This window comes from Spermophilus citellus, assembly GCF_964194105.1.
Source record: "Spermophilus citellus genome assembly, chromosome: 15".
Classification (NCBI taxonomy): Eukaryota; Metazoa; Chordata; class Mammalia; order Rodentia; family Sciuridae; genus Spermophilus; species Spermophilus citellus.
This window is the reverse complement of record NC_138195.1, coordinates 15,713,506-15,785,594: the sequence shown is the minus strand read 5'-3', so window position 1 is coordinate 15,785,594 and position 72,089 is coordinate 15,713,506. Positions and strand designations below refer to the sequence as shown.

The 72,089-nt window shown below is 35.7% G+C and overlaps 2 protein-coding genes across 28 annotated transcripts in view; both read right to left on the bottom strand.

Moving 5' to 3' along the window:
• LOC308633838 (zinc finger protein 248-like) overlaps window positions 1-15,258 on the bottom strand; it is a 21,563-nt gene extending 6,305 nt beyond the window's left edge. Inside the window, exons 1-5 of one of the 26 annotated variants that reach the window (XM_081267005.1) lie at window positions 14,909-15,258; window positions 14,302-14,363; window positions 13,276-13,376; window positions 13,139-13,180; window positions 144-270 (exon numbers count right to left, since the gene is read on the bottom strand). In XM_081267005.1, the coding sequence (XP_081123131.1) occupies window positions 144-270; window positions 13,139-13,153 (142 nt within the window). In that variant the 5' untranslated portion in view covers window positions 13,154-13,180; window positions 13,276-13,376; window positions 14,302-14,363; window positions 14,909-15,258. The other 25 variants (XM_081267007.1, XM_081266997.1, XM_081266993.1 and 22 more) reach the window with 25 other exon arrangements.
• Window positions 15,259-49,797: 34,539 nt separating this feature from the next.
• Window positions 49,798-70,574, bottom strand: ZNF25 (zinc finger protein 25). 2 transcript variants are annotated; one of them, XM_081267477.1, is made up of 7 exons: window positions 70,435-70,574; window positions 68,645-68,750; window positions 68,421-68,537; window positions 57,465-57,591; window positions 56,641-56,736; window positions 53,575-53,632; window positions 49,798-53,120 (listed from the first exon to the last, which is right to left on the bottom strand). In XM_081267477.1, the coding sequence occupies exons 3-7, from the start codon at window positions 68,433-68,435 to the stop codon at window positions 52,052-52,054; spliced, it is 1,365 nt and encodes a 454-aa protein (XP_081123603.1). In that variant the 5' UTR covers window positions 68,436-68,537; window positions 68,645-68,750; window positions 70,435-70,574; the 3' UTR covers window positions 49,798-52,051. The 2 variants fall into 2 exon arrangements, with proteins under 2 accessions (XP_081123603.1, XP_081123604.1); XM_081267478.1 differs by lacking the exon at window positions 68,645-68,750.
• Window positions 70,575-72,089: the final 1,515 nt, after the last annotated feature.

Sequence of the window (72,089 nt, the reverse complement as noted above, 5' to 3'; positions counted from 1 at the left end):
ATAGCATTGAATCTCAAACCTTAAAAGAGCAAATTATGAATCTCAAGCTTTAAAACAGAAAACCACAGGGCTTTTACTGTTCACTGTCAGCAACTAAGAAGTACATGCAATTGGTAACCACACTAAAACCAAAAAGTTCTCACCAACTGAGACAAGGTTACTGTAATTTTCCAGGATCACATCTCTGTATAGTATCTTCTGAGCAGGGTCCAACAGACTCCATTCTTCCTTGGTAAAGTCCACACACACATCCTTGAATGACACTTGCTCCTGTAAGAGAATATCCCCTTTATATATGAAGTAGTCAGAATGAAATGGTATAGAAAAAATTTACTGAAAAATGACAGAATGCCTCCTTTTAAGCTTTACTACATAGAATAATATATTTTGCAAAAATTGAGTTTCCACTAAGGACTTACAACTGTCCTAGTTGCTATAAATATTACTGATGCTAACATAAAACATGGTTCCTATTCTCAAAGTGCTTATGACCTCATTAGGATACGGACATGTGAACACTTAAGAAGATGGATATTGCAGGAACTGGCAGTGTATACAAAGTGGATTGGAGTTATAGAGAACATTTTTTCCCACTATCTTTTACATTACCATGCTAATTTTCATCAGGAAGTAATATCTGTAGTTGTTAAAATAAACAGTGAGATTACAATGTATATGGCACAGGCCCTAACCAAGAGAAGTCCATGATTAGTTGAAAAGACTGCCTTGCAGTCTAACTGCCCACCAGAGAAAAGGATGAGCTCTGCTTGAAGAGATCATCTTCTGGAGATGATCTCTTCAAGCAGAGCTCATCCTTTTTTGTTCATAACACAATATTTGATATTCAGTAAAAAATTTAGTGTTATGTGAAATAACAGGGACCAAGAAACAAATTTATTTGTTCATAACACAATATTTGATATTCGGTAAAAAAATTTAGTGGTATGTGAAATAACAGGGACCAAGAAAAAAAGGGAATAAAAGCAGCCACTCCAGTCAGATGTGGTGGCATATGCCTGTAATCCCAGCCATGTAGGGGAGGCTCACAAAGGGACTGGCAAGCTTGAGGCCAGTTCAGACAACCTATTAACAAGATCCTGTCTCAAAATAAAAATTTAAAAAGGGCTACAAATATAGCTAAGTCTTAAAGCTCTTGCCTAACATGCACAATACCCTGGCACTGAAAAACAAACAAAACAAAACAAAAAAAGCAGATCCATGGGTGACCCAGATACTGGAATTAAAAAACAAGATCTTCAATATAAATTATGATGAATATGTCCAATAAAAAAGAGGAAAATATGAACAAAATAAATATGAGGATGGTAAAAACTCAACAGATAAATGAATTTATGTTGTATAGAAAAAGGGCTAAGACCACAGGCCTGAGACTGATGTCCTTTGAAAAGTTACCCTTTGTTGGATTTCTGGGAACTTGAATTTCAAGAGAATTTTCATTATCATTCCCTGATAAGAACAACCCACTGAGCCTGAACTGCTTATGTAAACAATATTGTTCATTCTGCATATGTGCTTTCCTTCTGGGAGTCTAGAATTTTGGGACATGCTACAACAGTGCTCCACTTTTTGCTCTGAATATAACCCTTGTTGCTCTGCCACTACAACTTATTTTTAAAATGGACATGTTTCTTTCTCTTCCTTTTTCCCTAGCTCCTCCCTAATCTCTCCCTCTCCCTAATTTTAGGGGAAAATAGGATTATCTTTCTTTACCATCCTAGGCAGAATTATCTGTCCCTGAGTAAACATCCACCATAGGAATGAAGTAATCAAGACTTTGGGGATGGTACCAGAAGATCTCAGAAATGACACTCTTTCAAATTAACAAGTGAATTACAGTTCCAGACAGAGAAAATGTGGAATGTAGCCTTTGAATCACCTCTTTTAAAATCCCCCTATTCCTGCTGATGGGCGGAATCACAGCCTTTGGGACAGGAGTCCCCTGTGTTTCTCCTTGCTAGCAAAGCAATAAACCTTCTTTTTCCTTTTTCTCAAAACCATGTCTTATTAAGATTGGCATTGGGAACAAGGACCAAGCTTTTGGCAACAATACTAGACAGACAGTACCTATATAACCAGTGCCTGACAAAAACTCTGGGTGCCAAGTATCTTTGGGCTTTCTTGGTATGTATTTCATGAGTCATGGCTAGAGGACTTAAGTGTGTTCTTTAAGACTCCACTGGAAGAAAGCTCTTAGAATCTTGCTCATTATTCTTATATCCTTTTCATATGTACTAAACTACAGCCATTAAGAATGACCATATGCTGAGTCATTCTAGGGACTCACTCCACCCAGGATGATCCTGGAGACTTCTTACACATATATACACACATACAGTGGGCATATCAGAGCTAAAAAACACAGTATCTGAAGTTAAGAGCTCATTAGATGGATTCAAATTCATACTAGAAAAAGATGCAATCTAAAACAGTATGCATCTAACAAGGCTGTTGAAATGCATTAGGAAAAAACTGAAAGAAATGAAAGGAGAAAATGACCAATCTACATTACAACTAAAGACTTCAACCCACCTGAATACTGATAGATCAAATGCAGAAAGTCAGTAAGCATACAAAAGACATGAGTAGCATATTAATTGATCTAACTGACATTCATACAGTACTCTATCCAAAATCGTAAAGGACACATCCTATCATTCTACTGTCCTGTATAACTAATTAAAACAAATAAAAAATAAAAAAAAATATTTTTCCTTTTCTAATTTTTATTTTTATTTCGCATACACGTATACACATATTTTACTTTTATACATTCTACATTATTATGTGTATGTATGTATGGGTGTAAGTGGGGGGTGGGGTGGGGGTGTTAGTGTTCTCACTAATGCGGATAGGTACAAAAATATATAATATAAATGTTCATATAATTTTTAATTCATTTTAATTGCTCTCTTATTCACTGTTTTGTTTTTAGTTTTTAGTTTTTAGTAGTGGGGATTTAACCCAGGGGTGCTTAACCACTGAGCCACATCGCTAGCCCATTTTAAATTTTATTTAGAGACAGGGTCTTGCTAAGTTGCTTAAGGCCTCAATAAGTTGCTGAGATTGGCTTTGAACTTGCAATCCTTCCGCCTCAGCCTCTCAAGCCACTGGGATTACAGGCATATGCTGTTGCACCCAGCTGGTGGGGTAAAATTTTACATGGGTTTGTTCTCTTTAGATCTTTTGTTTTTTTGTACATTCTTCAGTTTATGTTCCTCTTATTACCCCTTCATTCTCTTATACCATTAGTAACCAACTTTTCCTGTACCTTTTTTCTTCCACTATTATTTTTAGTTATTTTTTATTCCCCTATCTTTATAGCCATCATCTGATTCCTTTCTCCTGCTTCTCCTTTGTTCACTTTTAAAATACTTCAAACTTTCTCTTGCCTTTCCACCAATATTTTGTCTTCATTTAAGGAACTATAATTCCATTATATGGTAAAAGTATATAGTTTATGTAATTTGTACCCAATACATGTTGTGATTATTAATACAGTTGATGGCACAGTAGACACCTGCTGGTTAATGTCTGATTGAGGTCATAGTTGTTTACTATTAGCATTGATGTTAAATGCTGACCCCACTATTCCTCTGTAAGTAGCAGAGATATCCAAGTAGACACGGGACATTTATTTTAAGGATGTACATAGGTTGTTAACATTACTAGTCCTTGCTCTGTTTCTCTAAGAGGATCTGTGAAATGACAGGCATACTTTAAGCTTACTGAGTAGAGATCCTGATGAGTAGCTCACAATTCAGTAACTTTGATCCTCACTGAACACACAAACTAGCCCTACTTGAGCCTCAACAATACTTCAACACATAGAATACAAGGAAGAAAAACCCCAAACCAATATCTGTGCCTGAAGTAAAAACAACTAGAGGGGGGCCTCAGGTCCACTTCTAGATATCTACTCATACAGCAAAAACCAGAGAGAAGTCCCTAGACCAAAAAAGATAACTACACATTGGTGGACACATGTATAAAAGAGAAAGAGGAATCAAACGTAACTTATGTACAAGTCCAATCTGAAAACATGAGGAAACAGGTAAACAAGTCTCCCCACAAAATTCACAAACCAACAAAGAAACCCATATATATGGAAGTAGATGAAATTTCAGAGAAAGACCAAAACAATGAGTGAACCAAAAGAATATCTAAGGAATGAATTAGAGAGAAAATGCAGGAGGTGAAAGGCCATTTCAAAAAAGAAATAGAAAGATATTAAAAAGAAAAAATCAGAGCTCCTGAAAATGTAAGGCATAATGAATCAAATTCAAAATTCAATTGGAAGTATCATCAACAGTAGAGATCATAAACAAAATAGAACTCCAAACCTCAAAGGTAGAACTCAGGCCTTGAAGACCGGGTATGTGACTCCAAATACTAAGTATGCAATAAATGGGGTAGGGGGGGGAAGACCATGATCAGAATATATAAGAACTCCGAGACAATAGCAAGAGATCAAACCTGAGAGTCATTATGATAGAAGAGAATGGGGAAATATAGGCTAAAAGCATTATGAAACTTTTCAGGGTGATAGAAGCAGAAAAATTTCCCTACCTTAAAAATGAGATAGACATCTACATACAGGAGGTATACAGGACTCCTCAAATAGACAAGATCAAATCAGAACTTCTCCAAGATACATCATAATTAAAAAGCCTAACATAGAAAATAAGGGAAGAATATTAAAAGCTCAAAGAGAAAAATGTCAGGTCACATTTAGAGGAAAAACTAGTAAGGCCTACTTCTGACTCTCAACTCAAACTCTAAAATCAAGAAGGGTCTGGAATAAGCTCTAAAAGCTCTGAAAGGAAAAACTGTAGCCAAGATTGCTATATCTGGAAAGTTATCTATCAGAATTGATGGACAAATAAAAATTTTCCAGATAAAAATAAACTAAAAGTGATAACCACTGAGCCAACACTACAAAGAGTACTTAAAGATACACAGAGGAACCCCAAAACAAACCCCACAGCTCCCAAACATATGAAGTTCACTAGAGAACCGTTAACTAAATGAAAACCAAGACAATTAAATACAGCAAACTAACCAAAATGGCAGGAAGTAACAATCATCTATCCATAATAACACTCAATATAAATGTTCTCAACTCCCTAATTAAAAGGCACAGATTGTTAGAATGTATTAAAAAATAAGATCCAACTATATGCTATTTGACCAGACTCATCTCACAGGCACATTCATTCACAGGCTAAAAGTGAAGAATGGGAAAAATATTCCATTCAAATGGAGTCCCAAAACAAGGAGGAGTAAGTAGCTATTCTCATATCGACAAAGCAGATTTCAAGCAAAAATTAATCAGAGGAGACAAAGAAAACCACTAATTATTGGTGAAGGTAACAATTCAACAAGATGACTGAACACCACAAATAATTATGCCATAAATCTAAGTGTACTAATTACACAAAACACTACTTCTTCACATTAAACCTCACTACAATAATACTGGGTGATTTTAAATATCCCTATCACCTGTTCATCTAAACATAAAATCAACACAGGTACGTCCATCCTAAATGATACTATAAATTAAATGGATCCACAAGACATGTATGGCTGAATTTACTTTCTTATCAGAAGCTCAATGAGATTTTTAAAAAATAGATCATATTCTAGGTTAAAATCCAAATCTCAGAAAATACCAAAAATTGATATATCCATGCATCCTATCAGCTCATAATGGAATGAAACTAGAAATCAACAGCAAGAAACATTAAAGAAATCACAAAAACGCATAGAGATTGAACAATACTCTTTTTTTATTTTTAATTTTTTTAAAAATTTTTTCAAAGAGAGAGAGAAATTTTTAATATTTATTTTTTAGTTTTCAGTGGACACAACATCTTTATTTTATTTTTATGTGATGAAGAGGTTGAACCCAGTACCCTGCGCATGCCAGGCAAGCGAGCTACCCTACCACTTGAGCCACATCCCCACCCCCAATACTCTTTAAAAAAAAAATTCTTTAACTGTTGTTGGACCTTTATTATTTATTTATTTATATGTATTGCTGAGAATCAAACCCAGTGCCTCACACATGCTAGGCCAGCACTCTACCACTGAGCCACGACCCCAGCCCCTGAACAATACTGTTTTAGACAAGCAATGGATCATAGAAGAGACAAGAAATTAAAAAAAAAAAAATCCTACAAACAAATCATAACAAATGTACAGCATATCAAATCTCCAGGACAGCATAAAGGAAGTTCTAAAAGGCTAGTTTACAGACTTGAAATCTTACATTAAAAAAAAACAGAAAAATCCAAATAATCTAATGTTATGACTCAGGGCCTTAGAAAAGGAAGAAGAAACGTCGAAATCGGTAGAGGACAGGAATAATTAAGATCATAACTAAAATTAATAAAACAATATACAGAATCAATGTAACAAAGATAAACAAGATTGATAAACCTCTAGCCAAACTAACCAAAAAACCAAAAAACAAACCAAAATATGCATTCAAAAACTCTTCAAGGAAGTAGGTGAAAAGAGTATACCATGTTCAAATGGGTTTAATCTCTTGGATGCAAGTTTGGTTCAACCTATACAAATCAATAAATATGATTCACCACATAGATGAAAAGTAAGGACTAGAGTCATGATTATTTCACAGATAAAGACAAGATCTTTGATAAAATCCAGCATCTATTCATGTTAAAAATGCTGGAGGACCGGGGTTGTGGCTCAGTGGTAGAGTGCTTGCCTAGCATGTGTGAAGCACTGGGTTCAATCCCTGGCACTACTTACAAAATAAACAAATAAAAAAAGATATTATATCTATCTATAACTAAAAATAAATAAATAAATAAATAAATATTAAATAAAAAGTTTAAAAAATGCTGGAGAAACTAGGGATAGAAGGAATTTACCTCAACATTACAAAGGCTATATACAACAAACCCAAAGCCAAAAATCATACTGAATGAAGAAAAACTGAAAACATTTCTTCTAAAATCAGGAAGAAGACAATACCATGTCTATTCAATATAGTCCTTGAAACTATAACCAGAGCAAACAGGCAAGAAAAGGAAATTAAAGGACACTATATGTTTGCTGATGACATGATCCAATATCTGGAAGACCCGAAACATTCCACTAGATGACTCTTAAGAGTTGATAAATAAATTTAGCAAGGTTAATAGGATACAAGATCACTATTCACAAATCAAGAGCTTTCCTATACTCCAGTAGAGAGACTGCTGGGAAAGAAATTAGGAAAACTCTACCAGTCAGAATAATCTCAAAAAATAAAATACTTGAAAATTAATTTAGACCAATTCCCAAGTATTTTATTTTGTAGAGGAGGTGAAAGCCCTCTTCAATGAAAACTATATGAATACTGAAGAAAGACATTGAAGAAGACCTTAAAAGACAGAAAAACTTCCCATGTTCTTGGGTAGGCAGAAATAATACTGTCAAAATGGCCTTACTTCAATGCAATCCCTATCAAAATACCAATGATATTCTTCACAGAACTAGACAAGACAGCCCTAAAATTCATTTAGAAGAATAAAAAGACCCTGAACAAGAAGAGATATTCTGGAAGCATCAAAATACTGGACCTCAAATTATACTATAGGGCTATAGTAACAAGACCAGCATGATACTGGCATCAAAACAGACTTGAAGTGGCCTGGGGTTATGGCTCATTGATAGAGTGTTTGCCTAACACGTGTGAAGCACTGGTTCAACTCTCTGCACAACAGAATAACATAAATAAATAAAATAAAGTATTGTTTCCATCTACACTAAACAAACAAACAAAAATAGACATAAAGATCAATGGAAAAGAATAGAAGACACAGAGATAAACTCACAGTTACAATCATCTGATACTTGACAAAAATACCAAAAATATGTGAGAGGAAAAGATATCCTTTTTAATAAATTGTGCAGGAAAAACTGGATACCTTATGTAGAAAAATGAAACAAGATCCCTCTCTCTCATCCTGCACATGTCAACTCAAAGTGAATGAAAGACTTAGGAACTAGACCATATACTTTGCAATTGCTAAGAAAACATAGGCTAACACTCCAACATATTGACACAGGTACTGAATTCCTTAACAATATCCCTGAAGCTCAAGAAATCAAACCAAGAATTAATAAATGGATCAGCATCAAATTAAAAAGCTTTGGCACAGCAAATAAACTACAAAAAGTGTGAAAAGAGAACCTATAGAATGGAAGAAAATCTTTGTCAGTTATTTCTCTGACAGAGTATGAATATCCAGAATTTATAAAGAACAACAAGAACAAACAAACAAAAACAAAAACACCAAATAAACCAAGTGGCAATGAATAAATGGGCAAAAGAACTAAATGGACTAAACAGATGTTCCTCAAAAGAAGACACACAAATGGCCAACAAATGTAAGAAAAAAAATGTTTAACATCCCTAGCAGTTAGAGAAATATGAATCAAAACTATATTGAGATTTCATCTTACCCTAGTGAGAATGGCAATTATCAGGAATACAAATGATAAGCCAGCCATGGCGGTACATATCTGTAATCCCAGAGACTAGGAAGGCTGAGGGAGGAGGATTCTCAAGTTCAAAGGCAGCCTCAGCAATTTGATGAGGTCCTAAGCAACTTGGCAAGACCCTATTTCAAAAAAATAAAAATAAAAAGGGCTAGGAATTTAGCTCAGCGTTTAAGTGCCCCTGGGTTCAATTCCCAGTACCAAATAAAAAGAATACAAATAATGATAAATGCTGGTGAGAATGCAGGAAAAAAGATATGTTCATTCATTGCTGATGGTACTACAAATTAGTATAACCACTCTGGAGATTTTAACCAGTATGGAGATGCCTCAAAAAACTAGGAAGGGAACCACTAGCTATCTCACTCAAGATTTATCCAAAAGAACTAAAATCTGCCTACTATAGTGAATAGTCATCTATGTTTATAGCAGCACAACTCACAATAGCCACATGGAACTAGCCCAGGTGCCCATCAACAGATGAACAGATTAAGAAAATATGGAATATATGGAGTTTTACTGGGCCATTAAGAATGAAATCATGCCCATAAATGGAACTGGAGAATATCATGTAAGTGAAATGAGCCAGACTCAGAAAATTAAAGAGTCGAGTGTTCTCTCTCATATGTAGAAGTTATGAATGAAGCAGGGAAAAGGGATGGTCAGATATCATAAGAACAGGGAAAAGATCAAAAGAGTAGAGGATTAAAGAGCAGGGACAGGAAAGGGGAGAAAATGTACAATGAATTTGACAAAATTAGACAATGTGCATGTACAAATATACCATAGTGAATTCTACCTTTAGGTAAAACAAGCAAATTAAAAATATACAAATGGGGGTTGGGGCCATAGCTTAGTGATACAGCACTTGTCTCACATGCATGAGGCACTAGGTTTGATACTCAACACCACATAAAATAAAGATTTAAAAAAGAAATAAATGTAAAATATATATATTTTGTATATATTTATAGAATAGAAAGCAGACCAGTAGAGTGGTAGAAAGGGAATAGGGGGAGGGAGTACAGGAGGGAAAGGAGGGGCACTGGGGACTGAAATGGAGTAAATTAATTTCCATTCATGTATGATTATGTCAAAATGAACTCAACTATTATGTACAACTATGAAGCTCTAATAAAAGCCAAAAACAAAAAAACTCAATGTGAAAGAGAAAACTTTAGGGGTACAGAATAGAGGACACTACAACAAAATAAACACAGCTAGAAAACTAACATCTTTGAAAGAGAGGTGAAGATTTACACAAGAAGAAATAAAGGAAGGAAAAGAATGACAAGAAATGTTATGTATGCTAATAGACATAAGGAACTGAAAGATTCTGATTAAGTTTAACTGGAATCCCAGAAGGGAAGTAGCAAATATTTGGTGTGTCGGGGTGGAGTGGGGGGACAGCTGAGAATTTTCTCAAACTGATAAAAAAGATATCACATCTCAGAATCAAAACCTTCCAGAATACAGGATAAGTACACATAGAGAAAACAAAACCAAATAGTATCAAGTAACAACTGCAAGAAAAAAAGGAGAAATTCTCATAAGCTGCCAGAGTTTTGAAAAAAAAAAAAAAATTACTGCTTTCAAGGGGGGAGAATATTTAAAATGTTTCAGGGTGGGGTGTAGCTCAGTGGTGAGTATTTGCCTAGCCAACATGAGGCCCTGGGTTTGAAATGAAGAAATGAAAAAATTAAAATAAATAAGGCTGACTTTAGATAACAACAACAAAGTTTCAAAAGATATTGGGATGGTATACTTTAAAGTACCAAAAGGGAGAGGGTGAGCTCTTAATCCAGAATTCTGTACTCATCAAAAATATCCTTCAGAAACAAAGAAATGCAGACATCTTTAAAAAAAAAAAAAAAAAAAAAGTTGAGAGCATTTCTAACTGTAAGACCAGCACAAGAAATAATGAAAGAAGTTCTTTGGGCTAAAAACAAATGATCATAGATGAAGTAGAAAACTGCTGTTACAAGGAAGGAAAACACAGGAAAGAGCAAGCATGTAAGTAAATATAAAGCTACTAACTATCTAAAGCTATAGAAGTCTTACAGGGTTGAGAAGACAGGGAGAAGAAAACAAGATAATAGCAGCACCCAGGGCGGGAAGTGGTAAATGTCACGATACTGTTGCAATTTAATTGTCCTGTTCTTGCATACTACAATAAACTCCAAATGAATTAGAGATTTAAACATAAAACACATAATGTGCTAAATTTTAGGATCAGATTCTTTATAATCATGAAGTGAGAAGAACTTTGTAATTATTCCCTTAAATGCTATAAAGTTTAAACCCATAAAAGATTGATATAAAAAAGTAGTAATTTGCAACTCATATAAAAAAACAAGTAAATTGTGCTCTATATGTGTAATATGAATTGTAATGCATTCTGCTGCCATATATAACAAATTAAAATTTAAAAATGCAAAAAAACAAGCATTATCATCTCTAATATATAAAGAGCTAACTAGACACAGGATGGGAGCAAAATGTGCATAATAACAGACAGTTCACAGAAAAATACAAAGCACTCTTAAAGACATGTGAAAAGGTACTCAGCTTCACCCAGAGTGAAGAAAACTGCAGATGCTAACTACACAAAATACCACTTTTTACGTATCTGGTATCCAAAATCCAAAGGTTGAAACACCTCTATGGGAGAAGCTGTGGAGAAATAAGTCCTCATGAATTGCCAATGAGACTATAAAATGATACCACCTCTAGGACAAGGCAGTCTCACTAAGCTCTGGGAATTAATCTAACAGACAAATCTATCTATGGATTATTTTGTATGTACATACATGCACATGTGTGTATGCAAGGTTACTCATTCCAACATGGTTTACAATAACAAAAGGTTGGAAGTAGTTTAGTAAACTTGAATATTTACACTTAAATTACCATGTAATTGTGACAAAGAAAGAAGCAGCAATACATGTTCTGGTCACAGAAATCTCTGGTGTATGTAAGTGAAAAAAGAATGGAAAATAGTGTACAGGCTTGCTACTCAAAGGGTGCCCTTGAGCAGAATTGGCTTCACCTGGAAGCTTATTAGAAATTCAGAATCCAGGATACCATCTATATCTACTAACTCAGAATCTGCCATTAACATGACACTAGAAATACACAGGCCCATGTAAGTCTAAGAAGCCCTAAAGGACAATGGATTCCTTCTTAAATAAAGGGAGGGGGTATATAAGAATATGTACACTTATTTCTTTTAACCAGATAAAGAAACACTGGAAGGACAGAAAAGAAACTATTTTTAAAAATAGGGATCTAGAGTAGGGTGACCATACACTCCAGTTTGGGGCTGTCCCAATATATGCCAGTTATCCTAGCATATTAATTTAAAGAACTTCTTTCACACTCAGTGAAAGTATCTCTGTAGGATAAATATCACCCTACCTAGAGGCTGTATTTATCAGGTTAAAAATGCAAGCAGAAATGAAGAGAAAGGGAGTGCAAAATCTTGTATCTTTTAGATTATCGTTTTTCTGGTTTGAAGTTTTAATTTTTTTATTAATATAGTCAGTTTTAAAACATATTGGTATATTATTAATTCAAAAGCATTTGATTAAGAAAAAAAAATAAAACACATGAAACCAGTCAATAAAGCACAGAGGAGGAGTAAGTCAAGGATGGAAATATGGGTATAAAAATCACCTGGGACAAAAAGCAAAGATGCTTTCCTGAGGATTAGAGAGGAAACCAAGCATCAGAAACAGGGAGAGCTTATGGGCTGGAGTTGTGGCTCAGTGGTACAGCACTCGCTTAGCACATGTGAGGCCCTGGGTTCAATCCTCAGCACCACATAAAGATAAATAAATAAAGGTATTGTGTCCAACTACAACTAAAAAATATTTTTAAAAAAGAAAAAAGAAACAGGGAGAGCTTAAAGGATGATGTCACAGACACCAACAGAGGAGACATTCAAATCAGAGGAGACATTCAAATCAGATATCAAATGTTGTTCAATGTCTAGTAAGTCAAAGACAAAAATATCTACTGGTTTTGACTATAATTTGGTGGCTTTTTCTAAACTAACTCAGGTGAATGGTGGTAATGGGACAAGGCTGTATTTATCAGGTTAAAAAATGCAAGACATAAGCCAGAACTACCTGTGACTGTATATAGAAACACCAAGCCAACACATTAAGGAATGCTGTTTTGAGGACATGTAACCCCTCCATTCCTCCGTACCTTTCAGGTTTTATTCTTGAATTAATCAGGATCATCAGAGAGCAGTCTAGTCAAACCTCTCAATGTTTGGTCTTCTGAAAAGAGAGACTGGGTTTTGTGCACTGGGTTTTGCTCCAGCACTACTTTGTTTCTAGCCAAGAAATGATTATAGAAAATATATCACATTTATTTAAGGGATGTTATTAGAAAGATCACAGAAAATTTTACAATAACTTGGACAATCCTATGAAATTAAAAGTCTTTCATCTAATTTTGACAACTGTCCTATTCTGAATTTGCTACACTCTATTTCCCTTAATGTAAATCTTTTGCCTAGTTTTACTTTTTCTCCTAAAAAAATGAGTCCTTATAAACTTAAAACAAAGTGGGAGTAAATAAACAAAACACTCACCTGGGATTTGTTCATTTTCCGCTCTTATTGGAGGAGGGAAAGCTAAGAGAGAAGGAAGGAGGATGTCAGGAGAAACTTGGCCTGCCTTGCAGTTCCTAGATTCACCTGCCTATACAGCTCCACAACAAAATACTTACCTGTCCACGTGTGGCTCCCATATGTGTTGAGTTTAGATATGATACTTTTCATTGAGTGTAAGCAAATATTTTTTCTTATTCATTTGTTACCAATTTAGGTTCTGTTACACAGAGAAATTAAAAACATGAAAAGATGAGTTTAAAAATAACAGTAAATCTAAAGAAGGAAATAGTATGGATACCAATGTTGCAAAGGGAGAAAAACGATACCACATTGTTTACCTGTTAACACTATTAATCCCTTGAGATCAGATAACCCAAGAAATCTCTAACCCTCCTTTATGGTGTGTTTAAGGCAAGATAATTTTTTTTTTTTTTTTTTTTAAGAATGTTTGTTCTAACTTGCTTAGAATTAAATTTTTTTTTTTTTTTTTTTTTTTTTTTGGTACTGGGGATTTAATCCAGGGGCAATTTACCACTAAGATACATACCTATCCCTGCTTATTTTTAAATTTTGAGGCAGGATCTCACTAAGTTGCTTAGGGTCTCATTAAATTGCTTAGGTCTTGCTAAGTTTCTGAGGCTGGCCTTGAAATTGCGATTTTCCTGCTTCACCCTATGGAGCTACTGGGATTACAGGCTTGCCCTATCATGCCCAGCTCAAAAAGATTTTTTAATAAGAAACTAACTATGACTTAACAGTGACAAAATGGATAGCAAGGGCCCAGGAATCTGCAGATCTTACATTTCTTGGTCCTGCCAATGACAAACTGCATGATGTGAATCACTTTCTCACAAACTATTTTTAATCTTTTAAATGCAATGAAACAAAGAGGACCTGCCTGCACTACCATCCTGTGAATCTATAAGGCCAGGAGAGCAGGAAACTCAGCATCTCTCTAAATTCCACCCTTGGATGGTACACTGAGAGGTTCTAGCCTCAGTAAAGAGTGAACACGATAGGAAGGATGCGGGAGATGGCATTTTGTTAGCTGCCTCTGGTGAGCCTTTCATTCCAGCCCATGCTCCAAAAAGGTGACATTTCCTGTGCAGCCTGGGCGCCCACCCCTCTCAGCTCCAGCTCACCTCTCTTCTTAAACTTGTCCCAGACCTTCCACCGGCACACAGCCTTCGATGACTTCAGAATACTGTGTTACGATTATACATAATAAATAATAAACAAACAAGTAACAAATAAGGAATATCTTAGAATCCAGGTGTGTTAGGGCCAGCAAAATGCCTTGGTGGCTAGATACGCCAGTCCTTTTCCTTTTCCACTTCACTAACACAAAGGCCTTAGGGACCAGTCCAAGCTCCAGCAGCAAGGAAGGTCTTCTTGGGATCCTCCCAGTGCGCTACATATACACAATAAATCTATAGGATATTGGCTAAAAACCTGAAGGTGCTCAAAACAACCCAAAGCGGCAAATATTCATAACATCCGCATTTTATAGAGAAGGAAGAATCTCACGTGGATTATTTGGTCAAGAGTAACAGTCACACCAGACCTGGCCCTCGCAGCCCCGCCCCTTCCCCGTGGGTCCAGCGAAAGGCCTACGTCACAACGTCAAGCACGCGTCGCGCACACGTCACACGCTACACACGCGCGGTCCCTTTCCCATATCCCCGCCCGCCGCAGCCCCGCTCCCTCCCCGCTGGCCCAGAGCGTAGGAAAATCACACGTACTCCCCACCTGTGGCCACACGACGGCGCCGCGGGCTAGGCGCTGAGGCTAGACCAGTGCGGACCCCGCGAGCACAAACACTACCGTTCCCGCGCCAGACCCGAGCCCCTTCCCCCGACCGGGATGCACCGTCCGGATGGCCTGCTTCAACTGCAGATGCCCGAGGTCTCACCGCCGGGTCCGCGGGACGACTCCTCTCCGCCTAGCATCAGCCGCCTCCTTCCGGTCCCCGAAGCCTCCCGGGCCCCCTAGGCCTTTGCTCAACTCCTCCGGGCTCACCCGCCGCTCCCTCGCCGCGTGGACCCGGAGGCTGGCAATTGTTTCCCACGAGGGACTGGAGGCCGGGGACGAGGAACTGGGGGGGGGGGGGATGCGCATGCGCAGAGGGAGAGGCGGTGCGGCGGGATGGCTGGAAGACAGAAAGGTAGCTGAGCTCTCGGAAGGGATGCTGCTAGGAGTTACCTGCCCTCCATACCTCATTTTCCACTGTAGAATGAAGCTATTAACAATGTCTAGTTAGTAGAATTTCTATGAAAATCAAAAGCGGTTTGCATTGTAAAAGCACTTAGAACGCTACCTGGCTCATAAATTGTTCAACACTTTTAAAAGTTTGTACTTCCCGGTGTACACGATGCCCATGTTTCTAGAAATCATCTGGATTTTTTGCCTAGTTTAATGAGAGATTACTATTATTCACTTGTGCAGGAAGCCAGCATACTGTATGTTGGTGCACACTAGATTGTAGATCAAACCAATTTTTAGTCTCAAAGGAAAGATATGCTTAAATTTCGTTTATAAATATACATTTATCGGAAACAGAAAACAGGTTCATGTAAACAACTGCAGCAAGCATGACTATTCTATGAAATAAAGAAAAAAGACAATCTATGAGTTCCGAAACCGGCAGGATGGCCCATGCATATGATCCCAGCTTTTCAGGAGACTGAGGCAGGATTCCAGCCTGAGCAGCATAGGGAGACCCCCCCCCGCCAACCCTACCTCATCTCAAAAATTAAATAATAAAGTAAAATTGTTTATATGTAGGAAACTGTTTACATATCAAACTTATAGAAGTAAAACCTCTCTGATCTCGTGAAACCAAACATACTTTACAAACTAGAACAAAACATTCCTTGACGTACACCTCATACCATTTTTTTAGGACGCTGTTGTGTCAGAAGCAATGACAATCATTTGTTTTACTCCTCTCTCTTCAAAATTAGCTTTATTTTGCAAAGTCTCCCCTTGTAAAATCGTTTATTCTTTGCCCCAAGTGACTGATATGGTAACTGCTAGAGTCAACTATTCCAGGATTAAGAATTGAGTTGGTTTTTATAATTCTTTTGAAAAATGCCCTGGGGATATTGATATATGCTTCTAGTGGATTGACTCTTTCATCATTAGGCAATATCTTTTTTGGGGGGGGGTCTCTTTTGGGAGTTTTTTTGTTTTTGTTTTTGTTTTTACTTAAAATCTATTTTTTTCCTGCTAATAGAATAGCTTCCCTTTTTCTCTTTTGGTTACCATTTCATGAAATATCACTTTTTGTCCATTCACTTTTATCCTATATGTCCTTAGATTTCATGAGCATGTCTTATAAACAACATATCATTGGATCTTTTTTCAAAAATCCATTCAGGACTTAAGAACTCTGCAGAAATCTCACCCTGGGAGTACATTGATCTTCTCTGTCCAGACAAAATTCCAATTAACAGTATTTTATATTCCTTCCTACAATATACTGGTGAGAAGGAAAACTGGACTATTTCAACCAACTTCAGCTCTAAACCATTCCAGCTGGCAGCTCAGTGAGCAACACAAAAAAGAGTAAAGGTTTGAAACCTTCAGGTCATGCTCTCTCTAAGGGGTACTTTGAGAAAAAGAAAGTAAGCTGGTTTATCTTCAGAATATTGTATTTAACCTTAGAAATGTCTAACTGTATCCCTTCCCTTTGCCCTGATGGAGGAGCTCTGTGTAGCTATCTATTCAATTGGCTAATTTTAAAATTGGGGCAGGCATACTGGGGAGTGCTGTGTTAGGGATAGAAGTAGGTGGACTACCCACCCAGGCACATCTTGCTAGCCAGGTTATGTAGCATGCCCTTCTGACAGAAGTAAGGTGAGCCTTGCCCACCCACTTCACATGCTTCATTTCTTGCAACACCTCCCTATTTCCAACAGTACACAGCTCTAGAAGAAACAGAAGGGCATCTGGTATAGGCAATGGACATCCACCCTTGTTGACAGTTTTGACCATCTCAGCAGAGACAACACTTTCATTTTTCATTGAGAATTTTTTCTTTCTTTCTTTCTTTCTTTCTTTTTTTTTTTTTTTTTTTTTTTGGTGGTGGTTTTGCTGTGCTGATCAGTTCATGAATATATAAACACACACTCATTTGGGGTTTTCCCCATTTTTAAAAAAATTTGTAACATTTTATTTAGTTAGTTTTATTAGAGCTTTATAGTTGTACTTTGTAATTCGATTCATCCTAACAAATTCATATATGCATGGAATTTGACTTCAGTAAAATTCCTCCCTTCTTTTCTTTCCTGCTCTTTTCTCCTCTTCTCCCTCCCCTCCCCCATTCTCCTTCCTGTATTACACTTCCTTTTGCTCATCTATTTGTTTATATTTGATTGGTTCTAATATATGCATATACCATGACTTTTTATTTTATTTTATTTTTTTTTAAAGAAAGAGAGAGGTAGAGAGAGAGAGAGAGAGAGAGAGAGAGAGAGAGAGAGAGAGAGAGAACTTTAATATTTATTTTTTAGTTATTGGCGGGCACAACATCTTTGTTTGTATGTGGTGCTGAGGATCGAACCCGGGCAGCACGCATGCCAGGCGAGCGTGCTACCACTTGAGCTACATCCCCAGCCCTACCATGACTTTTTAAAGAACACATTTTGCATTGCCTTCCCTTTCCCATCCCTCCACTCTGTCTCTCAATCTCCTTCTACATTACTGATCTTCTCTTTATCATATTCTATCCTTCCCTTCCCTTTTCCTTTATTTTACTATAGCTTCTGTATATGAGAGAAAACATTTGACCTTTGAGTTTCTGAGTTTGGCTTATTTCACATAGTATGATATTCTCCATTTGCATCCATTTATCAGCAAATGGCAAAATTTTTTTTTCACAGCTCAGTAGAACTCCATTATGTGTGTGTACACGCACCACATATATATCACAATTTCATAATCCATTTATCTAATCCATTTATCTGTACACACATCACAATTTCTTAATCCATTTATCTACTGTTGAACACCCTGGATGATTCTATAATTTAAGCTATTGTGAATTGTGCTGCTATAAACATTGATGTGACACTGTAGTATGTTGATTTTACATTTTTTTGAGAAAAGACCCAGGAATGGGAAAGCAAGGTCATATGGTGGTTCCATTAGTTTTTTGAGGAATCTCCATACTGCTTTCAAGAATGGTTGTACTAGTCTGCTGTCGCACCAACAATGTATCAGTATTCCTTTCTCCCCACAACCTCATGAGCATTTATTATTGTTTGTATTCTTGATTAATCTGACTGGAGTGAGATAAAATCTTACTGTAGGTTTAATTTGCATTTCCCTGGTTATTAGAGATGTTGAACATTTTTTTCATGTCGTTTTTCATATATTTGTTGGTCTTTTGCATTTCTTCTTTTGAGAAGGTTCTGTTTAGTTCTTTTATTTATTGATTTAGTTCTATTTATTGATTGAGTTATTTGTGGTTTTGGAGTTATGTTTTTTGAGTTATTTATATATTCTGGATATTAATCCTGTATTGGAGGAGTAGCTGGCCAAGATTTCCCCCCATTCTGTAGGCACTTTCTTCATGCTCTTAATAATTTCCTTTGCTGTGGAGAAGCTTTTTAGTTTGATGGCATCCAACTTATTGATTCTTGGTTTTATTTCTTCTGTTTTGAGGGTTTTGTTAAGAAAGTCAGTACCAGCATCTATATGATAGAGTGTAGACTTATCCCCCATGTCCATTATGGGGGAGGGAATGATTCTCCATTTGGTGGAATGGTTTGCTGAGAAATTAAAAACTAAGAAAATTAGTACGATGAAATAACCACTGAATACAGAAAGTAGTTTCAAAGATTGGGCAGAGACGGACCCGCAAAGCTTACCAAATGGGTCCAGCTTCTAACAAAGAAAGGAACCTGCATTTGCTTTATTTATATTGGAACACATCAAAGGCTCTCTACAAAAAGTTCTTCACCAAAACAGGATAGAGGTAGGGGCAAAGAGGCTACTCTGTTTCTAACAGGTCACGCCCATCTCTGTTTCTCCATGAGACCTCTTAGCAAAGCTGAGGGGAAGTTCACTTGCATTTGAGTGATCCATCCCCACAGGACTGCCATGGTCAGTAATTTCCCAGTACCAAATCACTGGCTCCAATGCTGAAGAAGCTCCTCACACATTTCACAGATGGCTTCTCACATTGATCCTATGTTTTCTACTAGCTGTTTCAAGGTTTCTCTAATTATTAAGTCTTTGATCCATTTCTATTTGAATTTTGTTCAGGGTGCGAGACATGGGTCTAGTTTCATTTTTCTATCTATCATATTATTCAGTTTTCCCAGCACTATTTATTTAAAAAGCTGTCTTTTCTCCAAAATATATTTTTGGCAACTTTGTCAACTATCAGATGACTATAGGTATGTGGATTTGTCTCTATGTCTTCTAGTAGATTCAATTTGTCTTCATGTCTATTTTGATGCCAATACCATACTGTTTTTTGTTCCTGTAGTATAATTTCAGATCAGGTATTGTGATGCCTCCTGCTTTCCTTTTCTTGATTAGTATTGCTTTGGCTATTCTGGGTCTCTTATTCTTACAAATGAATTAAAGGGTTGTTCTTTCTAATTCTGCCAAAAATGTCATTGGTATTTTGATGGGGATTGCACTGAATCTGTATATTGCCATGTTATATGGCTATTTTGACAATATTAATTCGCCTATCCAAGAACATGAGATGTCTATCCATCTTCTAAGTTCTTCAGTTTCTTTCTTCAGTGTTCTGTAATTTTAATTGTAGAACTCTTTTATCCTTGGCTAGATTAATTCTCAAGTATTTATGTTATTGTGAATGAGATGGTTTTTCTTAATCATTTTTTAAAAGTTTGGAGATTTCTTGGTTTTTATCTTTTGAGGGATAGGTTTCTTATTTTTGCTTTTGTTTCTCTTTCTCTCTTCTTTGTTTCTCTTTTCTCTCTTTCCCTCTAATAGCAAATTTCTCATTCTCTCTTTCCCTATTAAATTATTTTGTTCCCTTTATTTATTTTTCTTCTTATTTATAGCCATAATTTTATATCTCTTATGTTCATGTTTTGAACATCCTAAACTTTCTTTTACCTTCTTATCACAATTTGTTTTCTCTTAATGAACTGTATTTTACCTTCTTTTAGAACTATTTTGTTTGTACATTTCCTGCTCCAACCATTAGTATTGTGTTTATTAGTGCTGTGGATGACATAATTAACACCTACTATTTACTTTAATGCCAGATCTAATTCACAGCTATTTATTGTTATTACCATTGACAATTGCTGATCCTGCCATTCCAGTTTTTGTGTTATAATGTTGTAGATGTCATAGTAAGAACTGAGCATTTATTTCAATTCTGTTTATTGTTCACTGCTATTGTTTGCTTCCCCTTTTCTGTGAGGTGCTAGGAATCTACTGGAAGTAGTCTCACAGGGTAGAGACTCCTCTGCTTAGCTATATCCAAAAACCCAGCTAAGAGACAGCACACCTTGCTCAAACTAACCACATTCAAACTTCAGTAATATTTTAATATATGGAGTAAGAAAGACAAAAACCCATAACCAATAATCAGGGTTCAAGTAGAAATAGCTGTGGGCACCCACCCCATCCCACACATGAACATCCATTCCTATGGCAAAAACAAGAGAATTAGCAGATAGACATGAACACCATGTACATGAAGGGTCTCAATCTAGATTGATCCCATGCCCTCTTATAATACATAGAGTTGTTAAGTGAAGAAGATCAATCACTGAGAATGTACTGCATGACCTGCTATATAGAACACAACTGCAAGATCCACAAGAAGAACCCTACTCTGTGAGGCTTATAGGGAAAGTGGAATCCTCTAGCTCTGACACAATACAAACTGTATCAAAGCACATTAATTTTCACTAAAGAAATAGCAGGGAAACCATACTACAAAACTCACTTGGAAATACATTGAAAAATTCACAACAATCTGATATTCCAGAATTCTTTGCTAACAGAAGGCTATACCCTGAAAAAGTCCACATAAAAGTGGAAGCGAAATCCATCCCAACAGGTTCACAAAACCCAACAGAAGAATATAAGAAATATGAAAAACTAAGGCAACAAGACACATGCTAAGGTTCAGAATTCACCAAAACTGACTTTAAAGATACTGAATTAGATGAAATACCAGATAAAGAATTATTTTAAATGATCATTAATTTAAAAAGAACATAGAGAAACAGGACATGAGTGAAAAATTCAATAAGCAGATAAAGATGGTGAAAAAGAACCAAACAGTAATCTTATAAATCAAAAGTATAATAAATCAAATGTTTAGTGGAATGTCTCTCTTATAGAGGAAAACAGAATGTCAGAGCTGGAATACAAAGCCGCTGGCCTTGAACATTAAGACAGTATTAAAGAAAACCAAATAAATAACCATGAGAATATGAAAAATCTCTGGGACAACATGAAGAATTCAAATTTAACAATCATTGGAATTGGAGAGGGCTATGAGATGAATATGAATGGCATAGATAACTTCTTAATAATAATTTTTTTTCATAACTTGGGAATGAGATGGACATTTATATATAGAAGGAATTCAAACCCCCAAAAAGGCAAGATTAAAAAAAAAGAACCTCTCCATGACACATTATAATTAAAATACCTAGCATACAGAACAAGAATAGCATTTCAAAAGTCTCAAGATAAATATTAGTTTACTAATTAGAGGCTAACCAATCAGAATTACTTTTGATTTCTCAGCACAAACACTAAATCTAAAGGTCTTGTGATGATGTTTTATAAACACTGAGTGAGGATAACTATTTACCCAGATTACTGTATCCAGCAAAACTATCCTATAGATTTTAAGAAGAAATTTAGAAAACCTTTTAAGATAAGCAGAAACTAAAAGAGCCATAAACTAGTATTACAGAAAATACTTTAAAAGCAAAGAAAAATATTGAAATAAAAAAACTCCAGAACTGAAAAATAGACAAATCTCATTTGAAGAGTGGCTAAACAATGAGAACCATAACCAAATTAAACATCAGAAATCAATCAAAATGGTAGGAATTTATAAATCTCTCTATCATAACACTGAATGTAAGTGGTCCCCACTCCCCAATTAAAAGACATAGGCTGATAGAATCAATTAAAAAAAAACAAGACTCAAATATGTTGATAAGAGTCTCACCTTATAGGCAAATATATCAAAATATGGCATAAGGTGATGAAAATTAAAGGATAAAAATAATATTTCATACAAATTGACCCTGAAAACAATCAGGAATAGCTACTCTCATGTCCAACAAAGCAGACATAAAGACAAAATCAATCATAAGAAATGAAGAAAGTAACTTTGAACTGGTTAGAGAAACAATCCAACAAAAAGATATAACGATACAAGATATTTATGCCCCAAATATCAGTGTATATAATTACATAAAACAGGTATTACTCAACAAAAAGCCACAGATAGACCTTAGTACAATAATACTGTGTTATTTCAACACACTTCTTTCACCAACAGATATGTTGCCCAGACTTAGTTAAACTGAGTTAAGACTCTTTAGACCTAAAAAATATCACAAATCAAATAGACATAAGAGATATGTATAGAATATCTCATGAGCTGATTCACTTTTTTCTCTGATGCTACTGGAACCCGGCCACAAAGCAATTCTTTTTTTTTTAAAGAGAGAGAGAGGGAATTTCAATATTTTTTAGTTTTCGGCAGACACAACATCTTTGTTTGTAGGTGGTGCTGAGGATCGAACCCAGGCCATATGCATGCCAGGTTAGCGCGCTACCGCTTGAGCCACAACCCCAGCCCAGCAATTCTTAATAATCACAAAAATTTATATTCTTTACATTTTATCTGTTCATAATGGAATGGCACTGGAAATCAACACACACACACACACACACACACACACACACACACACCAAATACAGAAACTCTATAAACACATGGAGATGGAACAATGCATTTTTAAATTATTAATGTGTGATAGAAGAAATCAGGGTAGAAACTTAAAAACTCTTAGAATCAAATGAGTATAGTGACAGAACATACCACTACCTCTAAGACACTCTGAAAGTTGTTCTGAGAGAAAAGTTTATAGCTATGAATGCCTATATAGGAAAATTAGAACATTTCAAACAACCTAATTGTTCTTCTCAAAGTCCTTTAACAAAGAAAGAACAAACCAATTACAAAACAAGTAGAAGGAAATAATTAAGAATGACCAGAATCAATGAAATAGATAATTTAAAAACAATACAAAGATTCAATGAAATGAATAGTTGATTAAACAAAATTGACAAACTCTTCACCCAAATAACCAAATTATTAAAATTAGAAATAAAAAGAGAAATTACCAGAGACATCACAGAAATCCAGAGGATCATTTGGGATTATTTTGAAAATGTATCTTCCAATAAGTTGGAAAACCTAGAAGAAATTAATAGATTTCTAACAGAGATGACCTGCCAAAATTGAATCAAGAGGTCATAGAAAACCTCAACCATTAAATAACAAGAAATGAGATAGAGAATTAATGAAAATCCTTCCAACAAAGAAAGGCCCAGGACCAGATAGATTCTCAGCTGAATTCTAACAGACATTTAAAGAAAAACAAGTAGCATTGCTCCTCAAAGTATTTCAAAAAAGAGAAAAAGGTGGAACACTTCCAAGTTCATTCTATAAAGCCATTGTCACCCTGATGCCAAAACTAGATAAGAACATTCCAAGGGGCAGGGGACTACAGATCAATATTCTTAATGAACTTAGATGCAAAATATTCTTAATAAAATATTAACAAATCATATTGAACACCATACTAAAATGTTGGTGCATCATGATCAAGTTGGTTCTATTCCAGTTTTGCCTAAGATAGACAAATCAATAAATGTAATTTACCACATAAATGGAATTAAAGGAAAAAATCACATAGTCATCTCAATACATGTTTAGAAAATCTTCAACAAAATCCATCACCCACTCATGATAAAAATATGGAAGAAACTAGGGATATAAGAAACTTACTCCAACTTCATAAGGCTACATATGACAAACTCAAAGCTAATATCATAATGAATGGGGAAAAACTTAAAACATTTCATTTAAAATCCATAACAAGACAAGAATGCCCATTCTTACCATTTCTATTTAGTATGTGACTAGAAATTCTAGCTAGAGCAATTCAGCAAGAGAATGAAATAAAAAAGGGTAAAAATAGAAAAGCAAGAAGTCAAATTATTGCTATTTGTAGATTACACAATCCTAAAAGGCTCCCAAAAAATCCACCAGAAGACTGATAGAACTAATAAACACACTCAGCACAAGAGCAATTTACAAAATCAACATAAAAAAATCAATAGTTTTCCTATACACCTGTTGGGGTTTAAGTGTGCAGAGTTTAGCTCCCTCATTGTTCTAATATATCCCTTCTGATTATATTAAGAGGAACTTCTAGAATGTAGGGTTTTAATACAGCTATTTGTCCGTCCTCTGATTGAATAGTTATATGGTTTAAAGCTTGGCCAATACTTTGAACGGGAGCCGAGCTAACTCCCTTAATATGACAGGGTATAATTTGATACTGAAGATTAGACGGCCAATCTTGAGTTTTTATTATAGTAATATCAGATCCTGTATCAATTAAAGCACTAATTATTTTAGTCCCTAGCTTTACTTTTATAAGGGGTTGCATTTTAGTAATTTGTGTGGCCCAAAAAGCACTTTGTGTGTCAGTACTGCCAAATCCGCCCTGTCTCTGATTAGAGGAATCCCCTATAGGGAGGTAAGGTAATAAGAGAAGTTGGGCAATTCTTTCTCCTTTTGAGAAATGAACATCAGCAAGAGAAGACATCAAAATCTGAATTTCTCCTTCATAGTCTGCATCAATAATGCCTAAATGGACAGTAATACCTTTAGCATTAAGGCTGGAGCGTCCTGTGAGCCATAATGTTCTCCAGTAGGTCTAATTTTGTCCCAAGCTTCTAAAGCTATTTCCTTCAATTGCTCATGAATCTCAGGAGGAATATTGATTTGATGTTGAATATCATCATACATACCAGTGCCAGATAACATAGGGTATCCTATTGCATGAATAACAGGGTTTTGACTGTTACCATTTTCTCTAGCCTTAGTGGCACATCCTTCTAAAAACCACATGTGCCATTGAAGATATTCAGGTTCCCGTAGAAGAGCACGGCCCACAATCTTCCAATCCTCAGGAGCAAAATTATTGTAATGAGTAGCAAAAGCATTAAGCAATTCTTTTACATAATGGGATTGAGGTCCGTACATTGTCACTGCCTTTTTAAATCTGCCAATATGATCAATATCAATCCCCTCATACCGAGGTGGCTGTGCCATTCCATTAGCTGGATCAGGCCTGATTATAGGAAAAGCAAAGAAGGGAGTTTCAGAATGGGAAATGTTAATACCATAGACAGCAAGTGAATGCCTAAGAATATGTAAAAAAGGAGAAGATGAAGATTGTCCCATCACCCTGTAATATAAAGAAAAAGAACTTACCCTTCCTGTCAATCCAGCAGGGTCCCTGTTCGGGCGCCAATTGTGAACGTCTAGTGCGTTCGGGTCCCTGGGTAAGGGTCTCGAAATAACCGGGACACAGGGGATGCAGAGCAAAGGCAGCAGTTGCAACTGCATTCTGAGATTTATTTGTAAGTTCCTTTTATATTCTTCTTCTAACAAAGCAAGCAATTAACACTTTACCCACATTGCCCAAATATCATGCCTCAGCGGGTACAGAGAGCTAAATTCAGATCGTTCCTGTTCATATGATAAGTACCCTCCCAAAGTTCTTTGTAAACATTATCTAATCATCTGAGGATGCATTTGTTTCTTTAGAATGTACTTTTCCCAGGACAAGTATGCGGGAAGCTTCTTCCTCCTAGCCAAACCATGCAGAACTTGTGACTTGCGATAAGGGGAAGAGAACTTTTTCTCCTCCTAATTGAGGTTTGCCTCAGCTGACCTAAATCACAACCACAGCTCTTGCAAAAAGTCAGGCCTGAGGGAGCTAAACTCTGCACACTTAAACCCCAACAATATCTGCACACTTAAACCCCAACATACACCAATAATGAATCTGGTGAGAAAAAAAACAAGAAAACTATCCCATTCACAATAGCCTAAAAAATAAATAAAATACCTAGGAATAAATCTAACCAAGGATATGAAAGAACTCTACAATGAAAATGATAGAACACTGGAGAAAGAAATTAAAGAAGACACTAAAATATGGAAAGACTTCTCATGTTCATGGAGAGTCAGAATTAATATTGCCATATTACCAAAACCAATATACATACTCAATACAATTCTCATCAAAACATCCATTACATTTTTCATAGAACTAGAAAAAACATATATAAAATTTCTTTGGAAGAATAAAAGATGCACCCTTGCGTGGTGACAGATGCTTATAAGTCCAGCACTTCAGGAGGCTGAGGTAGGAGAATCAAAAATTCAGGGCCAGCCTCAGTAACTTAGCAAGAATGTTAGCAACTTAGCAAGATCCCATCTCAAAATAAAAAATAAGAAGGATTGGTGATGTATCTCAATGGTAAAGCTCCTCTGATTTCAATCCCCAAAGGGGTGGGGAAGAACAATGAAAGAAAATAATAAAACACCCTGAATAGACAAATTCTAAACCAAAAAAAGCAATGTTGGAGACATCATGATATCCAACTTAAAATTATACTACAAATTTATGTGGTACTGGCTTAAAAACAGACATATAGACCAGTGAAATAGAATAGAGGACACAGAGACAAATCCACACAGATACAGTCATCTGATCTTTGACACAGGACCCAAAAACTTACATTGGAGAAAAAACAGCGTTTTAAACAAATGATGTCAGAATTGTGGTTGTTCTGGTCACTGGTGTGGTTAAATGTAGTTAATATCTATAAGCCAATCATTTTATGCCTAATGTAACCACATTATAAGGAAGCTGTAAATATTGCTGTCATGGTGGAAAGCAGTCTAGAAGGGTCTTTGTCCCTAGGGAAGGGGGCCTTCTGAGTCAGGGGTTTGATGCCCGAAGCTTCTGACTCTCAGTTTCCTGGCCTGGTAGTTTGGCAACGCTAACCACAAGTTCTGAAGATGTGGTTTCACTAATGGCTTGCTAGAGCAGAGCACCCAATCCTGCAGGTGTTCTTGTCAGGCCTGAAGGAGCGTAGATTTTTCAAGCACTCCAAGTTCCTCGTAGCTGCTAGCTGTAAACCAAAAGTTATTCCAATAATCCAGTGAAAGTAGATCCCTATCTCTCACCCTGTACTAAAGTCAACTCAAACTGGATCAAAGACTTAGGAATTGTCCTAGAGACTTGACAACTTCTAGAAGAAAATGCAGGGTTAACACTCCAACATATAGATGCAGGCAAAGACTTCCTCAATAAAGGAACTTCCTCAATAGCTCAGGTAATTATATAAACAATTAATAAATAGGATGCCATCAAATTAAAAAAAAACTTATGCACAACAAAGAAAACAATTAAGAAGATGAAGTGAGAACTTACAGAATTGGAGAAAATCTTTGCTAGGTACTCTTTAGACATAAAATTAACATTCAGAATATATAAAGAATTCAGAACAAACCACTTAACATCACAAGAAAGCACACAAATCAAATTAATAAATGGGAAAATTAACTAAACAGACACTTTTCAAAAGAAGAAATAAAATGGTCAACTAACATGAAGAAACGTTCAACATCTTTAGCAATTAGGGAAATGCAAGTCAAAACTACAATGTGATTATATCTCACTCTGATTAGAATGGCAGCCATCAAGAATACAAATAATAATAAGTGCTGGAGAGGAAGTGGGGATAAAGGAACTCTTCTACACTATTGGTGCGATTGTAAATTATTACAACCACTTTGGAAATCAGTATGGAGTTTTCTCAGAAGAGTAGGCATGGAAGCACCATATGACCCAGTTATACCACTCCTTGGTGTTTATCTTAAAGATTTAAAGTCAGCATACTATAGCAATACATGCATACCTGTTTTTAGCAGCAAAGTCACAAATTATGAAACCCGCCCAAGTATCTCTCAATGGATGAATGGATAAAGAAAATATGGCATACATACACAATGGAAATTTATTCAGTGTTAAAGAAGAATGAAATTATGTAATTTGCAGAAAAATTATGTTAAGTGTTAAATGAAATAAGCCAAATTCAGAAAGTCAAGAGTTGTATATTTTCTCTCATATGTGGAAACTAGAGAGGAAAAAATTCAAAAGAGGTGGAGGGATATCAAGAAAATTGAAAGGAGATCAATATAGCAGATGAAAGGGACCAGGGGGAGTGAAGAGGAGAGGGAAAGCTCAAATACTAGGGAATAATACTGACCAAATTATATTATTATATCATGTGCATGCATCCATATGCAAAATGAATTCCATCATTATGCACAATTATAGTGTATCAATAAAAACATGGAAAAAATCCACTCAACCAACCTGTACTTTTGATTAGGAACTTAAATTCATTTACATTTAATGTAATTACAGATAGGAAACGTCTTTTTCTTTTTCTTTTTTTTTAAAGAGAGAGTGAGAGAGGAGAGAGAGAGAGAGAGAAAGAGAGAATTTTTTAATATTTATTTTTTAGTTCTCAGCGGACACAACATCTTTGTTGGTATGTGGTGCTGAGGATCGAACTCGGGCTGCACGCATGCCAGGCAAGCGCGCTACCGCTTGAGCCACATCCCCAGCCCCAGGAAAAGTCTTATCACTGGCAAGACTTTAATTTTTTTCTGTACATCTGTAGGTTTTTTGTCCATAATTTCCTCCTTGCTGCTCTAATGAACTTGCCTGTGTTTTTAGCAAACTCCAATTTGGTATACAAACTATGTTACCATTCCATCAATACCTTGGAACATGTGAGATGGAGATCAGTTTCTTTGGCAGTCCTCAGACAGTATAGAGCAGTGAATAGAAGTTACATGTTTTTTTTTTTTTTTTCATTCTGAGAGACAATCCAGGAATTGGGAAAAAAAGAAATTCCCTAATTGTACTATACTACACTGTTAGGGGTCCAGTGTGACTAAGCAAAATATGGCACGCTCCCCTATCATTTTTGATACAGTCCCTTTTCTTGTTTGTGTGCTTACTTGGGTGATGCAACATCTAGAGATCTCACATATGTAGTTTCTTCTTGAGGGAATAAGGTGATAGACCTAACCTGATCTTTTCTTAAAATTGGGCATCTCGCCACAAAGCCAAGAAAAGATAATTTCGGCTTTACTATAAATTACTGCAAATTCTGAACCTGCTTGGAATGGCTGCCTGTGCCTTGAACTCACCCATGCCTGGCTCTCTGACCAGATAGCAGCCCTCTCTGAAACTTTAGTGATGCCTCACAAATCTTGGCCTTCCCTGGCCAGACAACGACCCTCTCTGAGGCTCTAATGGTCCTCATAAATTCTGATGTTGGGGCCAGCAAAAAAATGTAAACTACCATTAGTGTGATGCTTGTCAGAGTTCTGTTATCTATAACCCCCCTTTGTGTAACTTTCTGGGCTATAAAGCTGGGCTGCAGGAAAGCTGGGGTGCTGTCTTGTTCCCGCCGTTTTGGGAGGGAGAGGCAGCCCGGCCGGTCGAAATAATAAGCTTGCTTTAATTTGATTTTAATTGGAGTCAGTGGTCTTTTCTTGCGTCCTGGTCTAACATAAGGGTGTGGAGCTTCTTATTCCACCACCTTGTTGACATCAATTCCCACAATCACTACTGTGTTTGAGAGTGCTTAAGCATGAATTTTCCCATACTCTATTGTAAATCAATTTATTTGAGGAGAGACTTGGAGTTCTCTGTTCTATAACCTGCTTATTCCCATGACAAATTTTCTGAGCCATGACTTTGGAGCCATGACCACAGTCCCCTTCTCCCTGAATGGCAGCCCTGATTAGTTAGATGAATATTTGCTTTCTTAGCCTTCTTCAGCTTTCTTCTCTATACATGAATCCTTCCTCAGAGATTGGGGACAAAGTATTTTCAAGGTCACCATGCAAATATAGAGGCTCTCACCCATTAGTGGTGGCTGAAAAGAAATAATTAGCTCCCTCTTAGCTGTACTCACCAAGAACTTAGACTTGGCAGAAAGTAATTTGGAGCAAGATAGAAACGTCTACCTATTGCCTTTTCTGGGAAGATAGACTTATAAGTAAAAATAGAGAAAGTTACATATTCTTGGCTATAACTGTTCAGATGGGAATGAAGGTGAGGTCTTTGTTTAGGTATCACAGACTCTTACTGTTCTTACTGAATTTTAGTAGATTTTCTTGAATAAGTGTTTCATTTGCTGCATGCACCTAGGATGATTTTTATAGACTTTCAGCAGTTGCTTTTGAAGTTTCATTGCTTTCCCTGGGGAGTAGGTCCTCAGAGTTCCTCACACTCTCAAGTCTGAAGTGGAATGCAAAAGCCTCTTTTAGAAGTATTCTGTTTGAATACTTCCTTGCTTTCTGGCACTTTAAGATGCTTCATACTCTTCTTGTATATTTCCTGCCCCAGTCCTGGAGTCAGCCAATTATCCAAGGAGCTCTGGTTTCCTTTATTAGATAATGGTATAGAAAGTAAGAATGGAGTGCTAGCTGTGCTTGTTGCTTCTTATATGTTATTTCTTCAAGACCCTCTTAGTTGACAAGAAAAAAAAAAATATATATATATATATAATTACACACACTAACCCTTGTATATAAACATATCTATAAATATTTCTATATATAACACTCTGCAGTAACTTTATATGAAGCTAAGCATGAGTTAATAATGATTCCTTCTGCTATAATGTTATGCCATTGATCATTTTAATCACTTTCCCTTGCATGTGTGTAAACTCTCACCCAAACTGTGAGAAATCTGGTTCTCCTATCCACTATCCTTTTAGTTGTTCAGTTCCAGTATGCATGTATAGTGGTTTCAGAACTGTTAACTAGCACTCCCTTGGTAAACCACTTTGTCAACTAGAGTACAGGGGAATGTAGGTCAGTGATAGAGCACTGGCCTAGCAAGTGTGAGATCCTGGATTCAATCACAATATCACCAAAAAAAAAAAAAAAAAATTCATCATCTCTGTGATGACTAAAGTCAGCACTTCTACTTCATTTTAGTTATGTTGTTTCATATATTTACAATGCACTAAGATTATTTTAGTTCCGATTTCTATTCTAAGGTCTCTGACTAACCAAATGATTTTTTAAAATGCTTACGTTAAAGTTTACTTTGTGCTATAAAGTTATATGTATTTTGACAAATGCATCGTGTCCTAAATTTACCATTACATGTCATAAAGAATAGCTGTGCTGCCCTAAAAATTATCCTGCTAATATGCTGTGGGAGGCCATCCTCACACGTGATTTGAGTTACCTCCCTGGCTGGGAGAGATGCGCTTAAGCAGAGCTGTATCAGAGCTTTCCCCATCCTTCTCAGGTCCGAGGGCTTGGCAGTGTAGAGGCGTGTCTGACCACTGCCCTGAAGACCCAATCATCGCCCCTGACCTTGGGATGCTGCCCCCCTTAATCTTCACTGGATGGGATTTTCCCCAGAATTTTTTGTTCCCCAATAAAAGTCCACTCCCTGGCATGTTCTCTTGCTCTCCCTCTTCAGTAAACTTCGCTACACAATAGGTGGCTAGAGGCTGGAGCTAAGAGGAGCTGTCCTGGAGCTGGTTTCAATGTAATTAGAGTCTTGTCTCTTTAATTCAAAACTCCTAATGGTTTCTCACATCTTGAACCTTCATTCATGAAGCCTGTGCAGGTTGTGGGCTTTAAGTGGTGCCCTGAAGTGAGGCACATAAGTCAAATCGTTTAGGTTGAGTTAGAAAGTGCACTATAAAAATGCAGAATTTGTGACAATTTTTAGGGTCACAAAGGTATCAGGCAGTTTTTGGAGCTAAGGGACGTTAAAAGAATAATGGGAAATTCAACTTCTACCCATAAGGACATGTATTTGACCATTTTAGAGACAATAATTAATCAGAAGGGAAAGCAGGTCAAAAGGACCCAGCTGCTACAATTTTTAAAAATTGTTGGTGAATTTTGTTCTTTGTTTTGTGACCAAGATTCACCAAATTTACATACATAGGAAAAATTAGGAAGAAAATTACATAAAGTTTGCCTTTCTAATGAATTACCTGGAAATATTGACAATATTCAAAAGGTTTGGACTGCATTAGAGATCTGTCTTTTTGATTACATGTGCCAAAGTCCTTTGCCCCCTGAAGATCTATTGAAAGATATTCAGAGAGCCATTAAGTCTATTCAAATGGAAAAATTGCCTGAGGCTAAGGAAACCTTTTTTCCTTTAAACAGACTAAAAAAAAAAAAAAAAAAAAATCTTTTCAAGCAAAAAACCTCAGGGCAAGGCCTAAAGTAAATAAACAAGGTGAGAAATGAATTATAGTAGATGGGGTAGAGAGAGAAGAAGGGAGGGGAGGGGAGGGGGGATAGTAGGGGATAGGAAAGGTAGCAGAATACAACAATTACTAATAGGGCATTATGTAAAATTGTGGATGTGTAACCGACATGATTCTGCAATCTGCATTTGGGGTAAAATTGGGGGTTCATAACCCACTTCAATCTAATGTATGAAGTATGATATGTCAAGAGCTATGTAAAGTTGTGAACAACCAATAAAAAAAAATTAAAAAAAAAAAGAAAAAAAAATTTAGCTTTGCCTGAACCAGATCGGAGTAATCCGGAGGAGAACCATAGATAGGAGGCCTGGGGGGCGGGGGCGGGGGCGGGGGGGGGGGTGGCGGGTAGAAGATCCCTCTCCAGGAGAGGAAAATCCAGAGGAAATTCATAGAGAGACAGAAAGTCCTCCTCCTCCTCCATGAGGCTTTGAAGGTCAGAGTCAAGATTGCGACAGGGAAAGGCCCACGGAAGAGTCCAGTCTGAGAGAGAGGAGTCAGACAATGAAGTCAGGAATTACCAGGGAATTTTTTTTTTAATATTTATTTTTTAGTTGTAGTTGGACACAACACCTTTATTTCACTTGTTTATTTTTGTATGTGGTGCTGAGGATTGAACCCAGGGTCTTGCACATGCGAGGCAATCGCTCTACCGCTGAGCCACAACCCCAGCCCTTACCAGGAATTTTAACAAATTATGCTTAATGGGGCCTGCTCCGGCCATTCAAATTCAGCCGCTCCCTGTTAGAAGGACAAATTTTAACAGGTATTCTGAACTGGTGATGACCTTCCTTACTCCATTCCAGCGGGAAGTTAGAAAGGCACCGGAAACTGGGAAGATATTAGTGACTTTCAACTTTCTCCAGTTTTTGAGCAGGTTAATGATCAAGACCAGCATGTTTGCATCCATGCGGTAATTCCATTTAAAACTATTAAAAAATGCTTATGATGTTTATGGTCCTAATCTGCCATTTATACAGAGTTTGCTTAAGACAATTTACCGCCAGCCACTCCCTCTGGGTGACTGGGGTGCCAATGAACTATCAGACCGCAAACCCATCTATTGGAGATACAGGTACATGTGAATTTATTGTTAAACAGCTAGCATTTGAAAATGCAAACAAATATTGTCAAGATGTTCTCAGACCCCATAGAAAGAAGGGAATGGTTTCAGAGTTTATTCGTTTGTGTTCTGATATCGACCCAACTCATTTATAAACTTTTACTCTCGCAGCGGCTTTAAAACAAGCTCTCCTAGCTCCAGCCTCCAGCCACCTATTGTGATAGTGAGGTTTACTGAAGAGGCTAGCAAGAGAGAGAGAACACACCAGGGAGTGGACTTTAATTGGGGAACAAAAAATTCTGGGAAAAAATCCTATCCAATGAAGATTAAGGGGGGCAGCATCCCAAGGTCAGGGGCGATGATTGGGTCTTCAGGGTAGTGGTCAGACATGCCTCTTCACGGACAAGCCCTCGGACCTGAGAAGGGTGGGGAAAGCTCTGACACAGCTGTGCCAAAGCTCCTCTCACCCAGCCAGGGAGGTAACTCAAATCACGTGCAAGGATGGCCTCCCACAAGGAGCGGTCCTGGAGCTTGGTTTAAAGGTAATTAGAGTCTTGTCTCTTTAATTCAAAACTCCCTAGTGGTTTCTCACATCTCAAACCTTCATTCATGAAGTCGGTGGGGGTCAAGGGCTAAAGCATACTGTTTCTGAAAACAAGCATTGAGACCAATTCTTGTGCCCAACTACCTTCTTAACCTCACCTGACCCCTATCTTCCACAATAATAAGGTGAAGTATGTTTTCTTTCACTGTTATGAGTTTAGTGATTAGCGAGAAGGTCTCAGGACAGCTACCCTCTAACCTATCCATTGTGTAATATGTCAGAATCTGTATGTGGGAAAACTAACAAGAATAGCCTGAGAAAATATGACCTTTGTTTTTGATATTTGCAAAACTGACAAGAATCTTATTAATTAAGTGTTAGAGTCTGTAAACAAGTCAAGATGGTGCCTGGCATTTTGCAGAGGGAGTGGTTTGTGAAATAACGCCAGCGAGCCATTAAGTGTGGAGATTCCTTATTGGTTGACTGCTGTATCTAGTTTATGTTAATTAAGATAAGCTGTGTGTAATATATATATATATATATATACCCCTCCTGTCCTACAATAAACAGCTCCCACTCCTGCTGTATCAATGTACACAAGTTGCTCGTCACCCCCCCCCCCCCCCCCCCCCCCCGTTATTTTGCTGCAGCTGGACTTCGGCAATTAAGCAATTAAAATCAGGCATTTGTCATTTGACACTTTCATTCTAATAAGGCACCCACCAGTCTGTGATCACATATCACTCCTGTGAGAAATGTCCACACTCTGGGAGTACCCATCAACTGCCTATGTAATCAACTCTAAATCAGCATCCTGGCAGGATAGGCTTTGGACATTAACACTTCACTTTCTTGACCAACTGGTTTTGCAAATAAATTTTCCTTCCCTGCCTCAATACTTTGTCTTTCTTGATTTACTTGGCTCATTGTGTGATGAACTGTCAGATCTCTGGGAATATTTGCATATTTTTGCTTTCTTCTAGAGTGTCAGAAAAATGGAATCTTAACCATTCATATTGGCTACTTACACTTACATTTAAGATTCATCTTTGTCTTTGCATGACTTGATGCTTACTATTTTTTCAAATCATGGAATAGTGTTCCTGAGTTGCTTTTACTCACAACACTTCTGATACTGAATAAGATATTTTTTTCTTCTTTTTGATACAAAATACATAGATCTTCTCCAGCCCCGCTTCTCCAATTCTCTGACATCAACTGAGGTCCCAACAATTTACTTCTCACACTATGGAAAGGTTCCAAATTAATAAACCTTTTCTCACTTAATACAGAAATCACAAATCCCAGACCACTCATATTTCAGGTGTTCTCATGACCTATTCTTCTTAGATTTGATTATTTGCTAAAAATTTTTGTGAAAATATTTTTGTGTCACATATTTTTGTTTTATACACACACACATACACACACACACACACACACACACATATACATATGAGTGGAATTGCTGAGTCAGATAGGAGGTATATGTTTAACTATATTAGAAACTGCCCAATATTTTTCCCAAAAGTGTCATACAACTAGTAATTTATGAGAGTTCTAACTATGCCATATCTTCAATGCTTGATCTTTCATTTTAGGCATTCTAGTGGGTATATAGCAGTATCTTACTATATTTTAAATTTGCATTTCCTTGATGAATAGTAATGTTGAGTACCTTTTAATTTACTTATTTACTGTCTGTTCACATTATTTTGGGAAATAAGCACTAAAATTCTGTCCATTTTTAATTGGGTCTTTTAATTATTTATTTGTAGGGGTTCTTTATGAATTATTGATGCCAAATTTTCATCAGATATATGTTTCTATAAACTATTTGTGTGTGTCCAAAATTTACATTTTGAGATTCTAACACCTCACCGTATTGTGTAGTTGGAGATATTACCTTTGGGAAGCTGTTGTACTTTTCAGCCCCAGAACTTTTTATGAATTAATTATTTATAGTGTCTATTTGACCATCCATCATTCTACCTTTAACTCTTTAGCATATTTAAGTTACAATATTTGCCTAGTAAGTTCAACATCATATTTATCAGAGATGGTTTTTGTCAATTTTTTCTTTGATCCATGTAGTTGTTTCTTTATATGCCATGAAATTTTTGTTGATGCTGGATATTTTGAATATTACAATGTGATCACTTGGGAAATCAGATTCTCCCACTTCCCTAGTGTTTTCTGTGTTGCTTATGTTTTTTTTCCTGTTAAAAATGAGATTCCATTCTCTATTGTATTATTATTGGCCTATAATGAAGACGATGTTATAAAACAATGCTAAGTGATAATGTTCACTATGTGTTGTTTGGTGCAAAGAGATAAATTACTTTATCTTTTTTTGGTTCTAATGATCTTATTGTTGTAAAAATATCAGAAGAATTGTATCTAACATTTAATCTTGGTTTTCTGTGGGAGGGGAGTATGTGAGGCACTTGTGTTTATTTTGTTCCTTCACTAGTATTTCTGATTTTTCTAAAATTTGCATATATTACTGCTTGATTTATGGCCAAATCTTCACAGTTGCTCATTATTTACCCATTGAGATTGACCGAATTTCAAGCTTCTCTCCTCTTGGTAGGCCTCTGAAATTCTGAGTAAATACTCAAATGCAGAATGGCTGACCTTAGGAGGCATCATATCCTGTCAGACTAACCCCATCAGGCTGTTTTCTCACTTTCCCCATTTGCTTGCCCAATTGCCTCTCAAAAGTTACTAACCATTCTTATCCCTCCATGTAAAAAAAAAATCCTTTAATTTTTGAGATGCTTTCAGATCCTGAGATAAGAGTGTATTTCTTATCACACACACACACAAAAAAACTTTTTGAATAAATTTTCTTTTGCCCAAATCAGGATTTATTTTGTCATTTTAAGAGTCAACTTTCTTATTTTTTCCCCAATTTTTTACTACTCACTTTTAAGTGTTTTTATTTGCTAGTATTTTAATTTCCTAGTATAATTTAACTTCTCTATACGTGTGTATATATATTTTGTTAAACTCAGCCTGATTGCCTTTTAAAATTGGGAGCCATCTCTCCACAAAGACATAAAAAGCTAATTTTGGCTTTACTATAAATTACTGCAAATTCTGAACTTGCTTGGAATGCCTGCCCTGTGCCTTACTTAACTCACCCATGCCTGGCTTTCTGGGAACAGATAGCAGCCCTCTCTGAAACATTAGTGATGCCTCATAAATATTGGCCTCACTAGCCAGATAACTACTCTCTTTGAGGCTCTAATGACCTTCATAAATTCTGATGTCAGGGCCAGCAAAAATATAAACTACCATTTGTGTTAAGCTCCTCAGAGTTTGTCATCTGTAACCAACACTTTCTGGGCTATACAGTTGGGCTGCAAGAAAGCTGCATTACTGTCTCCTTCCTGCCCTTTTTGTTGGGTGAGGCAGCCCAGCTGGTGGAAATAATAAGATTGCTTTAATTTGATTTTAATTGGAGTCAGTGGTCTTTGCGTCCTAGTTTAACAATTTATACATACACATTGTGTGCATGTGTGTGCCCCCGAGGGCCCAAGTTGTGTACTGGGGACCAAACGCAGCATGCTAAGCAACCTTCCTCCTATTAAATTACACCCCCTCGTCCCTCGTTCATATTCATAATTCACACAGCTTTGTATCTTTACTCTCTTTGGTAGTCTGGTGTTCAAATAATGCACTGATTATGTACATGGCCGTTTTTTCTGGAACACTGGAAAAATTCAGGGCTACTGAGAGTATACGTTATAGCCCTGGGCCACACCCCCTGAACTGCTAGTGAAGGAATAGTCCCCAGTGTGGTGGATCGTGCTTATAGAAAATAGAGTCTGCACATTGGTGGCTCACTGCGCATAGCCCCGGACTGGTCCTCTGGTGTTTGTGCAATTTAGTGCAGATTTTTGCTTTTCAGATTCTTAGGTGCGATCTGGAAGACAGTACCAGATCCCGCAGTTTGACAGGCTGGCCTGGTCCGGCCTGGAGTAGTGGGGGGAGCGGGAAAACCAAGGAAGTGTATTACTTATAGTTTATCATTATTTTTAATATAAACAAATCCATAGGTGTGTGTATTTTCCTTTTTTATATGAAAGCTATTATATAATACTATTATATATTATAGAATATTTGATTTTCTCAGATTTTCTTTTGTTACTTAATAATATAGTCTGGAGCTTCCCTTTAGTAGTATGTAGAGCAATTTCTCTGCTTTTTTTCCTTAAGATGCTAAGCTCTCTCTGTGTGTATACCACAATACATTATACCAGTTTATTAATCAACATTTTATTTGTTTCCAGTCTTTTGCAAATATAAAAAGTAATGTAGACTTGTGCTTAGGTCTTTTCATTTTTTGACCTATATGTCCTTGTGGTAGGTGGATTCCTAGAAGTGAGATTTTTCTGAGTCAAATGGTAAATTCATATGTAATTTTACTAAATAGTGGTTGATATTTTGATTCTCACCAGCAGGATGTAAAAATGCATTTTTGTCTATAGCAAAACCAAACTAATTATATATATTATTATACTTTTGGATTTTTGCCAGTCTGATAGTGAAATGATTTGATGTTATATTTATTTATATTTTTTCTTTTTATTTTAAAGAGCAATTTTGATTGCATAAACTTTAGTGTCATTTGGATTTCTCTTCCAATGAATTTTCTATACAAAATTCATACCCATAGTTCTGTAGGGTTGTTGGTTTCCTTACATCTCCATACAGTTAGCTTTTTATATTCAATGGATTTTTGCATTCATCAATTCAAACAATTGTGGATTGAAAATATTTGGAAAGAATTGCCACTGTACATGCTTTTCTCTCATCCTCATTCCCTAAATAATAGTATAAATAGTATAACAAATATTTATGTAGTATTTACATTGCCTTAAGTATTATAGGCAATCCAGGGATGACTTTAAATATACAAAAAGATATGCATAGATTTTATGAAAATACATTATATATAAGGTAGTTGAACATGTGTGTATTCTGGCATCTGTGGGGGATCCCAGAACCAATCTCTCATGGATTTTGAGTGGTGACTATATTTGTAAGAACTCTTCCAATAGGAATGTAAGTCCTTTCTTTGTTAAGAAAATAGCAAATAACTTATTCCCAGTTTAATCTTTTAATTTTGATTGTGAATTTATTTTTAGTTTACTTAACAATGCAGAGTTGTTTTGTTGTTAATTTTTAAATTTTATGTGGATAGATTTGTCAATATTTTCTTTTAGTGTGTCTGAAGTTTTAATCATGGTGAGGAATATTAAGTTATGGGAAAATTCATACTTTGTTTTTCTAGTATTTTTAACTCTTTTTACATTTAACATTGACTAGTCCATTGGAATTTTTTTTGATATATAAATGGGAATGGATTCTCTTTTATTTTTTTCATCTATCTATTCAGTTATCTTATCATCTCTTAATGAAAATTTCTTTCCCCTACTGTATAATACTACCTTTATCACTTGTTAAATTCTAGATGACTTTGAGCCTAAATTTCTGGAATTTCCTTTCATATTTCTATTTATGTACCTATATCCCATTATTTTAATTATAGGAACTTTATAATATATTCAACTTATGATAGGTTGGCTCTTCTCATTTCTATCCTATTGAGCCATCCACTCATAAACTAGGCCTAGTGTTTTTCCCTTCCTGGTCAGCTGTTCACAAGAAATGCCTACAAGGCCATATGTATTAGGTATGAGAGTAGCAACAGTGGTAGGTAATACTTGGATCTGGGCCATCTCTGGGTATAATTCACTTGTGTCCTGTGGGAATATATCATTTCCTCCCTCCATTCCTTCCTTCTCTGTTGACACTTCATTTTCTTTTCTACCTGTTTTTTTCTCATGTATAAATGTTTCACATAGACACAAATAAATACACAATTAGTTTAATTTTTTACTATTTTTTTCATGTTTAAATACAATTTTAAACAGAATTATTAGTGGCTATGTAATATTCCATCATATTTTACATAACTTATTTGTTATTTTTACCTATTCTCAATCATTACTATTACATTAATACCACACCTTTGTCTTCTTCTACAAGAATTTCTTTGGGATAATACTTTACAAAGTGAGTCAAAGGATCAGAACTGTTTTCATGACATGTTGCCATCAGGGAGACTGTGCCTATTTATATTCCTATCAGCAGTACAAACATGCATTTATCCAAGGGCTTGATAATATCAAGTATAACTTTTTTCCTCATTATTTGCTAAACTGGTTAGTGGCAAAGTTATGTTATGGTTGCTTGAGTTTACAATTCTTTGCACTGAACATTTTTCCTTAACTTACTTTTCTATGAATATCTTCTGTTGTATTTCCTAATCATATCCTTTACTCATTTCCTTTTTTTAGTTTTAGACGTTTATTTTTGGCTTGTCTTTTTTCAGTGGGGGGGAATACTGGGGACTGAACCCAAGGGTACTTTACCACCATTGAGCTCCATTTATAGTCCTTTTATTTTATTTTTGTACCAGGGATTGAACTCAGGGGCACTTAACCACCCAGACACATCTCCAGCCATTTTAAAAATATTTTATTAGAGACAGGGTCTCACTGAGTTTCTTAAGGCCTTGCTAAGTTGCTAGGGCTGGATTAGAACTCTCCCGAGTCCCTGAGATTACAGGTGTGCACCTCCAAGCCCGGCTCCTTTTAAATTTTTGAGATGGAGTCTTGCTCAGTTGTGGAGGCTAGCCTTAAAATTGTGATCCTTATGCCTCAGCCCCGCAAGTAGTTGGGATTACAGACATGCACCAGTATTTTTATGCTTAATATGTTAGCCCTGTTCTTACCAACATAAGTGGAAATAATTTCTTAACTTTTTAAACATTTTTCCAATTGACAAAATTTGTACATATTTTTATAACATGTTTCAAATGTATATATTCCTTGTGGAATGGCTAAATTAGGTAATTAACATGTAGTGTCTCACATATATATCATTTTGTGGTGACTACTTAAAATCTACTTTCATCACTTTTCAAGAATATAATATATTGTTATTAACTATAATTATCATGTTATATAATAGATCTCTTGAACTCCCTTCTATCTAACTGAACTATTGAATACTTTGACCAACATCTCTGTAATCTTCCTATAATTCTAGCCTCCAGTAACAACCGTTCTTTTCTCTACTTCTGTGAATTCAACCTTTTTAGATTCCACATATAAATGAAATCCTATGATTTTTATTTTGCTCAACATAATGTGTTCTAGAATGTCCCATTTTTATCTTACGACAAATTGCTGTTTGTGGCTAGTCAGGTTTCCATTACTGAAACACAATACCTGAGATAATCAAGTTAAAAATAGGAACAGTTTATTTCAGCTCACTATTTTTGAGGTTTCAGCTCATGATTGGTTGGCCCCATTGCTTTTGGGTCTGTGGCAAGGCAGGATATCTATGGCAAGAAACACAGTGGAGCAAGCTGCTCACCCTCATGGGGGTGGGGGTGGGGAGGGGGGGGAATAGAGACAGGAGTCCCACAGATGTCTTTAAGGGGACCCTCTCAAAGGCTCTACCCTCCTAATATTGCCACAGGCTAGGGACCAAGGCATTAACACTTATCCAAACCATATCATGGTTCTATCTACAAGACTTACTATAGGGCTGGATGTAAAAATACCCAGTGCATGAGGGCAGCTTCATTTGTACAGTGGTTTCTTGTCCTGGTCAGATACTGTAATATTCTAAGAGCTGTTTTAAATGGAGACAAGCTCTTTGCTAAAGAATAAGTTTTTTAGCCACAGAAGCCTAGGAATATGCACTGCAACTCTCTATTGTGGTTTCCCTATTATCTAGTAAAATCTACTGGTCTGTCATCTTATAGGGCTCGAGTAGCCGAGTAGCGGCGCAGTTTATATCATAGTCTGATCTATTTTGAAAGAATCCTATCTTGCCTTATTGCAATACAATTTCTTAATTCTATCATGCCTTGGCCAGTGTCTCTGCATCATATTTTATGCAGGGTGTGCAGCTGTTTTGATTACATGTCTATTTCTTCCATTGAAACACTGGGCAGTCACTTTTTTTTTCAACGATCAATAATTGTACCTAAGATTAACCTCACTGGCGATGATACTGCCATTGCACAAAGCTGGGCAGTCACTATTGAGAGTAACAACCCTCTGACCCACCAATTCCATTCCTCTTTTTAACCACTGGAGCTTTGGCTTTACACCCAGGGGATAATACTTGCTTATAGATAGTGAAATTTAGGAAGTGGATTTGGGAAAATGTTTTTACATACAAGGCTGGAATAGAATATAAAATAAAGAATATATTATAAGGTATAAGGGCATTTTTCCCAGAAAAACTCGTGGTATATTTATTATTTTTCAGTTGTTATATATTATATTTTTTCTTATGCCTTTCATGATTTTGCTATGATACCAACTTGGTTCTTTCCTTTACATCCTATGTCCTTCAGGTTTTTTCCTCAAGTCACACAAGTGAGAATTTCCTTGACCAAATACAATGTGATCTTCCCTATCATATCAATTCCCTACCTTTCATTCCTAGGTTTTCTTCCTAGAACTTACCACAATATACCATAACCAAAAAAAAGAACCAATAAAATTTTTAAAGTAACAAACTAAAATAAAATTATTATTACAATTGGTTAAAAAATATTTTTCCTCCTGTTTTCAACTACAAGGACATGAACATTTCTTTTGCTTACTGATCATACCTTAATACCAAGAATAGTGCCTGGTAAGTGCTAAAAAGTTATTGAATGTCTGACATGCATATTTATGTTTTTATCATTGTACAAAGAAAATTGCAACACATAGAATGGATTGAGGTTTTAAAAAATAGGAAAAAAACTGCCTAGAGAAACTCATTATCTGTCCAAGTTTTATCTGTTGATATAAACAAAAAAGTGTAAAATATTATAGAATTCATTAGAATATAATTGATTATTGCAATCCTCATCAGAACACCAATGGCATTTTTCACAGTTCTAAAATTCATTTGGTTGAATAAAAGACTGGGATAGCCAAAGCAATCCTAAACAAGAACAGTGATGTGATGCTGGATGCATCACAATACCAGAACTCAAATTATACTGCAGAGCTACAAAAACAAAAACAGCATGGTACTGGCATAAAAACAGACATGAAAAACAATGGAATAGGATAGAAGACATAGAGACAAACGCACATACTTAGAGTCTCTGAAGGTGCCAAAAATATATGCTGGAGAAAAGATAACTTTTTAAGCAAATGGTGGTGGGAAAACTGGATACCTTATGCAGAAGAATGAGATTAGATCCCTATCTCTCATCCTGCACAAGTCAAGTCAAAGTGGATCAAAGACCTAGGAATTAGAACATAAATTCTGCAACTCATGGAAGAAAATATAGGTTCAACATTCCAACATATTGGCCTAGGCATTGACTTCTTTAACAATACTCCTAATATAAAATCAGGAATCAATAAGTGGGATGTCATCAAATTAAAAAGCTTCTGTACAATAATGGAAACAATTAAGAGCATGAAGAGAGAGGCTACAAAATGGGAGAAAACCTTTGCCTCCTATTCCTCAGAAAATTAATATCCAGAATATTTAAATAACTCAATAAACTTAACACCAAAAAATCCTCAGTTAATAAGTGGACAAAAGAAGAACTACAAATGGCCAATAAATATATGAAAAAAATGTTCAACATCTCTAGCAATCAGGGAAATGCAAATCAAAACTACACTAAGATTTTTTCTCCTCAGAATGACAATTATTAAGAATACAATTAATAAAAGATGTGGGGCTATGGGAGGTACACTCATACATTGTTGGTGGAACTGTAAATTAGTACAACCATTCTGGAAAGCAGAATGGAGATTCCTCAGAAAACTAGGAGTGGAACCACCATATGACCCAGCTACCCAACTCCTCTGTATATATCCAAAAGATCGAAAATCAGCATCCTGTAGGGACACAGGCACATTGATGCTTATAACAGCACAATTTATAATAACCAAGCTATGGAACCAGCCTAGGTGCCCATCAATAGATGAATGGCTAAAGAAAACGTGGTGTATGTATATAATGGAGTTTTACTAAACCATAAAGAAGAATGAAATTCTAGCATTTGCTGGTAAATGAATGGAATTGAATAACATCATGTTAAGTGAAATAAATCAGACCCAGAAAGTTCAAGGGTGGAATGTTTTCTCTCATATGTGGAAGGTAAATCAAAATAAGGGGGAAAAAATAAAGAAAAAAAAAGGTGGGGGGACAATCCCATTAAAAGAAGAGAGACCTAGTGGAGTAGAGGAAGTAGATTGAGGGGGAAGGAGGAGGGATGGGAAAAGGGAAGAATATGGAATGAATCTAACCAAAACTCTTCTATGTACAAATATGAATATACCATAATGAATTTCACCTTTATGTATATCCATAATGCACTAATTAAAAAACTATAAATAAATAGAAGCTCACTCGAGTAAAGGCAAGGAAATAGGAAGAAGGAGGAGGGGAGGGAAAGGGAAAGTACTAGGGACTTAATTAGAACAAATTATGTTCTATGTTGTATAATTATGTCAGAATGAACCCCAATATTATAAATATCTATAATGAACTAATAAAAACAGAATTGAATAGAGTTGATTAGAAAATATAAAGTACATCATGGGTAGAAAAGTATTGTTCAACAAAACACTGTTTCAATTTGATATATATACATTGTTCAACTATGAATACATATATAAATATATAAGTACATTTGGTTACATAAATATTATCTACATATAAACCACATATTCACATATCATATATTTTAACACATACCCACAAAATTTGCCTTCTCATTCTTCGTCAGCTATTTATGGAAATGTAATTTTTTTAGTGAGACTTTCTTTTGCCACCCTTTAAAATAGAATCCTTTCTCTATATACGTCTTTCTCTTTTTTTAAAAAAGATAGCCCTGGACAACTTACCTATGTAGTTTTTTCTTTTAATATTGATTACATCTTACACCTCTGCCTTCCCCACCTCCACCAGCATCATTAGAATAAAGTTTTTTTTAATTCATTATGATTTTCTTAGTGCCTAAAATAGTTCCCTGATGGCACTCAATACAATTTGCAAAAGTTTGTGTAGTTGTGTTCAGTCTTGATGTAATGAGTTATTTCTTAAACTATGTTAAGAGTATATAAATGTTTAAAATGCTCTGTAAAGGAATTCTTAACTGCAGAAGACATGAGCAAAAATTATACTTCACTAAAATAGGAAAATTATTTTACTTATTTCACTACTTATAAAAAATTGGAAAAATTTAAATGTTCAATAACTGAAAAGACTATTTTAGTAGTATAAAGTACAATATTATACAACAGTTAAAACTTGAGCTACACAGATCAGTATGGATAAATTTTCAAACTAAAATTGAATTTAAAAAGCTAGTTTCAAAGGAGCATACACGTTAGCATTGATGTAAAAATTGCTAAGTAAAACATGTATTTACAGATGTATGCATATAAAGTGAAAGTATAAATAGAGAGGACCAATGAACATCAAGTTTAGAACAGTTGTTGAGAGTGAAAAGGGCTGTAGGTTGGGGAATAATTTTGCAAAGGTACATATGGGCTTTAGTTTTATAATCTTGTTTGTAGACAAGATAGATGATCATGTTATTCTGTATTTTTTTTCTGTTAATATGAAATACTATATTGTTTTTTAAATATGAGGCTTTCTATACCCTGTAAGAGTCAGCTGTAGCTTAGTACCTTACACCTCCCTGACCCAGTGCTTGCTAGGAATTGGAGTGGTGGCAATGAGGACACCCATCCAGGGGTTTTGGGAATGACAGTTTGTGCATAAACATTTTGCCTCAAGGAAAGGCAGGGATAAAACAACATCACACTCCCCTAGAGACTAGGAGCAGCAGTCCCAGTCTCTATTTGGGGGAGGTTTGGCCAATCTTAAACTCCTTAAGGAAAACACTAGGATGAAATATGCAGGCAGTTTCTGAAAAGTTGATGCCAGTCTTCTGACAAAAAAACAAAAGTGAGATAGGATAGGAACACTAAATCTTATTTTTATATATTTTAGGTAAATTGAGTTGTTGATAGCTAACAGAGTTCAGTCTGGGAGATCAGGCTATCCAGAACATCCAAAAATAATGTTAGTTTTTGATGGAAACAAAATAAAAACTTTTCAATCAAATACTAGTTCTTTATCAAGGGAATGTTTAATCCAAACAGAATTTACATAAAATTTTAAAAACACTTTATGCTTTGAAGTAACTGTCTAAATGTGTAAGAATGCCCTAAGCCATGGCTGAACTTTACAAGATCTGGCCACTTGTTCAATCTCTTGAATAATATCTCTATTTACAAAAATGGACAATTTCCCTATTAACTTGGGTTTATTCTTTGCTTTGTAAGTTTCAAGTTTTGATATAGATTGGGGTGATACCATACAGTATTAATTAGGAATGACACTCTAATTTAATCAACATTGCTTGTCTTTCTTTGGGGCAGATGAATATATTTGGATAAGTCCTTTTTATAAATCAGATTAAATAATTGTCATATATAGTGGCAAACTCCCTGAGGGCAACATATACTGCATAACTATAGTGAAAGAGAGTAACCATTCAGTCTCTGAAACAAAAAAAAAAAGGTTTATTTATTGTTTCCTGTTTCAATTCAAACAAGAGCAAAAACCTGTCCCCTCCTGGCCAGGAAGCAAAAGAACAAGAAAGGGCTAGCATCTCACAATCCCTTCCAGGGGGCATACCCCCAGTGATTTCCCACTAGGCCTCACCTCTTAAAGCTTCCACAGCCTCCCAGTCCCCTCACTCTGGGGACAACATGTACTTTGTGGGGACAGTCATCTGAAATATAATGGTCCCCCAAATCTTACTTTCTCTAGCCTTGTTCTTCCCTATTAAAAAAGAAACCCTTTCTGCCTGACTTTCTGAGCACTTATGGAGCTTATGGTCAGAGGATTCCAACTGAAAAACTCCCTCTCCCTTTGAAAGTCTTTTGTAAATAAATTCTGTCCTCACCTAAACAAACTAAAACACTCAAAAGTTCATGACTAATGATTTCTTATTTTTCTATGTAGATTGGTTACTATTCCATTTCATCTGATGTTGACTGGTTTTTCATTTGACCAGCTTCATTAAGCCAGTGGTGGGGTTGGGTGTGGTGGTGGTGGGGCTGCTGAGAAAACATCACTGACATTCTTGGTACCACAGAGTTTACCATGGGTAGCTTGAGTTTCTTCAGAGCATGGCCTCAGACTTGTTCAACTTTTTGCATGATAGTTAGCCTCAAGACAGACAGTAGAAGTTGCCACAGACCTTCTTAAAGGGTAGGTCTGGCACTTCTGCCACATTCTCTGAAGCCAAAGCAAGTCGTAGACCAATAGGATGTACTTGTATATCACAGTAAAACAAAGCATAAAATGATATGGGATTTAGAGAACAAGGGGATTCATGGCTTGGCGTGGCTTTCAGAAGCAATAATGTTGAGAAACTAATCAGTCATAAAAATACATTCACTGGACTGAGGCTTGACTTACTTGCTCACTTTAAAAGCCTGGTCTGAGGCAGGAGCATTGCAAGCTCAAGTCAGCCTTAGAAACTTAGTGAGGCCCTAACTGACCTAGAATCTGTCTTAAAATAAAAAAAATAAAAAGGTATGGGGATAAAGCTTTAGTGATAAAAGTGCCCCTGGGTTCAATCCTAAGTTAAAAAAAAAGGCATGGTCTGAATGAATGTTTTTGGTGGTTGGCTTTGAGAGAAGTGGAGCTGTTGCAGATTGGTTAACCTTCATGAACTGTTGAGAGCCACAGCCAAAGGGGCCCCAGCAAACTTCCAGCTGCCAGCAAACTTCCAGCGCCGGCTGATGATTGGCTCACAGAGGCCCCAGCAACATCTAGCTGATTGGCTTCTCTGTGGTGATGTTCATTGGGCTGTTTCCCCGCCCTTCAGACTGCCAGCTGATGATTGGCTCACAGCGGCCCCAGCAACATCTAGCTGATTGGCTCCTCTGTGGTGATGTTCATTGGGCTGTTTCCCTGCCCTTCAGACTGCCAGCTGATGATTGGCTCACAGAGGCCCCAGCAACATCTAGCTGATTGGCTCCTCTGCGGTGATGTTCATTGGGCGGTTTCCCTGCCCTTTCAGACCACAGAGCTGCTCATTCGGGGACTTCTTTGGCTCCGCCCACGCGACCCAGCCAATCGGCCTCAAGAGCAGGAGGATTGTGGGAGGTGGTGAGGCTTGTGTGGGTGAAAGGCTTGTGGAAGCCGGTGGTGGCAGTTGGGCTCTGAGGGTTTTTTCCTGAGGAGCTGTTTTGTTTGGTGTTTGTAGTTCTAAAAATAAAGTTCGTTTCTTTTGACAAGTGGCTCCTGAATTGTGCCCAGCCAGACTGCGGCAATGAACACATGTACTAGTGAGAGATTGTATTGGATTAACTGCTATCAATGTCTCATCAGTTCTCTTATCAATTTTGGTGGTTAATAATTTGTGATTTGAGATTATGGCCAAGAAATAGTCTCAGGATTGAATTTGTAGAATAGAAATATCATATTCTCATCAGCTATAGTACTATTTTTAAGTGTTCTTATCAGTACAGACTTTATTCTTAATAACAGATTTGCCATAGTTATCCCAAGAAAGTACTAATTAACTTTTATTTTTTGGTGGAGAAGCTTGAGGGATTTAGAAAATGGCTTTTCTTTCACAATAGGTTGCAATAAAGAATAACTCTAAATGCATGCCCGTGCCTAAACCTCTCATAGATGGTTTGAGTAGAAAGAGATATTGATAATATTTTACCATAGTGTACAAAAGTTATAGCAGTAAGTACAAAGTATGTCCTTCTTAAAATATAAGCAATCACTAAATATCATATTAAGTGTTTATCAGACAAATTAGAGTGATGTATGCTTAAGAAGTTCAACATCAAAAAGTCATCTATATTAGGAAGGGGAAGTAAGGTGCTGGTGGCATTTAGATTAGAGCAGCAACTGGCAGTTACAGATGCTGCTTGACTTACATTGGGGTTATATCCCATGAAGCCCATTTTAAGTTGAAAATATCAAGTCAAAAATGAATTTAAAATACCTAACCTACTGAATACTATAGCTTACCAACACATTTTTTTTTTATCCTGTGACTGTGTGGCTGACTGATTGTTGTTGATTTGCTTCTGCTGCTTAGTGATAGGAAGGAATATTATACCTCATGTTAATAGCCTGAGAGAAGATAAAAATTTAAAACTTGAAGTATTATTTCTACTGAATGTGTATTGCATTCATACCATCATAAAGTAAAAAAAAAAATCTAAGTTGAACTACCTTAAATTAATAATCATTTATATAGGAAATATAGATAATAATTTTATAGGTTACTAATAACACAGCTATTGGAGTTAGGTATTACAAATTTCTGTCATTAGGTCATGTCAAATATAACACAGAGATGGTAACTTGTGATGGGATAGTGAGCAAACTATAAAACAATATGGGGAAAACTGCTCATTGACTTGGAAGAAAATAAAGAAATACTGTAGGAAAGGATCAATTAACAATACAATTCAATTTAGGCAAAGTTTATTTCATATATGTTTCTTACACTCCATCAGTAAATTTGTTTTGATTTTATGTCAATACAGCAAGTAAAAAACACATTTTTTTGAAAAAAATACTTCTAAGCTTAGGTTTTAAACATATAAATATAATGCATAAAATAAATATACTGCACAAAAACATCCACCCACAAATTGCTGTTTACATCATTTCTGAATCACATTTCATGTATAAAAGTATACATTTACATTGGCTGCAATGTTTTCAGCTCTACATAACAGAAAACTTATTTTGTAAAGTGCCAAGTAGTAAATGTCTTAGGTTCTGTGGGCCATATGGTCTGTCACAACTACTAAACTCTACTGGTGAAGGCAACCACAGGCAAGAAAAAACATAAAGAAATGGGTTTTTATTTGTATTAGTGTTCTCAAAGTGCTCTATGGACACTGAAATTTGAATATCATATAATTTGCATGTGTCCCAAAATATTCTGTAAGTTTCTTCAGCCATTTAGTAATAATAATAAAAAAACTTTTATCAACTTGCACAAAAATGGGCAGTGGACCAGATCTGGCAGATGGGCTGTGGTTTGCCAACCACTGGCCTAGCCTAATCAGGATCTCTTCCAGAATCACTGGGAAAACAAACAACCAAACCAAACCAAGGCACTGGAAGCAATAAGGTGGGAGATGAGTGTTGGGTTGCCAACATTATTTTTATAGGATAATTCAAGAAATACACATTATAATTACTATAATATCTAATATATAGTTCTTGTGTCTCAGACACTATTCTAAGTGCTTTAAAATATTAACTCATTTCAACCTCAAAGCAATATTAAGATGTTACTATCACTACTCTTACATAAAAGAAACTGAGGCACAGGGAGGTGAGTGACATGACCCCTTTGCTGGAATCTAGGCCTAGGCTAGTAGCCTAGAGTCCTCACTCTTAACTGTTATACCATGTTGCTTCTACTAGTGATAAAAAGGTTTGGGAGAACATTTAAGACTCTCATACAAAATACAAGCACAGATAATTACAGACACTCTGCTAAAACACCAACAGTAAGATAATTATATTTCTTACATAGCACTATTTATTTCTATTATATAGAGTATAATACATGTTAGTGTTGTCACCTGCTTTAAAGGCAGCTCAGACTTTTGCTAAAAATAAATGTGCCCCTACTCCAAAATTTGGCTGACCATAAGACAGCTGAACATTTTACAAGAACATTTCAGCTTCATTTTAAAGTGTTAGTTCAGTAACAATGTCTATATAATTGTTACAAGTGCCAGGAAATGGTAGGAAAAGATGCACTAAGAAAAATAAAGAATATTACACTACAATACATAACAATCACTGCTCAGCTCAGATAATGTGACACGTCCTCCTACACGTAACAGTTATTGAACTAAGGTTACATGTTTTTCTATGTACAATTACGGATGGGTTCTACTTGCATGTTCAACTTCTACAAGTTATGTTTTGTAGCAAAATCACATGCACACAAAAGTCCCACATACTAAAAGACCCTTCATGTGTGTTTAATTATGTTGTCTGATTACTCAATTTATTTTTGCATTTTAAAAAGCTTCACATCTGTGGACATTTGCAGGTTTATTTAAAAAGAAAATCAAATCCCTTGGAATATTCATTTTTGCCTGCTTCCATCAGTAGAAATTATTTGAAATTTTGTTGAAAATCTCTCAAATATTTATAGAAATATTATTCAAATTATCAATGACATGACATTCATTGAAATATCCGTTCTTTAATAAAGGCTTCTATACCTGTTACAAACTTTGCAGTTATCTACCTTGAGTTCTCTAATAAGTGCAACTTGTGTAAAAAAGACTTATGAATACTCAGGATATTCATAGGAGTTTCTTATACATGTTAGCTTTGGATGTAAAGTGCTGACTGTTCTGTTAGAAAACATCTTGACATTTATTTACTTATAGGATTTCTCTTGTGTGATGATGTAAAATAAAATACAACTTCTGAAAGAAATATTTTTCTTCATATTTTATAGTTTGTAGAGTTTTGCCATCTATATTGTCTGATATTTAATAGTCTACTGGGTGGTAAAAATTTCTCCCTAATAAATTTATAGAATTTCTCTCCATGCATTTGCTGATATTCTATGAGTAATGATTGTGGCTGAAATTTTTCCCTCATTGATGATACTCATGAGGTTTCTCTTGTGTAAATTATCTGATAACACTGAAGGATAAATTCAGACAGAAATTCTCAACTCATACTATTTGTCAGCTTTTCCCTTCCGTGTATGTGTCTTCTGATGTGCGTTGAGTTGTGACTTCTGGATAAAGGTGTCCCCACACTCCTGACACTCATAGGGTTTCTCCCCTGTGTGCTTTCTCTGATGTATGGTAAAATGTGACTTCTGAGAAAAGGATTTCCCACATTCCTTGCATTCATAGGGTTTCTCTCCTGTATGAGTCCTTTGATGTAATCTGAGGACTGAATTCACAGAGAATGATTTACCACACTCTGTGCATTCATAGGGTTTCTCTCCTGTGTGTTTTCTTTGATGTTTAGTGAGGTCTGATTTATAGTAAAAGTTTTTACCACATTTATTACATTCAAAGGGTTTTTCCCCTGTATGAGTTCGCTGATGTACTGTGAGGGCTGACTTCTGGTAGAAGCATTTACCACATTCCTTACATTCATAAGGTTTTTCTCCTGTGTGAGTCCTCTGATGAGTTTTGAGGTGTGAATTTCTAGAAAAGAATTTCCCACATTCCTTACATTTATATGGTTTCTCCCCTGTGTGTGTTCTTTGATGTACTGTGAGGTGTGACTTCTGAGAAAAGTTTTTCCCACATTCCTTACACTCAAAAGGTTTTTCCCCTGTATGTGTTTTCTGATGTACCATGAGGTATGCCTTCACATAGAAGAACTTCCCACATTCAGTACACTCAAAGGGTTTCTCCCCTGTGTGTGTTTTCTGATGTTCTGTGAGGTGTGGTTTCTGATAGAAAGATTTTTCACACTGATTACATTCATAGGGTTTCTCCCCTGCATGGGTTCTCAGATGTCTACTAAGAGATGATAGGTGGTAGAAAATTTTCTTACATTCTTTACATTCATAGGTTTTATCTCTGGTGTGAATTTTCTGATGTTTTATGAGGTCTTCATTTATAGAGAAAGATTTCCCACATTTTTCACATTCATAGGATTTGTTCTTGTAATGTGTATGTCGATGCACTATGAGGGCAGACTTTTGGCAGAAGGATTTTCCGCATTGGTTACATTCATAAGTTTCCTCCTGGTTATGAGTTTTCTGATGTTTTGTGAGTTCTCCGATCCTAAATAGAAAGTTCCAAATTCATTAACAATAGGAATTTTAATGCTTTTTTTTTGTGCTATGTATTTTCTAAGTTGCTCTGAGGACTGACTTCTAGAGATGTTCCCATATTCTTTAGCTTCTTAGGGTTTCTCCACTATAAACATTCTCTGACCTACACTGTGCTTTAACATTTCATAGACTGAACTTGCGTAACATACATAAGGTTTCTTAACTGACTGCACTCTACTTTGTGTAATAAAACCTCGATTTTTGTATAATTCAGAACAAAGAAGATGACTTCAAAGTTTGAATAACTTGATCTTGAGTAAGTTCTCCTGTGAAAAAGGACATTTCCATTTGGATTACTTTCTTTAAAATTCACTCCAGTATTTTCTCACATTTAGTATTAACTAGTGCTATCTCATTTCTAGTACCCCCATCAAGACTTTCTTACAATACTTCTCTTGACTTGCCTTGAATTTCCAGCTTGACTTTTCTGGTACTTTGCCCCATGGTCATTCCATAGTTCTTCTACAAAGGAATCAAGATTTTAATACATTATTATGATTGTAGGGTTGATTCTATGTTTCAGATCAATCTATCAAAATGAAAGAACTCTCAAATAGAAATTTATTCTATTCCTCTGTTTTAGAAAAACACAGAACAAACATTAAAAACTTCAGTAATAGACAGTGGGAAGAACATGATTACAAACCAAAGTACCTTTGGCACATTTAAAACAAATATGACCTTAAAAACTTGGATGTAAAAATTAAGACAAAAACCAAAGAATATGGAACAGAGAACAAAAGATTTTTTAAATCATCCTGAACAAGAAGTGTGAATCACAGAGAACGCTGTGAGTTCATTAAAGACAATCCACCACAGTAATTTGGGTAAGAAAAATTGGTGGATAATTGTGTTTATTGGAATTATCAGAAAGAAGATAAAATTTGATGGAGGAGCATAACATATTCTATCCAGGTGCAGTAGCTCATGCTTGTAATTGTAGCAACTCAGGGGGCTGAGGCAGGAGATTTACAAGTTTGAAGCCAGCCTTAGAACCTTAGCAACAATCTGTCTCAAAATAAAAAAGGGCTGGGATGTAGCTCAGTGGCAAAGTACTCCTGGGCTCAATCCTCAGTGCAAAAAAAAAAAAAAAAAAAAGAAAGAAAGAAAGAAAGAAAGAAAGAAAGAAAGAAAAGCCCAGAAGCATAAGTCTTTATCCCCTCAAATTTAAATTTATATTACTATGTTAGGATTCCTAGTTCAATAGTTCCTCCTTACCTGGAGGGGATATATTCCAAAACTCCAGTAATGCCTGAAACCACAGATAGTACTGAATGCGTGCTGTCTCTCTCTCTCTCTCTCTCTCTCTCTCTCTCTCTCTCTCTCTATATATATATATATATATATATATATATATACACACTTAGTTTTTTCTATACATACATACATACCTATGATAGATACAACTTTTACCTTTCTACTTAGAAGAAGCACTTTAAGGCTTTATTTTGGCATATTTTCATTGTCAGCATCACTACTCTTGAACTTTGGGGCCATTATAAAATAAAATAAGGGTTACTTAACATAAGTGCTATGATCCCTCAACAGTCTATCTGATGACCGAGATGGCTGTTGAGTGACTAATCAGGTAACATGTTACAGTACAGATATGCTAGATAGAGTTGATTCATATCTGGGCCAGACAGAGTGGAACTACACTAGATTTCATCACAGTACTCAGAATGACATATATTTTAAAACTATGAATTGTTTATTTCTGGAATTTTCTGTTTAATATTTTCAGACTGCAGATGACTGTGGGGAACTGAAAGGAAAGTGAAAGTGCAGATCAGGAGAAATACTGTAGTTAACAGACTATAAACTTATACTTTATTTCTTCCTTGTCTATCCATAATAATATAGCTGTCAATGCTAAAGTGATTTTCTCAGATCATCAATGTTCTCATGGTTAGAAGTTTAAGCTTTCATTAGCAATAAAATTAGCTTAATTTTCACTAGGACAGGAAGATCCAGGAACATAGACATCCAAAAAGAAGGACTTTTTAAAAAGCAGAGGCATGCCATCCTGCAACAGGATGAATTTCCTTGTAGCATCATGGATTTTCAGTTCTGAACTTATCCTAGCCATCAAAATCCTGCATTTCCAAAGATAAGATTCAACTTGAGTTTTGAATTGTGCTTTCATAATCTTGGCTCCTTCATTTCTGCTTCTAATTTGCTACATGTTCCCTAAATATTAGGTTACTCAACATGATCCTAGAACCATTCTTCATATTTATTCATATTTTAAAAATAAAAGATTATGAGCAGAGGCTTGGGGTTGTAATTTCATGGCACTTGTGGGAAAAGTTATTTGATACTGAGTTGTGCAAAGTTAACTTGAATATGTATGAAATAAGAGCCTATGTATATAAAACATATAAGAGAATGGTAAAGTGGAAATTAACATGTGATTGGGGGCTACAAGGACAAATAAGTCGCAGTAGGCAAGAGAGGGCCAGACTTGTTCTTGACAGAAAATTAACATAAATGTATGCTCTAATAGTGAGTCAGTATTAGTTTACCATGACAGGCTAGTGGCAATAGAAGTCTGCTGCATTATACAATGGCCTTGAGAATTTAAATTAATAATTTGATTTTGACCTTAAGGAGTAGAATCAGTGGAACTATCTTGTAAGAAGGTAAAATATGAAACCAGAATAAAAATAGAACAGAGATTCTGTCAGCTTTAGGAGTTCTCAGCACAAAAATTCATGATTTATTCTTAAGAGTGGATAAGTCCTCGAAGTAGTTAGTGAAAAGAGCATACAGCAGAGAATAGAGATTGTCGGTTTCTTACAAATCATTTCATTCTTTCAACAAATACCTTGTGAGCAACTAATATGTACCAAGCAATACAACAGTCAGAAGATAATGAAAAAGATTTTAAGAAGCAGGATGTGATTCTCTTGGTGTCATAATACCCCAAATAAGGTACTGAAGATTTTAGGAATAATCAACACTTTGTGTGAAGGAAAACCCCACATGAAAGAAAATGATGAACAACATAGTGGTTTATAATTTGAGTTCAGAGTTTAAGGAGAGATGAGGAAGTTAAAACTGTTGCAACTGGTGTTAAAAATACATTTTTCAGTTTTTTTGTTTTCTTTGAAAAAATATAGCTCATATTTGTGAACACTTTCTAAGATTATAATCACATATTATAATGTGCAGGGAGGAAGTTACTGTATTCTAGAGAAAAGACAAAAATCTCAGTTAAGGTTAGATATGGTTTCAATTCTGAAAATATAGAAAATAGAAGTAAATCTATTTTAAAATAGTTAGCAAGTGAGGAATTTAGTGGTGATAACAGAAATTTGAGGTATGATTTAGGTTTATTACATGTACAGATAAAGTGTTCTCAATCATTTCCAGAAGTCTACGGAATTTAGAGAAATTCCTGAAAAGTATTTCAAAAATCAAGAAGCATCAACCACCTGACTAATAATGGAATATAATTTCTAAGTTACCAGGACAACGCCGACGTGGAAATTCTACTTCCAATACCCATGGCTCTTTTCCTTGCTTCAATTTGAAGACCAGATTTGGCTTACTCACACGATAACCTATTAATGAAAAAAATAAAGAAAATGATACAAATTGCTTGAAGTTTGTATGGATAAGAAAAATACAATTTCAGGAAAACAATGAAGTTCCACTTCGGCTTGTCAAATTTTAGATTCTTTCACTGGAGATGTAGGAACACTTATTCTTGGTACCCAAAGTGGATTAAGTTTGACCTCTGAAACAAAGCTAATATCATTCAACCCCATAAGGATCTTATATGTTCCAGAAACTGAGAGAAGAAATATAAATGACTGGGATTTATACATTGTTATAGTTTGGATGTGAAGTCTCCCCCAAAAGTTCACATATGAGGCTATACAAGAAGGTCTGGAGAAGAAATTATTGGGTTATAGCCTTAATCTAATCAGTGAATTGATCCCTGATGGGATTTACTGAGTGGCAACTGGAGGCAGATAGAATGTGGCTAGAGGAAGTGGTTTATTGAGGGCATGGCTATGAAGTATATGTTTGTATATAGAAAGTGGAGGCCTCTCTCTCTCTCTCTCTGCTTTCTGATCACCACACTATTCCTTCCGCCACACTCTTCCACCATGATATTCAGCCTCACCTAGAGCCCCAAGGAATGCAGCCAGCTTCTATGGACTAAGACCTCTGAAACCATGAGCCCTAAATAAACCTTTTCTCCTCTACAGTTGTTCTGGTTAGGTCCTTTCAGTCACAGCAGTGAAAAAGCTGAATAAAACATATATGAGGAAGTTTTTCTCACCCACTGAGACCAGGTGATTGTAGTTCTCCAGCATGACATCCTTGTACAGGGTCCTCTGAGCAGGAGTCAGTAATTTCCACTCCTCCTTGGTGAATTCCACAGTAACATCCTTAAATGTCACTGGTCCCTGGAACAATATTTCAATTAAATTTGAACTGACCAGAAAAGAGTACCATTGAAAAGATACAGTAAGGGCTGGGGACATGACTCAGTGGTAAAGCATTTGCTTTGCTTGCATGGAACTCTAGGTTTAATCCCTAGCACTGAGGAGGAAAAAAAAAACATATTAAACTAGCTTTGTTTTGACTGTAGAATTTACTCTGGATAGTTATACTGCTAACTATATACAGTATTTTATACTCAGATATATGTTCAATACACATTTACTGAGCTCCTACTCTGCCTGCAACTCTCCTGGAGGTACCAAAGATGAATAAAAGTAATTCTTTCTGTTATCAAAGAACTGATATTTTGACATGAGGCAAAGATGTAAATGCTTAAAGGCAATATGTGTATTGGGTGTATTGTCAAATATGATACGAGATACAAGATGGTTACAAATGGGGAAAGTTATTTGCATTTTGTATTGTCATGTTAGATTTTTTTAGATGGTCAACCTGATTTATGTACATTTTAAGAATAAACAATACATGACTGGAAAAAGCATGGGGCATGAGAAATGATGAAAGTTAAACTACAAAAAACACAGTATAATAGGAGAATAGGTTATAGGATGAAGATTAATTATGTTATAAATTCAAGTGACAGAACATAAAGAAATTATGTCTTTTGACCCATTGATTATATTTTTCATATATTTAATAGTTGCTTATTAATATGTTACACCTATTAAAATAGGTTAACAAGTCTTAAATTTAAGGAATTTAAGGAATAAAATTTATATAAGAGAACAATATCTACATCACAGTATGTAGACTATCTTATACATCTTAGGGATGCTCACTCCTTCACTTTGTAGATGTAAATACAGACAATAGGAGCCACTGAAGATACAGATGTAAGCGCTGGAGTTATAGCAGATAAGTAGTTTAGAAGAAAACTATAAAGCAGAAGTAGCAAATGGCACATCACAAAGAGACAGATATAAGCAATAGGCATTTACATAAAGTAGCAGCAGCAGTAGCAGTAGTATGGCAAAATAGTATAATATAACTGTAATTAGCTGGTAATTAATAGCTACTGGGAAGAAGACAGAGGATAGCTCCCAGATTATTATGATTTGGTGGCCAGAGTTAGGATGCTAATTTCTTTTATTTGTATTAAAAGAAACAATTTAAGGCTATAAAATTTCTTCTGATAAATGCTTTATTTATATTCCATAGGATCTGAAATGTATTTTCACTTGAACAATAACTTGGTTGGGCATAAATTCCTGATTCATACGTTTTTCTTAATTTCTTGAAAACGCTTTCTATTATTTTATGTTTATATAATTTGGTACTAAGAATTATGTCAATTTTATTTTCCTTCCTTGGCAAGTGATTTGTACTTTTCCCCCTTGAGACCAGAGAACTTTTTAATTACTTTTAAATACGTATGGGGGTTACCATTCTGAATCAATGCTTTGTGGCATACAGAGGGTCTTTTCAATAAGTAGATTCAGTTCTTCTCTTTCTGAAAAGTTCCTTGAATTATAGTTTTTTTTTTACTATTTATTTTTTAGTTGTAGTTGGACACAATATCTTTATTTTATTTACTTATTTATTTTTTAAAAAATGTGGTGCTGAGGATCGAACCCAGGGCCTCGAACATGCTAGGCAAACGCTCTACTGCTGAGCCATAACCCCAGCCCCCCCTTGAATTATAGTTTAAAATTTTATTCTCTTTTGTTATTTGGTTTTTGTACCTTAGGGACTCTACTTTGTCTTTCTTTTACTTTTATTACTCAAATCTTCCTGATCCTCATTCATTTTGTTTCTGCCCTAACTTTGATCTCTTGTCCATTCATTTATTTCATGTCATTTATTGTACCTTCATTCACTTCTTCTTCCTTGAGCATGTTGTAACTTAACAGAAACCTTGAGTTTCTGTTCTGCTATATTTTTCCTAAGTTAATGAACCTACATTTTGTATTTACTTGCTTTTCCATTTCTATCATGAGTTTTTAATTTCTGGTTTGTAAGTTTCTTTACTGTCCCAAATTACTTAATACTGAAGATTTGTATTAACAGTTTTCTTCTATTTTGCTTTTGTTTTGGGAAATTCACAACAATTGAAAAAGTTAATTCACACTTTCTGCTTTCTTCTTATATTATTAATGCATGATTGTTGAGTAACTTCCTTTTTCATGATAAGTGACAATAAAAGTTAATTTTATGGTGGGTAGGAAAGAAGAAATTGTTCTCTACTCTTGGTTAAAATATCAGCAACTATTTGAAAATAATAAGTGAGTACTTTGTTTACTGTTATTCAAAAATAAACTCAAAGTTGTTGGGTTTTTTTGTTTTTTGTTTTGCGGGGGATGACTGGGGACTGAACTCAGGGGCACTCCACTACTGAGCCACAACCCAAGCCCTATTTTGTACTTTATTTAGAGAAAGGGTCTCACGGAGTTGCTTAGCACCTCGCTTTTGCTGAAGCTGGTTTTGAACTTGCAATCTTCCTGCCTCAGCCTCCTCCCAAGCCACCGGGATTACAGGTGTGCACCACTGCGCCTGGCCTACATAGACACTTTAAATCAACTCTTTGAAGCATGCTCAAGGAAGTATAGGAAATTGTGGACAAAGAACTAAAGGAAACCAAGACTATGTATAAACAAGTAAAGAATATCAATAAAAAAATGTTTTAGGGCTGGGGATGTGGCTCAAGCGGTAGTGCACTCGCTTGGTATGCGTGCGGCCCCAGTTCGATCCTCAGCACCACATACCAACAAAGATGTTGTGTCTGCCGAGAACTAAAAAATAAATATTAAAAAAAAATTCTCTCTCTCTCTCTCTCCTCTCTCACTCTCCCTTTAAAAAAAAATGTTTTAAAAGGGAAAGAAGTTACAGAGTTCAAAGTTAGAATAACTGAAATTAAAAATTCACTTGAGAGGGTCACTATCAGATTTGAGCAGGCAAAAGAAAGAGATCTACAAAACTGAAGATTAGATGATTTATCCTGTTGTTGCAATTCTGGCTCAAAATAAAAATATCAATGTAAGTCATAAACATGAAAAAATTAAAAAAGAAAAATATCATCATCATCTCAACAGATACAGAAAAAGCTTTTCACAAATTTTAAAAATAATTATCATTCATGATTAAACCTCTGAACAAATTAGGTGAAAAAGATATTATAATTTGCTTTTCAGTTTCCTCCAAAGAACATTTAGTAAAGGCTTGCTCCCTAGGGTAACTCCATTGGAAACAGAGCCTTACTATTGGGTAGAACCTTAAGGAAGCAGGGTCTAGTAGGAGGTCTTTGGGGTCACTGGAACTATCCCTTTGAAGGTGACTGTGGGACCCTGGTCCCTTTCTCTTTCTTTTGCTTTCTGGCCATGAGAGCAGTTTTGCTCAATCATGTGCTCATGGCATGATGTGCTGCTTCAACACAGGTGTAAATGCAACAGGTTTCAACTGATCATGGACTGAAATCTCTAAAAGTATGATCCCAAATAACCCTTTTCTCTTTATAAGGTATTTATTATAGTGACAGAAGCCAACTGATGCAGAAGGGAACTTCCTTAATCTAAAAAAGACATTTATATAAAATTTGTAGCAAGCACAACACTTACTGAATGGCTAAATTCTTTACCCCTAATGACAGGAAAAAAATGTTTAATTTCAGTACTCTTACTTAATATCATATTAGAAATAATAGCACTGGCTAAAGAAAAGCATACAGATTACAAAGAGGAAAAATAAAACTGTTTCTGTTTTCAGATGACATTTACTTATGTGGACAGTCTCCAAGAATCTTTAAAACAAATTCTGGAACTAATCATTAAGCTTATTAAGGTCACAGACCAAATTTGTTTTTAAAAATCTATATTTCTATATGCTAATAAAAACCAAGTAGAAATAAAAAAGCGAAATCAATATTATTTACAATACCAACAAAAATGAAATACTTGAGTGTTAATCTAAACTTTTAGCATGGTCTATATCCAAAAACTACAAAACAACAAACAAAGAGGTCAAAGACCTAAATAAATGGGGTGTTAAATTGACTCTGAACCATGCCAACTCTTCTTAATATAATCTGTATATTTAATGTAATTCCAATCAAAACCTTAGAAGGCTTTTTTTTGGTAGATGTCAATAGCTGATTCTAAAAATATAAGGAAAAGTAATGGAATTAAAATAGCTTTTGCAAAAAAACAAATTATGCGGATTCACACTATCTGGTTTCAAGACTCGCTGCTATATTAAGGAAGATATTGCGCTAATAAAAAAGTATAAACACAAAGATCAATGCAATAAAAGAGTATTTTGATGTTTTAAAAGTCTGCTTAGTCTCTTGGTTTATGAGTCTTCCTTGATTTTTTAAAAACATTATTATTTATTTTTGAAGTTCTGGGAATTGAACCCACAGCCTTGCACATGGTGAGCTATGTCCCTAGACCTTTCCTTAATTTTTATGACCTTGACAGTTTTGAAGAATATTACTCAAATGTTTTATGTATCGCCCCTCAAGTTGGATTTGCCTAAAGGTTGTCTCATGATTAGACTAAGATTTTAGGTTTAGGGGAAGAATAATAGAGAGCCCTTATCAAAATATAACAGGGGGTTCATAATATTACTAGTGACGTTAACTTGGCTTACTTTGTTAGGGTAGTGTTTACCATTTTTCTCCATTGTAAAGTAGCTACTTTTATTTTTCACATTCTATTTTTTGAAAGCAAATCAAAGTCCAGCCCATATGCAAGAAGAGAATGTGGTAATAAACTCCACTTCCTAGAGGGACAGTATCTCTATATATCACATGGGGTTCTTCATAAAGATTTGTCTCTTCTCATTATTTACCTATTTATTCATTTACTTATATCAACATGACCTGGTTTTTAAAAATGTTTTTAGTTAGAATATAATACTGCATACTTGTTTTGTTGCTCAAATTGCTTCAGCTTTGCCAATGAGGAGCTCTTATAGATTGGTTCTTGTGTCTATTTGACATGCCCCAATCATTTGTTTACTTTTATGTTACAGCATTTCCTTACTTTCTGATGGCACAAAATTCCCTTGGTTTATTTTGTATTTCCTTTGCTTCAGTCCTAGAATCAACAAATTATCCAAGAAGTTCTAGTTCTTTTATTGAAAAATGGTATAAAAATATGGATGTGGGCACTAGGAATGCTCATTGCAACTGGGTGTCATTGCTCCTAGGTCTTCTTAGCACAGTTAGGGAATACATGTATGTATACTGACACACTTATATGCATGTATCTATAATTATTTTCAGAGCTATCTATATATATGAGCCAATATATTAAGATTATGCATAGATTACAAACACACATAGATACATAATATTACTTTTCAATAAATGGTACTGGAACATACAGAAATACATGTATAAAGGAAAGTATCTAAAAATGAAACCAAGCCAATAATTTATATAAATATCACCTAAAAATCATGTAAAACTATAAAATTTTTAGAAAGAAAAAGGCTTTGTGACTTTTGGTTAAAGCAGATATTTTAGACATGATACCAAAAGAAACTAAAAAAAGAAAAAATATGGAGCTTATCAAAATTAGCTCTTCAATGACACTGTTAAATAAATGAAGAGAAAACCCATAGATAATGATAAAATGTTTGAAAATTTACAAGTCACTTATGTCCAGAACATAAAAAAAGCTCTCAAAACTCAACAAGAAAAAACCCAATTTAAAAATGAACTAAAGATTTGAATAGATACTTCATAAAAATAAGGTACAGAAACAACATGTAAACCCACCAAAATATATTCAATATCATTAAACATTAGGGAAATGAAAATTAATATATAATGGGATACTACTACTCAACCATCAGCATGACTTAAAAAAACTGATAATATTAAGTGCTAACAAGTAATGAGAAGCAAATGGATCTCTAATACATTGCAGCAGGAATACAAAATAGTATATCTATTCTGGGAAACGGAATTCTTATAAAGTTAAATTGGGCTGGGGATGTGGCTCAAGTGGTAGCGTGCTCGCCTGGCATGCACGGGGTGCTGGGTTTGATCTTCAACACCACATAAAAATAAAAAATAAAGATATTGTGTCCACCTAAAACTAGAAAATAAATATTTTTTAAAAAAGTTAAAGATAATACCTGTAACCTAGAAAGCCCACTCCTAGTATTTACCCAAGAAAAATAAAATCTATGTTCACACAAAACTCACCACACAAGTATCTGAAAAAGCCCTGTTCACAATTGCCCCCCAAAAAGATGGAAATAAGTTTTCAACTAGTAAATGTATAAATGATGTATATCCATACAACTGAATCCCATTTAATAACAAAAAAGAACAAACTTTTGATATATTACAATATGATCAAATCTCAAATGCATTATGCTGAATTAAAGAAGTCAGTCTTTTAAAAAATCAATTCAATATAAATTGAATTTATGTGATAGTCAGGGAAAGGCAAAATTATAAGAATGCAGAATAGATCAGTGATTGCTAGGAATTTGGATAAAAAGGCTACAAAGAGGGAATAAGGGAATTTTGAGGTTGTGGAACTGTCAGTAGCTTGAGTGTGGTGATGATTACATGCTTTTATGAATGTGTCAAAAGTCAATAAAATGTACAACCCCAAAGAGTATATTTTGCTGAGTTAAAAAAATAACAACATAACAAAAAGTATAAATCATTTTATACCCACTAGGATAGCTATTCTTTAAAAACAATAAAATAACAATGTTGGTAAAGACTAGAGAAACTGGAACCCTGTGTGTTTTTGGTTAGAATGTAAAATGATGTAGCCACTATGGAAAACAGTATGACAGCTCCTCAAAAAATTACAAAATGATCCAGAAATTCCCTTTCTGGGTATATATCTTATAGAAATAAAAGCAGGGACTCAAATAGTATTTGTTCATCTATGTTCAAATCAGCATTATTTATAATAACCAAGAGGAAAAAGTAAACCAAGTGCCCATGAATGTATGAATGGATAAACATAATGTAGTTTATATAACCAATCTAATATTATTCCACTTTTAAAAAGAAGGAAATTTTGACACAGGCTACAACATGGATGAAACTTGAAGAATTACACTAAGTGAAATTAATCAGTCAGAGAAAGACAAATATTGTATGATTCACTTACACAAGATACCTACAGTAGTCAAATTCATACAGACAGAAAATAACATTAGTAGTTAGTTGCCAGGGATTGGGAGAAGAGGGAACAGAATTGTTATGTAATGGGTTGTGAGATGAAAAAAGTTATGGAGATAAATGTTGGTAAGTGGTAACTATTAAGTAACAATGTGAAGGTATGTAATGCCACTGAACTAAACACTTGAAAAAGTTAAATGGTAAATTTTATGTGTCTTTAACCACAACTAAAAATAAAGACAAAACATACTAAATAGCTGTATAAAAGCATGAAAGGATAATAGTAACTAGGATTTGAGGGATCAGGATCTTGGAAAAATGGAAAATCCACTGAGATGAGCACTATTCCTCTGCTTAGAAATTTCAAGACATTTGTAAAGTTCAAAGCCATGGAAAAGAGAGCAGAAAAGCAGATTAGAGCTAGTATCTTTACACTAAGGATTTAAAACATTGGTTCTGAGTACAATGTAGAATATCAAAAGATAGACTGATCTCACCCTAACAATTAGAACAAGCCCTTTACCTAGGAAATCAAGGTTTCCAAAATTAATCAGAAAACTGAGAATCCAAAGATGAACAAAGGCAAAAATTCAGAAGATTAGAATATTTCAGAAAACAACTACTCATTTCTGGGGGATTTCTTTAAAATATTAGTAAATGTTTCAAGCAAAAATAACAAGTAAATACTTGTTAAAAATATATTACAAATGAACTAAAGAAAAAGGCCACAAAGAATGGGAAGAATAGGAACAGAATTATACTACTGAAAGTTTACTTCACTGTTTATGAATAAACAGTATGTTATTTGAAGATATTACATAGGTTAACCAGACATAGTATAATTTCCAGGTTAATCAAAAAATACAATAACACAAAAAGTAGAGCTTAAAGTCAATAAGTATAATACTCAAAACACAAATCCTCAAACCCAAAGAAGTACAAATAAATTTCATTAGGATAAAGAAAAATCCACACATAAACACACAATGGTAAAATACATCTCGAAAGCAGTTAGCCCCAAACAGACAAATTTGCTTTAAAGATCTGACAAAGGGACAGGTATATTTTTAACAGCATCAGTAGCACAAGACTATTTATGCTTTTCAGTGTTTTCAAAGATAAGAACTACCAACGAAGAATTCTATACACAGTGCAAATAAACAAAACAGAACTTTCCACTAGCAAACCCTCCTCCAAAATAAAAATAGTAAATATAAAGGATTTTTCAAAAGCAGAGAGTTGCACCAATAAAAGTAGAGAGATGCAAGAAGGAATACAAAAAAAGAGAAATCTACTCTGGCCAAAATGGCTATAGACAAACAGTTCCAGAACCTGCAACAAATAAAATTTTCAAGGAGTTGGTAATGACAACTGCACTTAAAAAAAAAAAAAAAAAAAAAGCAGAGCTGGGCATGGTACCCCTGATCTATAGTTCCAGCTACTTAAGGAGGCTGAAGCAGGAGAATCACCTGAGCTCAGGAATTTGAGACAAGGTTGGGCATCATAGTGAGACCCTATCTCAAACAAATGAAAAACCCCCACAGGAAACAGGCTCATTAACTGTTTTTATTGTCCCAGACTGACCACTGAGCAATTAATTGTAGATGATAGGAAAACACATGTACTCCCCAATGAATTTTGGATAAGGACGATTTCAAATAAAAGATAAAAATATATTCAGGATTTGCTGTAGCAGAACTGTAGGTCCTACTCTAGTTTTTAATTGGTTCTGTTGAATAGGTTGAATCTTAGCTTCCTTTTACTTACTTTCTCCTTTGTTTCTAGCAAGATGCCCAAAGATTGTGATTTTCAATTGGTAACAGGTAAAGTCCATAGCAAAAGTTTGTGATACGGTAGTATGAACATTTCAAAAAGTGACTTGAGGATTATGTGAGAAGAATATACTAATGCTTAGCAGAGGGCTGGATGTTTAATTGACAATTATGTTGTTTTATTTAAAGTAAATTTTTAAAAACCAATGAACTGATAACAGAATTCAGTATTCGTTTTTCCTGGTAATGGTGAGATCAAGACCATCAGTTGTAACCAGTAATACACATTTCTTAAGCCCAACAGGGCTGATGTTAATTAATATTCCTTAAGTTACATATATATTGTACATTTTAAATGAACAAATAAAAACAACATTCAAAGTTCTACAGTCCGCAAGGTCCTACATCTTCTAGCTTCTTCTACTTCTTTGATGTTACTTCTTGCCATTCTCTTCCAAGGTCACTTCTCTCTAGCTATAATATCCTGATATGGTTTCTAGAACATGCCTCAGAGTGACTGTATTTGCTGTTCCTCTATTTAACATGTTTTGCCACTAGATTTCTACATAGTTCCCTATCTCATTTAATTGAGGATTTACCACAAATACCACTTTTTAGAATGGTCTAATTAACTTTAAATCTAAAAAACTATGTGTCCTTTATTTCTTTGTATTGCTCTGTCCTCTCAAATTACTTGACTCTATCTCTGAGCATATGCTTCAGAAATATTACTCAATTGTTTCTAGGCACTGTGGCACAAGCCTGCAACTCAGCTACTTGGGCAGCTGAGGTAAGAGGATTGCAATTTTGAGGCCAGAGACCAGCCTGGGCAACTTAGTGAGCTGGAGATGTAGCTCAGGGGTAGAGCACCCTAATAACACTATATATACACACACACACACACACACACACACACACACATACTTATATATGTATTCTACTTTTGAAAATTTTTATTATACATTTGAAAAATTATGTTAGTATCAGCACCAATATTATCAGAAGTCTTTTATATATTAGAAAGTTGTCCAATTCATGATAAAGATACAAGTTCTACAAAAATCTAATTTTTACCTTAAAGCCCAAATTTTAATATTGGCAAAAAGATACCTTGAAGTGACAGGCTCACTTAATCTACTTATTTATTTATTTATTTATTTTAGTTGTAGTCGGAAATGATGCCTTTATTTTATTTATTTATTTTTTTATGTGGTGCTGAGGATCGAACCCAGTGCCTTGCACATGCTAGGTAAGCGCTCTACCACTGAGCTACAACCCCAGCCCAACTTCATTCACTTTTGGTTTGTTAAATACCCAAGTGTAAATAACTATAGCTTTTTTTTGCCATTTGTTCTTTCATGTAAAAAAGGTCTTCCATGAAAAGCATGTGCACAAATCAAATAATTGCACAAGGGCTTGTTATCCAGACCAGACAACTAACTGTTCAGGATAAGAAGCGCATTATTTTAACTTTCCATTTCATCACATGGAATATTAAAAATATATGCACTTGAGGGTCAATATTTAATAAAATTAATAATTTTTACTATTTTATTAAGGTTATCCTTAAGTAAATGGCAGGTTTTTACTTGGAGGAATACAATGATTATAAATTAGGTGTCCTTATCTTAATTCATGCCAATAGTAGATAGGCAGGAACCTATCACCATTGCTTTCATACCAGCAGTGCAATTAGCATCTTAGCACTAGAGTTTTGAATTTAAAGACCCCTTGAGAGGGTCTTAGGTTCCCAGGGGTCTTAAGACCATACTTTGAGAGCAGTGTTTTCCTTGAAGATGATCTGTAACATAGCTCCCTTTCTAGTTAAATACCTGAGCTCTCTTAAAAACACATACACACATTAAACACACATACACAAAGTGAAACAAAGGCTAAATAAATGACTCACCTTGAACTTGTTCATTTTCTGCTGCTCTTGGGAAAGGGTAGAAACTATAAAGCCCGAGCAGGGAAAGTTGTAAGAGAAAAGTCATAAGAGACCATATGTTACAGCTCCAGGAATCTCCTGTGGGAAATTTCCATACAATATTTTAGTAAAATATAAACCCCTGGAAAAATGTCCCTTTGACCCATGAGAAGGAATAGGAAGTACCATGATGAAGTAGTACCCACCTGTCCATCGATGACTCTGACATAATCTTGATGAACCTGGGATATTTTTGAGTGAATCTAAACATTTCTTTCTTATTGGTTGCTTTGAAAATTATGTGTATGTTCACTGAATAACACAAAAGAATTGAAAACATAAATAATAAATAACAGATTAAATAAGATGTATAATATATCCAAATATGGATCCCTATGTCTAGCATTACAGATGATGAATTGATATATTTATTGATATATAAAAGGTGTTTAGTTTACATGTCATAACAATTTTTCCTTTTAATATTATAAATCCCACAATTATAAAGTTATTTCAGAGTTTTCAAAAATGAGACAGTTCTTCTCCTTAAATTAGTTTCTTTTGATATAGTGAATCTGGAGACTTCAGTTCTACCTTAGGCTTAGTTTCAATGCTGCTACCTTTAATATAAGGAAAAATCAGGTAATCTTGAACAACCTCTCATGTGATTTTTAAAGTCTTTACCCAGGACCACAAATCTAGATAGTGCCCTGGATTCCACTGACCTCTCAAATTTAGGCTGGGTCTAGGGTAAAATTTAGTTCAGCCTTGATAAATTGACATGGCCCCTAATCTGCTGACACATAAATCTAGCTTCTAAAATAGTACTTTGGCTCCAAAATTCCCAGACACTTCATAGATGTAGCAAAGACAACAGATGCCACAATCCTGTGGTCCTTTTCATAAGCAGCAGAAACAACTTCCAGCCACCCTGCGCTTAAAAGATGATAATTATAAGCCCAGATACCACCAGCCATCAGAGGCATTATCACATCACCTACATAATAAAAAGCATGGAAGAATCACAGTTGTTTTTTTTTTTTTTTTAAGTCTGTCTCTACCATTTCCCCTCTAGAAATTAGCCTTTAGCCTTGATAGAATTTCCAACTTCTTAGAGAAATTTAAAATTGAAAGCTCAAACTCTGGTTTCAATTTATGCGCTCCCTGAGAACAATCAGGTTGGAGGATGTAGGAAGGGTCTTAATTGGCTTTTTGAGCCAAGGGTTCTAAAGGAATCCCAAGAATTTTTGGAAATAGAACACTACACGGAGAGATGATGTTCAATACACTTCACAACCATACTCTGGTGGTGCTTAAGTACAACTGCTTGCTTAACTACAAACTAAGACTGGATTTTAATGTAGGAAAGAGCATTAACTACAGAGTAAAAACAGTGAGAGTTTAAATCCTAATTCCGAGTAAACCAATTTATATCTCTGAACCTGTAATACTATAATTTATTAAAACGGAGGTGGTTACTGCCAATGGTTAAAGGAGCCAATAATGAAAACAACAACATGCCTTGTAATAAAAGCAGCTCACCTTTATTAATTCCTTATTATTTACATCTACTGCCTTATTCAGGCCAGCAAACGACCCTCAAGGGTGCTTTCATCATCATTTTACAGATGATTGAATCACCCTGAGATCAGCTCGCCCATCCAGCCCCACACACTGGATCTGAGCCAAGCCTGGCTACAGCCAGCGTCGCAGACGCGCTTGGACGCCGCGGGTCAAGCTCCACGTTACAGAGCCGCTCCCTCCGGGCGGCCCGGCCTGCTTTCCCTGCAGAGTGGGCCCTCCTGGGTTGCCCCTCACAGGTCGCGACAACAACTTTTGGAGAAGGTCGGCTGTGCAAAAGGCCGGCTTCCCGGCCAAGCCCCTCCCGCAGGCCCTGTAGGCTCTCGGCGCAGGCCGCGGCCTCCAGATTTTGACCCGGCTGTCGCAAAGTCCAGCTTCCCCGCTCCCGACCCGCCCACAGAGGCCTTCGACACACCTGCAAGGGATCTGTCTCCGATCCCAGGCCACTCTGAGCCCAGGCCCCGCCCTCAGCTGCGCTGCGGAGACCTGGTAGCACCGGAGTCTTCAACCCCCTGCGGTGTAAGACAAAGCCGCCCAGACAGAAAGGAAAGGGCATTGCACATGCGCAGAGCGCACCCTGGCGGGGGGGGGAGGGGGGGAAGCCTCCGCTTTGACACTAATTTGGATGAAGTTAAGCGATTTGGCGCCCTCTAGTGATCTGATGATTCCTGCTGGGCTTTTCTGGAGACTTGAGCTTTTGGTTATTCATGGAGTGGTTAAAATTGGCTTAAAGGCAGAAAACCACCCGAAGTGATATTGATGGACAACTTAGGTAACGTGGTTGGGACTCAGTACTATAGTGATGTACGACAGAAGAAATAAGGACAGGTATAAAGGAAGCATATGGGAAAGAAAAGGGATTGTAGCTTTAAATCTAAAAACTCCATGGACACCCAGACTTTCATTTCTTCAGGCCTGAGTTCGTAAAAGTCCAGTAAATCTTAGTTCAGATAATTGATGCCTTTATATTTCTTTAGTTAACAAAAATGTATTTTCAGACTGAAGCCTAGAGAAAGTGCCAAGTGCTATTGACTAGATACGACAACCTGAAATTCTGAAAAGAGTCTCAAAATAATTGAGCTCATTAAGCTGACACAGGATAGTGGAGAGCTGAAGCTCCAAACTTCAGTTCTTATATACCAACTTAATAAAAGCTAAAGTCAGACACGAAAAGTCAAGAGAATTTAGTTTTTAAAAAAGATTCAAGCAAAGAACGCTTTCTAGAGAGGATAGCCTGTGGGCAGAGAACGGCAAAGGAAACAGTGCTGCTTCCAAATTTATTGCTGCCTTATGTTTACCTTGAGAACTGTGGTCTACCTTCTGCGGTCCGCGCTAATCAGATGTTTACTCACGCTTCACATAGATTGCAGGAGTTTTGGGCCCTAGTTGGTCATCTCTCTGTCTCGGAGACTATAATATTGGAGGAGGGGGAGCTTCTTCTGCAATTCAATTGTATGTTAATGAGGGTGCTGGGGTCCTGGCCTGGCAGACTTCATCTTAGTGTGCCTGTGGTGTTAATGAAACTTCTTAGCTACATTGAGAAACCTATGGCCATAAATATTAATTTTACAGTGACCTTGGTAGACCCTGTCAGGAGTTAGCCCCACTGATCTTTCCTTCATAGTGTATTTCTTAGTTGTCTTTGTTTCCTTGTGTTTATTCTCAGGTTAGTACACCTGCAATAGATGCAATACTAACATAATCTACAGTCCATGTTCAAATTTTGCTCACTGTCTCAATTAAGACTTAAGTAATACTTTGTTGATTCAATATCCACAATCATAAATGTTTATGTACCTAATAGGACAGCTTAAAAATATATAGTTTTATACATTGCTTACAAATTTATAGTTTAAGATCTCATACTCCCTTCTCAGTATTTTGTATGCCAATAGAAAATCAGCAAGTACATAAAATTTTTAACATCACTAATGTGACTAATGTTTATAAAGTACACTTACTCTCCAAAAGAAAAATATACATTCTGTTCAAGTGCACATGCAAAATTTACCAAAAGACACTATATAATATATCATAAATTTAAAAGGATTCAAGTCATTCAAAACACAT

Excerpts from the sequence above, each read along its gene's own strand:
- ZNF25 (XM_081267477.1), bottom strand. Across the intron at positions 53,633-56,640 it reads TCCACGTCGGCGTTGTCCTG|AAGAACTATGGAATGACCAT; the intron begins GTAACTTAGAAA and ends ATTCCTTTGTAG. Across the intron at positions 53,121-53,574 it reads AGTCAAGCTGGAAATTCAAG|GATCGGAGAACTCACAAAAC; the intron begins GCAAGTCAAGAG and ends CTTTCTATTTAG.